Source organism: Cotesia typhae, unplaced genomic scaffold (genome assembly GCF_013202065.1).
Source record: "Cotesia typhae breed Kobodo isofemale line unplaced genomic scaffold, CoteBio_Ctyphae contig_20, whole genome shotgun sequence".
Classification (NCBI taxonomy): Eukaryota; Metazoa; Arthropoda; class Insecta; order Hymenoptera; family Braconidae; genus Cotesia; species Cotesia typhae.
The window spans coordinates 3888860-3960948 of NW_027423725.1; the positions used below are offsets into that span (position 1 = coordinate 3888860).

Sequence of the window (72089 nt, forward strand, 5' to 3'; positions counted from 1 at the left end):
AATACACGGTACTGAGCAGTTACTGCCGTGCGTACAGAGGTCATTCGGCAGCTGCAAACAGACAAACACGCAGACAAAGACACACACACACACACACACACACACACACACACACACACACGTGTGTGTGTGTGTGAGAAGCGTTAATCCGACCGAGCAACCTCAACGTGGTACGCTTTGGGTAACGCTAATGCCGGCGGTAAAACAACAGTCGAAAAAAATTGAGAAAATTTCGAAAAAAATTTTCGAAAAAAATTGAAATTTTTTTTTTTTCAAATTTCTTGAAAAATCAATCTCTTTGATCGAAAAAATAAAGAATTTTGAAAAAAAAAATTTTTTTCAATGGAAAAATGAATAAAAATCACAAAATTGCTCATAATGGTGATTTTTGCGAAAACACAGAATTTGAAGCTTCTGGGCACTATGAACAAAAAATCGCAGCGCTTTGAATTTCTTAGGGATTTTAGGGGACACTTTGAAGTTAAAAAATTACCAACGATATCCTTCGTTCATCCATTTTATCCAAAGTTATACCAAGTTATCCAAATATCCTTAATTATGCGAATTTTTGTCTTTTTTTCAGTCCGAGTTTTCAATTCAAAAAAATTTTTTCTTCAAAAGCGGTTTACGTTTTCTTATAGAGAATATTGTGTAGTTTTCAAAACCCTCCTTCGATTTCCTATACGGTCATTATTTCCAGAGATATTGATTTCCAAAGTCAAAAAAACTTTTTGCTTTGATTGACGATAACTCCGCGGCAAATTATCGTACAGGCTTTTTGATTACGTCAAATTAAAGGGTATTAAATTTACTAAAAGAGCTTTTAAACGAAACAATCGAAAAATTTTTTTGAAGCCCGTAGACCTTTTTAAGACGAAAAAAATTTCGAAAAATTTTTTTCAGTAGTTTTCTTAGGATTTCTCCAGACCTGACGATGACAAAAAATTTTCATGGTCATATCTAAAAACTAGACACTTGGAGCTACAATTTGCTTTTTTTTTTTTCTGTGCGATCATTTTCCTCGGAGTTACAGCTCGCTGAAAATCACCAAAAAATTTGGAATTTTTTTTATATCCCTTAATTTTTGTGACTAGTGTATTTATATTTGATGAGTTTTAAAATTATCCAATTATATTGATGTCTCTTTATTTTAATATTATAATTTTACTATTAATTATTTCATAAAGTGTGTAATTATTTTAATTGCTAATATTTTTAATTTCTATTTTAATCGTGATTGATATTTTCAGTTATTTATTTTCCGTGAATAATTTTTTCAATTTTGTTTAAATTGATGCTTATAAAGATTTTTCTTTTATTGATTTCTTAATTTACAGATGTCAAAATTTTTATTTTTCTACTATACCATAAAATTTTTAACTGGTACGAATCAATGACGCGTACTGTACTGAAATACGTAAAATAAATTTATATTAAAGACGATACTTTTTTTCTGCAAACAATATCACTTGTCGATGTATGATTTTATACCTTAGACCCTACTGATTAGATAAGTATAAGACAGACAGTAGTATATTTCTGTGTCACTCTGAGCGGCGGTCGAGCGCAGTTTGTTAATGTAATGAAGAAGTATGCATAACAGGGATCGTTTACTTGGTGTATTTTGAATCTTATTATAAATTATAAATCATTTCTGTATTAAAAAAAAATATTTTAATCTTCTACATTATTTCAATTGCAATATTTTAAAGTTTAAAAGTAGATAAAATTTAAATTACTGCTGACCAAACTTCAAAGGAATTTTTTATTTTTGATATAAAAATAGTTTACTAGAGCAAAAAAAATTTTTCTTTAAAAATCTTATTAATATATCAAAGAAAATACTGAATAGTCTATGAATTAATTAAATAAAACTTTGAATAAAAAATATCATATCGTGTATTTATTATTTTTATGAAATAAATAAATACATATATAATTGTTGCGAATATAATGGTCAGTGAATAGCGGGTCCGGCTGAAAAGCACGTGGTTTAAGGCTCAAAATCTTTCATGATCGAGTCAACCTTACATGGTACACGTGACGCATGTGTACACAAACAATCTTTCATTACACATAAAAACATCGAAACCTAACAAGAGTAAATTTATTTGTTGGTTTGCTCTTCACGGTACAGGCACCGATAATCTGTAACCAGTGCGGCTAAAACGTGAGGAGAGAGTTCTCCCACTTAAAACAAAATCACATGATGTCTATAACGCTAAGAGAGGGAGAACGTTTTACCCACGATTTGGCCGCACTGCCTGTAACTTTTATTTATGAAGTAAACGTCATACTGAGCACGTCAACATGTGGAAATACGCTGAAGTGGAAGCAGTTTTGTCGAAGAAACAATTTATTGTAGAAACAAAGCACATTCAAAATTTCAAAAATTACAGTCAATCAACAAAAGGTAAATTGTATTATGTACAGCAATCCGGAAAATCTGTAAAATGTTTGATTCTAAAAACAGCAAGTAAGTAATAAAAAAAAAATAATTTTTAACGAAAATTTAAGAAACTAATATTTTTATAAATGTTATGAACAGTTTAATGGTTTAATAGTGATAAAAAAATGTTTTCAAAGAGGTTGGTTATTATGAAAATTTAAAATTTTTTAAAATATCTGTAAATTTCAATGATAATACAGAAGTTATCAGATGTTTGAAAATTAATAATTATCTTCAATAATGAAATCATAACTGGAAGGAAATTTTTAAAAAATTTCATTTGAATTTTCACAATTTCTTTAAACATGACTTTTTTAGTTAACTTTGTTATAGTACATTTGTCAAGGAAAAATATTCTATCAATTTTTAGATCTCGGCTAACTTTATTTTCATATTTTGATGATGTAAATATTTTTATATAAATTATAAATTGATAAATTGAAAATTTATACTATTTTGTACGGTACTGCATTATATATCTTATAAAATCAATTATTTTCAAAGTTCTTGATATAAAAATATATTTATATATGTAACGCACAATAGTGTGACAATTAAGTTAGATTTATTCTTGTTCAAAGTAAACAGTATTCAATAATTTACAGGTGTAATTGAAAATCTTTCATTGCCCTAGTCTTTTAATCTAATAAATTAATTAAAAATAAATGAAAAGTATGCAAAATAATTATAAATTTTATCGTAATGATATAAAATTTGTAACATTATTGATAAAAAAAAAAAGAAAATATCATTTCTACCCAGAAATGGTTGCTGGTTCGCAAAATAGGTAATGTTGTAGAATAGTAGCTTATCAATAGAAAATACAATGCATGAAAGCAGTAGGATAGTAGAAAATTTTGAAATGGTAGTATAAAAATAAAAAATCATGTAAATTAAAAATTTAGCTAAATTCTAAAAGAAATTTATAACTGGAAGTTCAGAAATAGAACGAATTTTGTGATAATGAAAAAGTCGATGACAATTCAATTCATAAAATAGAAAACATAAATTTACCTAGAAAAATGAGATTTTCATTAAATTCTTTCATCAAAAACATTTATATTAAGCATAACGTAAATTTAATAAAATATTTTAATTTTTATTAAATTCAAATTTTTTTTATATCTATCGAAATGAAAATAAAATTTAAGTAATAGATTTTTACGATATATCTATAACAGACTCCTAGACTCGAACACCCATAGGTGGTCATATATTATGACATACTGAATTTAGCAAACATTTGATAGTTTATGAAATTTTTACAAAGAATAAATAATAATAAAAAAATATTATTTTTAATTGACACTTTTTGTAATTGCTAAAAGTGAAATTTTTTGAATAAATTTTTTTGATAATAATTTAATTATTATAAAAAACTAAAATAGTGTTACGTGTCAGTTAACTTTAGGATCATCATATATGCTGAATAAATACGAATTTATTGCTTTTGATAATCTTTGGATTAAAAAAAAAAGATTTTATTGTACAATTGTTGTTAAATTGGTAAAAATTGCATATCCAATTATTAAGAAAACTTTAAGCTGATTCATAAAATATCTTATAATATACAGAAAAAAAATTTATACAACAAATTGAAAATGTAATCGTAATGAGTATGGGAAATTTCAGATACTATGGAGGATATCAACAATCCACGTTTGAGATCACGACGACCGAAGATAAATCTATCCTCACTAGAGGAAAAGTCTGACGACAGTGATGAATCAATGGACTTAACAACAACTAAAAGAAAACGAAAGGTAAATATTAAAGAATAATACATAAAACTAAAATTTTTGTCACTAAAATATTATACTTATTGTATCTTTCATTCCATTTCCATTAGGTAAAAGTACAAAATGAAGCACATGCAAAAAAAATTACGAGTCAAGATATATTACGAATATATGAAGAACAAAGAAGTAAGGAGACGATAGCAGTGGTGAAGTAATTCCAGACTCCGATGGAGAAGATGGAGACAGTACTCATGACGAAGATGATACAGTTGAAGGAACCATTGAACATGAGCATGAAAACAACAATAATGACGTAGATCATACAACCGAACAAGAAGATAATGATCATGAATATGATCCAATTATTCGAAATGAAGAAGGTACTTCGGAAGATAATATATTTTCGAATACACAAGTTTCTACTGATTCAGGACATGAAGGACGAAACGTAGTAGACCAGGTAATAAATTTAAAAGATAGCTCCATTTCACGGATTAATAATATATTTGATAATTAATGGTATTTATGTACTAAATTGGTGATAACTATTTACATTAATTTAATTTTTAAACGATTCTTAAAAATCCTAAAAGACTAAATTTCAACTCAATTATATCAATCATACAAGAATAATGGATAGTAATAGTATTATATAATGATAATTATATTCATGACATTAATAATGAAATTGTCTAAAGTAAGTTCGAAGAATTTAATTTTGGTTAATATAAAAGTCATTGGAATCTAAGACTTATCTTGAAATAGGGATTTTTTAGGAATCTGGACCAATATTTAGATTCAACTCCAGGCTTGGTCCAGTTAATCAGTTCAATTAATGAATTCAGCCCAATAGTATACGTTTATATACGGTTAAGCAGAATAATTTAATTTAGCTCTTAAACTTGTAGTTCAATGAAGTGAATATGAGTTTTTTATTTTAAATGAAAATGAAAATTCAAATGTTGAAAGGAAAATTTTTCTTCAGAAAAAGAAGCCAGATGTTAAACAACATTTATTGTTTCAACCTTATACTTTTCAAGCATAATTACCTTTAATAGTTAAGAAATGATGTCCGTATTTTCATAGAAAAAATTGTGGGATTAAAAATTGAATATATACGGGAACTATTTACCGGAACTAAATTTTGATGTAGATGTAAGGTTTTACTTAATATTTTGTTTTTGGCAAAAAATTTTACGTAAATTATCGATTTTCTCCTATTAAAATAATAAAAAAAAACTGTGACTGCAAAAACGTACAATATATATTTCTAATATTTTTTGTTTTCGTAGCTTTCAAGATTTTCTCCTAAGCAAAATTGAATTATTTTTTTTCGTAACTGTCATAGTTCTCAAGATTATTAAGGAGTAAACTAAAAACATAGAAATCCTTCAATTTTGCATAAATTTTCTGAAATAATGTTATTTCTCTAGTAAAACTTTATCCTAGGACAAGTGAAAGCTTTCTACCGCAATTCATCAAAATTAGAAGTGGTCCAGACCAATTATTTGTCAATTTTATTTAGAATTTTATCGGTAGGTCAGAAAAATTTTAAAGTAACTAAATTTGGATTAAATAATACAAGTAAACTTGGCCTTCAATGATATTCAGAGAGCACACAGAATAAATGGGGAAAATTTACGGTCGATTGTTAATTATCTTTCAATAATTATATTTATACAGTATAAGAGAATATTGAAAAAAATTAGTGAAACGATATTGCTTATTTATGAAATGGTAGCTCTAAATAATTAATTCTTAAACTATGCAGATTCAGCAACCAGGTGATAAAAATACTTTACAATAGAGATATGTAATCGATCATAGTAATCATGTAACTTAACAACAAAATTTTAAGTAATATTAAGTCATGTAGAGTATAGAAATTGAATAATATTTAAAGTGGAAAGACAGTAATTATAAGATCACTACTTTATTTTAGGAATTACAAATCCATGCCATTGGTGGAATGATCGATAAAAGAAACGAGCAGAATAATAAGTTACTATTAGAAGAAGAACGACAACAGCGACTAAAAGAACTAAAACAAAAACAAAGCCGACAAGAGCAACTGGAACAAGATAATCGTGAACAAGAACCTCAGGATCTAGAAGAGCAAAAATATTAGAGGAAGAGCAACACAGATTAAAGGAACTAAAACGACAAAAAGATCAACGAGAACGAGAACAACGAGGACGAGAGCGTCAAGAGCACCGAGAACGAGAGCAACGAGAACGAGAGTGTCGAGAGCACCGAGAACGTCGAGAGCAACAAGAACGAGAACGTCGAGAGCAACGAGAACGAGAACACCGAGAACAACAACAACGAGAACACCGAGAACAACAACAACGAGATCGAATGGAACGGGAACAAGAACGACGAAACAGGTTGGAACGAGATCAACGAAATCGAGAACGACCCGAACGACGAAACCTAACCGATGACGAGGAAGAGGATGTAACAAATCCAGTTTACATCGGAGGGAACATATTTATTCCTAGCCTTGCGTACACTGAGGCCTTTCGAGAATATAGACCCGCCAAATTTATAACGATAATGTCTCATGCTATTTGGGGTTATAAAAATCTGGCGCTTCGAGCTGTTAAAGTAATGGGCAGAAACAGAAACAAATTACCATTGACTCCAGCAAAAAAAGTTGTATTAGAAAAACAGTATGGGAAATTCTTGAAAAAAAGAAATTTGTCCCGCGACATGGAAAGTGTGGAGCGGAATAGAATTAATAAATATTTGGGACGATCTATCACAAGTGCAGAAAAAAAAATGAAGAATCCTGAATAATACGTATCTTCACTGGACTGTTGAAACAAAATTAACTTTTTTAGTTCTTTCAAGACTAAATCGAGTATATTATCGTTGATAACAGCAAAAAGTATTGCATGAACAGAAGCCTGGAATGTTAATTCTACAGAAGAATCATCGCAAGTTTGAATTTTTTTTTCATTTAGCGAGTTTTTGTCTCATATTTCTTAAGCCATTGTGGTGAACGAAATCAAATTAAAAATATTAAAAAGTAATTCTCTCAAACAAACAGCTAATTACAACTCTTTTTAAATAGATAATATTCAGTTAATTTTATACAACTAATTTTTTATTTTCGTAGTAAAATAATAATAGTAATCGGTAAAGAGATTTGAATTTTTTTTTATAGATATAGAAAATTCAAATTATAACGAAAACGAAAAAATGTATAACTAACATTTACTTAAAATTATTTCTTAATGAATGAAAAAATTAAATAACGTAAAGGAAAAATTTTTCGTACAGCATTCAAGTTATTTTAAAAAAATTCATCGTCTTTTTTGAAAACATCTAATTTCATTTCAAATATTCACGTCAATTTCGATTACTCCAATGTACTCAGAAATGAAAAAAAACTTTGCTCAGTGAAACAAAAATTCAAAATTGAGACAAATGTTCCAAATAATATTTCTGATTCGATTTTCAAAGGAAAAAAAAGTTAACTCACTAAATTCAATCTTGTTTTTACACAGAAAACTTTTTTTTGATATAGAAAACTGATATAAAAAATTAAAACTTTTGTTATGTTAAGCTATTTATCTACGTATGACAGTATTTTAATAATAATATATAGAAAAATTATATTCTTAGAACATAAAAAATTTAAATTCTAACAGTAAAAAATATATGTTAATCTAGATTTTGTGAACTGAAACTGCAAATAATTTCTTATTTTTATATTATAGTGATAGTTTTTATTGAAAGTTATTTAATAAAAAAATATCTAGTATTTTAATAGCTCAAAGTTTATATAAAATCAAAGTCTGAATAAAATAAATTAATATATATATTTTGTATATAAATACTTATTTCACCAAGGTCACTCCTTCTTCTCAATTGTTATATTCCCTATGAAAATGATTAAATGTAAGAAAACGTACGGTAACTTATTTTTGTAGAATTTCACATGTTTTAAAAATTACTGATTTACTCTGAAAAATTATAATTTAGACTTCCGCTTCATATATACCAAATTTCTGAAAAGTTCTGAAAAAGTCTTCCGCAAGAGTCTAAAAACTATTAAAAATATAATCTTAAAATTGCTTAATACGACTGAAATATATTTTTTCATACTTTTTCAGAGCGTTTCCGAATTTTTCAAACTTATTAAATCTTGAACAATTATTTTTTTGAACACTTCAGAAATTAAATAGACTTCTAGCAGAAATGTATTTCCACCAGGGTGGTTATTGAGGTAACTTTTTCTTTTTATTAAAAGCGCCAAGTTCCTTGAACACCAATATGGGGTTGAACGTGTTGTCCAGGAAGCTTCAAAGCACCACCGCCAGCACTTATCTGTCCATTTTTGCCTTCATAGATCTTATGCTGATAGTCCAAGTTCCATGTAGGTCTACGTTCTGGCCCACTCAAAGGTTTCTGTCCCTGCAGAACGATTGACCCTTGAGGCTCAGGTGATCGACGGAATCTCCAAGTTCCTTGAACACCAATATGGGGTTGAACGTGTTGTCCAGGAAGCTTCAAAGCACCACCTCCAGCACTTATATGTCCATTTTTGCCTTCATAGATATTATGCTGATAGTCCAAGTTCCATGTAGGTCTACGTTCTGGCCCACTCAAAGGTTTCTGTCCCTGCAGAACGATTGACCCTTGAGGCTCAGGTGATCGACGGAATCTCCAAGTTCCTTGAACACCAATATGGGGTTGAACGTGTTGTCCAGGAAGCTTCAAAGCACCACCTCCAGCACTTATCTGTCCATTTTTGCCTTCATAGATCTTATGCTGATAGTCCAAGTTCCATGTAGGTCTACGTTCTGGCCCACTCAAAGGTTTCTGTCCCTGCAGAACGATTGACCCTTGAGGCTCAGGTGATCGACGGTAACGCAAAGGGTTTGACGGTGGTTTTGGACGATTCTGTCACATAAGTAAGTTTATTCAATCATTTTCGGCAAGTTAATTATTTTTAATTATTTAACAGTGTTACTATGATAGAATCTTAAATAATTTATATTTTTTTCTTATAAATTTTATTTTACTTACTATTAAAGGAGGAGGTTGGTGACCATTCTTAATACCAAGTCCAGGTTCGCCCGAAACAATCGCAAATGTTACAGTAAGTAGAAGACAGATAATTTTCATATTGATAGATAACTATTACTTCGCAATAAGCTCGGAATTTATTTACTAATGTAGTAATTAAATTCAATTCTGCAAGAACTGGAAAACTGTGATCAAAGTATCGACTATGCAAACTTATATACTTCATTTCATTCAGCTTATTTGCATACGGGGAATCACTCATAGTATAAATCGTCTGTCAGAAGAAGTACCAAGAGCAGTAGTGGGGATTGGGAACTCCGGCTCGAGACAGCAGCGAGGATTCCCAGTTTTTTTTATTGCTTTTATATACAGTTCATTTCCACTTGATCACCCACAGTTCACAGTGGATGAATATACTTAGACGTCATAAAGTTTCTTATCTTTTTGTTTATTGCAGCAACAATATTCATTATCTCTCATTTAATAATTTCTGACTTACTTTATTTGCTATTCACATATTCTTTTATTTTTATGATTAAGAAAATTATTTTTTTGTACATTTTTAATTTATAAGGTTATGAAGTCTGTATGACATAACAATCGGTATTGCATTAATTATAATTCGAAGCATATAAACGTGTTTTTTTTTCAATTGTTCATCCCAAAAATCTCAATTCAGTCGCCACAATTTTTATTAATTCATTAAGGTAGGTGACCACCTTGGAAGGCTAAAGAATAAAACATTGTTAATAAATTCTTCTTTTAAACCCTCTTTAAAACATTATAATATTTTTCATTTAAAATTTCATTTGAAGTTTCTAAGTATAACCTTGTTCAGTAATAGTTGACAGCGTCACGGAGACCACGTTCTATTATGAATATGTTATTTGGTTGGAATAGCGATTTAAGATCCTGATTTTGTAACACTTATTATTTCATAATAAGGGCATCATTTTGCGTTGTATAAAAAGGACCAGCAAAGTCTACATTTAACCCATTCGTAGTACAAATTGTAAATGATTTGCGTAAATGTGTTTTTAACTTCCCGCTAAGAAAATTGAAAATTTTCTACTAAAAGGAAGTTATTGATTCCGGTCCGATTTTCAAAAGTTGAGTTTTTATCGAAACTCCACACGCAAAAAAGTAAATTGTAAAATTTACTCGGATTCCGGTTACTTTTTACAGTTTCAAACTGTACATTGGACATCGGGGTGGCAAAAATGTAAATATTACAAATCTAAATGTAGAAAGTATAAAAGCCACAATTTATAATTTAATATCCAAAATAAGTGATTAGTAGCGGTCACTATAGTAAATAACGACTCTTTCATCTTTAAAAATTGCCATTTCAATGTGTAGTCTATACTATCGTACCGAGTAAATTGTGACTATGACTATAGTAAATAACAACAGTGGTTTTATAAATTTTACAGTTTCAAACAGTAAAAATCGCCATTTTAATATGTATTTTATAATATCACGCCAAGTAATTTTTAAAAATAATAATAGTAAATAACAACCCTGACTATTTAAATTTTATAGTTTTAAATATTATTTTCGGATATAATTTATTAAATTTGCTATCGGGATTAACAAAAAAATTAACAATAAAAAAAAACTATAAATAAAAAAATTTTTTTTTATTTTGTCTTTTTTTTGTTTTTTTTTTTTTGTTTAATTAATATTTTTTTTTTTTTTACATTTTTTATTTTCGGAATTTTTTAGAGGAGCTGGAGGAGGGGATAAGATTTCAATCACATTTGCATTCATTCATTGTGAAGAAGTCTTACGCTTACCTTAAAAATAAATTCAGAAAAATATTGCCCTAACCGAGTTTCGAATAGTAACCTTAACGCACGCGATACTATTACCTAACCGCAACGCTATAAGAACGTTGGAGGGTCATTGTTGTCAGGAGTTTTATTAACCACGTATTTCTGGCTATCTTGGCAGTGTTGAAATCGGTGCTGTCCAACACGTGTTAAAAAAGTCATGCGCATTGGCAAAAAAAAAAATGTGTGCGTGTACTATCGTACACTCGTAAGAAGTGAAACTTCTTTATGACGTTATTTTTCAAAAAATAATTTACTATATGCAACTTTAGAGAAATTAGTTAAATAAAGTTAAATTAGATAAAGTTTAATACAAGGCTTTTATTATCATAAATACAAATTTTACAATTATTTCATTTTAGCTTATTACTACAAAAATTATTATTGAATTTCATTAATTGTAATAGAATTTTTACTATTATTGATGTCGTTATTATATATTTGTGTTATTAATGGCTTATGGTAACTGAAATACGAAATATATTGTTTACACTCCACAAAATATAATAACCGAGTGAAAACTCCATCAATTGTAGTGCCGGATCTCGTTGTCGACGTTTGAGGATTGTTCTTCATGGATAAATTCAGTTTATCTTTCAGAAATTCAATTATAAATACATATATATGACAGAGGTTAAGCTTAAATAACTTGAAAACTTGAAAAATAAAATAAAAAACATGATCACGCCCACGTGTTAGTATTTTGAAAAATGCAATCAAAAACTGAGGTTGACTTTGATTATTTTAGAAAAATAAATACCACAATCAACATTCAAGTATTAGAAAAAATTGATACCATAATTACACCCACGTGTTAGTGTATTGAAAAATACAATCAAAAACTGAGGTTAATTTTAAATAACGTAGAAAAATAAATACCATACTTACACCTAAGTATTAGAAAAAGAGATGTAATTACTTACTTTTTTCATAAATTCACTTGAATTAGAATTAAAATAAACCCTTTGATTTTGCTGATCACTTCAATATAACATATATATATATATATTTATCACGTCACTATAGAGCGTTGGGAATAAAATAAGCGTGCAATAGAAAAACGGTAAAGTATAGTGGTAGGAGTAAGTCCGTTAAAACGATATGCTATTGGTAAATGGCAATTGCACGACACCAGCTAGTGGTCAAAGTTATCACTACTCAAAGCGGGTCATGGGCTCTTATGGAAGTCGATGCAATCGCCACCTGGATTTAAAAAATGTAACTACTCAAAACTGGCCGCAAAATACATCGGAGACATTTCCCAACCCCTACTCCGCTGGAGAAAGTATACTTCGAATCACGCGTGGTAGGGATAAAAAAAAAGATGGCGCGTAACGGAAAAATGTGACGCGTAACGAAAAAACTATACTAAATTTTTTTCGAACCTCGATAAAGAAGTTTCACTTCAAAAATACAGTCGAGTCGCATTATGAGCCCTCCTTGTGTCTCTCTCTTATTAACGCGAGTCTAGTTCAAAAACAAAGAAAACAAGCCGGACTCATAACGCGATTCAACTGTAGTACATGCTAATGCTCTGCAAGAGCACTAACGTTACAAATAAGGAGAAGGGGAAGGTCCTACACTCTGGGAGAATTTAACGTTTGAAACAGTAAAAATTCTACTTTTAAAATGTATATTTTACCCGTCGAAGCACATCAATAATTACAGTTCCATCTTTAGCGTTGCGTTTAAAATTTACAATTTTACTTTGTAAATATTGACGTTGCTTATATAAAAATTTACTAACTGTAGTTTATATTTTTTAAATATCATACGATCATTTTTTACATACGAAATTATAAATATCAAAGTCAAAGTTCTTAATTATTATACTTTAACATTTTCGACTTTCACATAGCGATTATTACTGTTTGAAATAGTATTTTTTAGCGTGTAAACAATAAATTGTAGCATTTAAATAATAAATATTACATAGTGACTAGTAAAATCACGATTTTACTGTTTGAAATGGTAATTTTTATCAGTTGATCATTATTTATTACAACTCGACTATCATTTATTACAGTTTACTTTTTTCCGTGCACGTTTTGAGATCTCAGCCCGAGTCGAATTTCAGCACTTTAATAGCCAGGGTAAAAAAAGTTGTAAATAATTAGATATAATACCATATATTATTATATATGGAAAATGGCCCTATGTAATTGTATATAACCATATATAATTTGTAACAGGGTAAAATTACCCTAAATCGATAAGTCACCGGATATCGATAATTATTCGACATAGCACTGGCGCGTCTCGATCTTCGGGCCTAAGGGGAGAATAGGAGGGGGTAGTTTTGGGTTAATTACTTTTTTGATTGTCAGAAAAACCATCAAACATAGTCTTGAAATAATGAGCTTCAATTAATACCTACAATATCTTATTAATTATCTCAAAAGTTGAACTTCAACAATAAATTAATTGTCATTAATTATTATCTATTGATGTATATAAGCCAGAATACATTTTTAAATTATAACAATGTCATCAAACTACATACCCTAATCACATAACTAATGACATTAAGGTCGTAATTCGCTTTGTAACCTTGTTATCAGTTGTTTTTTTCGACTGATATTAATTAATATTGATCATTACTGTATAGTAAGAAATTCCCAGATATTAACAAAAAACATATTATTGTTATTATTATTATTATTATTATCATTATTATTATTATAGCCAATAATACATCATTTTCTTTGTTACAATTATTCACAGTGGGAATTATATCTCTATAATTTTTTATATAAAATGTCCACCTCAATCAGTTTGATCACTAATTCAAAATTTTCGATTGAATCATTATAACTTTTTTTCAAATAGTTAAAATGGAATTCAAATTTTCGTTTTTTACCAAATTGTGTTTATTGTTTTTAATAATAGAAAACCTCGATGTTGCCACTGGATTCGCACCGATAATCCCAGTGATAATTTCTGCAGTAAGTTTGGGAGTAAGCATAATTACCATGAGTTTATCGGCAGATACAACAGCTGATAGAAAAAAAAATTCACCGATAGATAAAGAAAATCATGCAGCTTTGATGAACAAGTTGGACGAAATACGTTCTTTGATTGGAAGAATAGATGCGAATAGTCAAGCAATACAGGGAATAGGCAGCGCTATACAATCTGAAGGTCAACACATCTTAGAACAATTGTCATTGAAAGCTGATAAAGATAAAATACAAGAATTTTTCAATGTCATTACTCACGTTCATCGGAAATTTGACAGAGAATTTTTGAAGTACGCTGGAAACCTCGATAAGTACCATAACTCTACCATTAACCATTATCTTCAGGAAATGATTGATGACGATGATTTCAAATATAAATTAGAATTTGTTGTCAATTCAATTGTTAAAAGTGACGAAGAAAGACTTCTGGACATCGATAAGGTATTCGATGTTATAAAAGGATACTTGATCAAAAATGTAAGTATTAGTTTTGAAATTTTTTTTTTTTAATTCAGATTTTTTTTTTTTTTTGTGAAATTTGATAAGGATTCATAGAATTTTAACAATTCGATTTGGTCGTTTATAAAAACAATTCTAACACTTTTAAAAGTAAAAAAAACAAAATTTGGAAAACGATTGACTCTAAAGCACTATAGAAAAAAATCGCAGCACTTCGAATTTTTCAGGGATTTTAGGGGACACTTGAAGGTTAATAAATTACCGACGATATCCTTTGTTCATCCATTTGATCCAAAGTTATACCAAGTTATCCAAATATCTTTAATTATGCGAATTTTTGTCGTTTTTTCAGTTAAAGCTTTCAATTAAAAAAAATTTTTTTGACAAGCTATTCACGGTATCTTATAGAAAATATCGTGTAATTTTTAAAACTGTCCTTCGATTATTGCTATACGATCATTATTTCCAGAGTTACTGACTGTCAAAGTGAAAAAGTACTTTTTTGCTTTGACTGACGATAATTCTGCGGCAAATCATCGTACAGGGTTTTTGATTACGTCAAATTGAAGGGTATTAAATTTTCTAAAAAAGCTTTTCAGCGAAACAGTGGAAAAATATTTTTTGAAGCTCGTAGACCTTTTTTAAGACGAGAAAAAATTTACTTTTTAGTACGTTTCATTATGATCTAAAACTAAGTTCTTTCGAAGATCACGGTCTAGTTCAATGTAGTTTATTTATAATTAGCAATAAATTAAAAATCCACTACTCATTTGTATTTCTATATCTATGTAAATAAGGTTCGTTTACGATACATGAGCAGTACCTTTTCTTTTATGGGTGGACAACGGCGCGAAAGATTTAAAAGTATTTTTTGTATTTTATTTTAACCAATTTTAGTGTGGAAAATGAGATATGAAGCTCGCACTTTCGGATTTTCCAAAATTTTTAAAAATACATTTGTATTTTCAGGCTGATAAATATCTTTGTGGACCAAAATCATTATATGATCAAATGTTTGGAATTTATAATTTGGCGGTAGCAACCTTAGTCAAAGGTTACACTATGATTGGATACGCTTATAATATTCGTCGGGAACTATTATCAGATCCAAGTATGTACTCCGTGAATAAGAACGATTTTTTATAATTTTAGAAATCACTTACAAAATTTATTCCATCAGATGCCTTCAAACAAGAAATGCTGGATGTTGTGAAAACTTTCAAGGAAGCTGCAATAAAAATAACGCAAAATGCGCGCCATTATATATATGCAATGGACAAAATAGAGTACGAACAACATGAACTTTGTAATCCGGAAGAATGGAAAGAAGGTCAAAAAATTCTTAATACTCCTATCAGTTTTTTCTATTAAATTTTAAATAAATAATAATGAATAAATGATTTACAGGTGAAAATTACTTTATTTTAAAAAATTGTCTGACAACACACATATATCCATTTGCGTACTCTGAACTTTTCAGACCAAGAGTTTTTGAAATGATAGAATATCCTCAAATCATGTGCCCTAATGGTCGTTTAGAAAATACTTGCACGCGACATGAATTTACCCATCTTTGTCTTGCAGTAAGTTAATTTTCAATTTAATATTTTTAGTATGATTTCAAATAAATGGAAAAATAAAATTTTACAATTATAAAACTGTAATTTACAGTTACCTGAAAGTGGGAGACGCTTCTGGTCTGTAGGTGAAAAAATAACTTCACAACTATCAAACCATAAATTCAATGAAAAATTTACTACTTTTGGGATCAAAACACATAAAGAATGCGTAGACCTAAATGTTTTTAATAATTTGACAGGCGTTTTCGAAGCATGTACTTGTGTTGATCCACGTAAAAATCTACCAGGAACCCTTCGAGCATTTAGCTTAAGAGTACATTCTACTAACGTCAGTAGACAGAGGTAGGTTCAGAGAAATTTTTGTTATATAACCCGAGTCGAAATTTAAATCGTAGATTCAACGGATAGAACGTTCAAATCGTAGGTTGAGTGTATTAGACGTTGAAAATGTAAGATCAACGTATTGAACGTTTAAATCGTAATTTGAACGTAATGGACATTAAAAATGTATGTTGAACGTACTCAACGTATTATAAATGCGAAGAGAACCAATAATAAGTGAAAATAAATAATATTAAAACTACTCACATATCATCAGTGTATTTTTAATTTTCTTAGTGGGAACTTTAGAATTTTAATTATTTATTTTTTTTTTGTAAAAATCCAGTGGTACAAAATTTTATAAAATTGTATAAAAAGTTATAATTTTATATACAGATTCATGAGGCCATTTTGGTAGAAAATTGTATGAATGATATTTCATAAAATTTTATATAATTTTGGAAACCATTGGGTAAAAAATTTCGATGCATTTTCGTCAAAGAAAAAAAAAATGGTAAGTTTAAGCTAAGAAATGTAAAATCTCCCTAACAGAACTGAAAAATAATTTTTTTTTTGTCTATTTACGTTTCAAGCATGTGTAGTTATTTGAGTAGTTTTAATATTTATTTTCACCCATTATTAGTTCTCTTCCCATTTATAATATGTTGGATACGTTTAACATGCGTTTTTAACGTTCATAACGTTCAAATGACGATTTTAACGTTCAATACGTTGATCCTACGTTTTCAACGTCTAATATGCTCAACCTACGATTTGAACGTTTAATACGTTAAATCTACGATTTAAATTTCGACTCGGGAAAATATGTATTTAAATTGTGTATACTGGAACTTGCAAAAAATTTTTTTTCATTAGTGTTGTCACTGGCATACGATTCTACGTTGAACTTAACTCAGTTACCATTAATCTTCAATCAGGAACTTTGGTTAATGGTGTAGTTGATCCTAAATCTGTAAAATGGGACGAATTTTATGGGGATATGCCTGCTGATAAAATTGATTCTATTAATCTGTCGAAAAATTTGAGATCATTGAATTTAGATGAAATTATTTTACCTAAAGGAGAATTTGTTACAGGTATTGAAACTTAAAATTATTTCTACTTTTCATGAAAGATAGCGCACTAAAAGAAAAAATTTACTTTGGAAAACATGGGCATTCTTGTGACAAGAAATTAATTTGTTGGAAATTCAAAAGAAATTTTTTCTCTCAGTATAATGTAATGACTGATTACATGTAAATCTATGATGTTTTTAGGAGCAAAATTCGTGGTGGAAAATAATAGACTTGCATTGAGAGTAGCCGGAACGAAAATGTATGATGACGCTGGATTTTTGATTTCGAATCCAGAAACCAAGTGGCGCTCATCATCAGATTCTGATCATAGGTAATATTATCAGTGTGGTTTATTTTTATTGATAAAAAACTGACGACGAAATAACATCTTAACTGCATTGAGAGAATATAATTTTTCATTTTTAGCAGGTTGAATCCACTAGAGTCACATAGTTCAACTGTGTATCATGATAAAACCACTGATTATGTCGAGTTTAATGTTACAAGTTGGGAGAAGGATTTAGGCCAGACGACGCTTCCATTCCTTGATTCACGAGAAGTAACTAGTAATCCTCCATCACCACTTGGTGGCATTGGAATTTATTACAAAAATTATGAACCAGGAATGAAAGAATTTTTGTCGCTAAAAACTATATCAGCTGTACACAATAGATTGCTTACTGACCAGCAATTGAACATCTTCAGAAACACAGAATATTCAAATAATTTTATTTCCAGTAATTATTAATAAAATATTGGATTGAATAAAAATTCAATCTATGCACAACATTTTTATAGTTACATTCTTTACCTTCAGAAGACTTCCTAACTTTACAAAAGTTAATATAATAAGAAAAATTACTCATCCTACATGGAAAAAAATTAGGTTCTGCAACAGGATGCAATCCTGTAGAAGCTACAAGATAAAATTAAAAGTTTTAAATAATCCAAATTTAGTTCCCATTAAAATTATAGGAACAATTTCCATATTTTTTTTTCGTGCACCAATATAATATAGGAATCAGAACTATTTTTCCTCTCCGTATTTATGGTGACAGTGATAATAATGTAAATAATAGTGTAAATTATAAAAAAACAGTTGATACTTCTCTGAACAGTGAAAATGATTATTGTATAGTTCATAATAATGATGTTACTGATGGAAATAGTTCATCAAGTGATATTTTTGTTGAGAACGATGTTGAATATGAAAATGAATTGAAAAGTGAGGTTATGGTGACAGATGAAGTGGAAAAAAATGATGATGACTCTAGTGAAAATGAAAATGTGACTCTGGAGAACGGTGAAAATTCAGACAGACTGCAAGAAAGACTTCGTCAATGGGCTTTGAATAATAGAGCTAACCTTCAATCAAATACCATTTCAGAATTGCTTGTTTTATTGAGGGAAGAAGGTCATCCAACCCTCCCTAAAACGGCACAAACATTATTAAAAACTAAACCTCAACAAGTCGTAGAGTCTATACCATCCTTAAAAGAAACAGACAGTGATTATAAATATCTCGGCGTAGCTGAAGGACTGCAAAAGATGATTTTACCAAAAATATTTCTTGAGGATACTATTGAAGTTCTGATACATATTGACGGAATACAAGTTTATAAAAATTCACAAATGCAATTGTGGCCCATCTCTGTTAAAGTTTGCAATCCCAATTACACAACGCATCCATTTGTTGCTGCAATTTATGGTGGTGATTCTAAACCCGCCAATGTTAAACAATATCTGTCAGATTTTGTGAAAGAGTGTAAGAAATTAATTAAGCATGGAATCACAATTGATAAAAAAAAATATGCTTTCAGAATTGTCGCTATAGTTGCTGATTCGCAAGCTAGATCATTCATTAAATGTTGTAAAGCTGCAGGTACTTTTTATGCATGTGAAAGGTGTACAATTAAGGGAAAATCTGTAGGAAAGAAAAGACATAAAAAAGAATTTATTCAGAAATGGATTGTGAACTTCGTACCCGCGAAAGTTTTAACAATCATACTCAAAAAAAGAGCATCACAAGGAGGGATTAAAATCCCCTTTACGGAAGCTGCCTGATTTTGATCCTGTGGGTTCAGTTGTTTTAGATTCGATGCATTTATTGTACCAAGGAGTTATGAAGACTATAATGGAATCTTTGATCTTGAGGACGAGTGTTGCGAGATTAAAAATAAAGAAAGTTATCAAACTCCGAAAAATATTATTAAAACTAACTGGTTCTGTACCTTGTGAATTCCAAAGAAAGAAATTTGATACAAATGACTTAGCAAGATGGAAGGCAACTCAGTTTCGTTTTGTGTTATTGTATTGCGGACCAATAGTGCTGAAAAAAATCTTAAATAAAGAAATGTACCAACACTTTTTACTCCTATTTGTCGGTGTTCGTATTTTACACTCAAAAGAACTCATGATAAATTTTAATAGTTACGCTAGAAATTTGTTACGGAAATTTTTTTATTTATTACCGTCATTCTACGGTGAACAGTCTCAAACATTGAACATGCATAACTTAATACATGTACCCGATGATGTATTAAATTTAAATTTATCTCTAAGTGAATCAGCGGCGTTTTGGGGTGAAAATTATATTGGCAAAATGAAAAGACTAATAAAATCGCCTAACAGACCTCTGACTCAAGTACTTAATAGATTATCTGAGCTGGAAAATGAGACGGTAATTAGAATAGAGAAAAAAAATAATGTTGAAAAGTGTTTGATAGATAGTTCATCTTCTTTTAACTTTGAAGGAATAACGTATTTCAGTGTTTCAAGTGTAATTATTAATCAAAATTATTTATGTGACAAATATCCAAACAATATTATTTTATTAAAAAGTAATCATGTGATTTTAATTGATAAAATATTGACAACAAAAACAAAATTACCTAAAAAAAGTGAGATTTACATTCTTGGTCATAAAATGTTGAACACGACTGAATTTTTTAATTACCCCACTGCTTCATCAGACGTTGGAATTTTCATGGGAGAAAAATTTTCAGAATCTTGTGAGATATACTCGACAGACTTAATAAAAAATAAATGCATACTGTTTGATTGTGATGACATGAAATGTGCTGTGTCTTTATTACACGAATGATCAAGTAAAATTACCAAATGGATAGATATAAATGTATAAATAATGTTGTGTAAAATAAACGTAGTTTGTGTGTATAAAAATAAAAATATTTTACAGAAAACAATAAAGTTTAAAATTCAAGTGTCAAGTGTCGACATCTGTATACATGCGGTGTGTATGTCACGATAAATATATTTATGTATTTAAATTAATATTAAAACTATTGTTGTGTATAACCTGTAAACATTTACGTGAACAGTATAAAAAAAGTTTATATACTCATAATTATGTGTGTAATTAAAAGATACTGAGTCTTTCAACTAAAATAAAGTAGCAGTGTACGTATTACAAGTGTGTAGGTAAATAACAACCACACGAACATAAATATACACGTATCGATAAGCTATAGATGAAACAAAACACTGTGTATAAAGAGATGTCAGTATGTAGGTGTGTGTGGTGGTAAAACTCTCAGTAAATGTATAGTAGTGTGTGTGTAAATATGTGAAACTAAGCAGCTATTGAGACGTGATACACTGATAGAAAAACAATCTTGATTCAAGAAACTTTTTTTCTTCAAAATTTGAACTCTTGAAACTAGATATAGATATATTTCTTTCAAGAATTTTTGTCTCTTGGTTCAAGATAGGCGATAACATTGATTCAAGATGTTACCGACTTGTGTTAACAATGGCTTTTTTTTTTGAGTCATTAATTTACTTATTTCCAAGAAATAATTTTTTTTCGGTACAACAATTAAAGACTATTTAGCTTTTGAAATCTACTTTGATGAATTATTTTGAGTTTTTTAAACGATAATGTTATTTTGGTTGAAAAACTAAATGTATCGATTGAAGATAATATAGCTCTTAAGCCAAGAAAATCTAAATCAAGACAAGAAATTCTTAAAGCAAAATAATCATTTCTCTTCCAAAATAAATTCTTAGATCAAGAAAATATCTCTTGAGTCAACATAAATTTTCTATCAGTGTATCTCTCGCATTTGTTAAAGCTTTTAAACGCTCAACGTACATTTTCGCGGGTGAACCGACTTACTTCATAATTTTTAACCTAAAATTACACTATTTTTTCAAATAAAAACATACATTTTATTGTTAAAAATTAATTTTTTACCAATATTGTTAACTCAAATTACAGTCTGTGATCTAATTTATATTTTTGATCTTTAGTTCAGTTCAAACAACAAAACAGGTATAATTTACAAAGTAAGTATTTTTATGATTTATTATTGATTTCGAATTAATTAATTTAAATATAATTTCCTTTTTTACTGATATTGAAAATTTTATGTGTGCATATTACAGAAATTACCATATTGAAGTCAAGTAGCATTAAATACTTTTTTGGTTAATAAATATTTAGTAAATTTGTAACATAAAAATATTGACATTTCTAATTATTTTAAAATTTTAGAATTTAAATTTGTTTCTAATAATTTATATTTTAATTTATTACTTCAAAAATCCTACAAAATTATCTGGTGTATTACTGATTCTTTGTGACATTATACATTTATATATAAATATAAATTGTAAATCTATTCAATATCATCAAAATTATTTTATTTTGTAGAATATTTCAATAATATTTAAATTAAAAAAAAATTTTTTTTTTATTTAATATTGAAATTTTTTTATTATTTTGAGAAAAATATTTTTTTATGATAATTAATGATAAAATATCACTCATTATTATCAATTTCTCGTTATTTAATTTACGCTTACTTATTTTATTTCTTTAATTATTTTTTTAGATGGCTGAAGTTACTGTTGATAAGGAACTTGATGATCTAGAGCAAGCTAGTCAATACGCAATTATTTGTTTTTTACCAAAAAAAGACGATGGTTCTTGGGAGATTGATTTGGTTCCGTATTCTTGGCTTGATCATGATGGTGATAAACTCTTATGCGCGTATCCTAATACAAAAAAAGATCTTAAGAAACGGGATGAATACTTAAAAAATTTATCACCACCAAAAGACAGATGGCCACGATGTGAAATTGAAATTATTTCCTGCGCTGGTAAGTAGCAAATTAAGTTTTGTTCTCTTTTTTTAGCCATTGAAGATTGACGATGCATTGACGCGTTAATCAGTATACATTTACAATATTTTATTTCAACTTAAATTTTTGAATTAAACGATTGTTTACTACGTATTATTCTATTATAAATATTTTGAGAAAATCATCATATTTAGAAAATAAATGATATGATTTTAGATACTTTAGAGAAAGGGCAACGTCGTTTAAAACGAGCAGACATTACCCGTAAGGTTGAGACAGAAACCAGTGATTCCAGTTCTAAAAATCGACAAGATTCCTCTCTCAGCAACGTTATTGTGCTTGAAAATAACGAAATTATTAATGAATTGAGACATGTGGAATCTATGGGTTCCATTGCTTCTCAGAGCACAGATTCACGCTTGAAAAAAAATAAACGTGACAAATCACTTAACGTCAAAGGTATGTTTACTACACTACTGGAAAAAATTAAGGGATCAAAAAAAAATTCCAAATTTTTCGGTAGTTTTCAACAGGCCGTAACTTTGAGAGAAATGGTCGTACAGGAAATAAAAAAAAAGGAAATTGTAGCTCCAAGTGTCTAGTTTTTGGATTAAAACTTCAAAATTTTGGAGCCTCCGCGGTTTCTGAGTAATCGTAGAAAAACCAGCAACAAAAAAATTCTCAAAATTTTTTTAGTTTTTTTTTTTGGTCTACGGGCGTGGAAAAAATTTTTTTAGCTTAACCACCATAAGGATCGGATACTTTGTTCATTTAGCTTTAATTTCTTTTTTTAAACACCCTGATACGTCCACTCCTCGCTGAGATATCGGTCTTCAAATGGAAAAGGATCTTTTTGTCTTTGATTATCGATATCTCAGCAACCAATGATCGCACAGAAAGTTAAAGGTGGGTTTCAAGAACTTGAATGAATTCCCCTTAACGACTGTCCATTGTTTTTTCGAAAAAAATTTTTTCTTTCCGTCACATGAATTTGAAAATGCAACAAAAAAGGGCTTTTAGTGGTTTTTTGGAAAATCAAGCGCTGGATCGAAAATATTGAGGAAACCACTAATGTTAAGTGTGCCTTTTACAGTTCAATATGTCCACAAAAACCCTACAAAGAATCAAATTAATCCAGCCAGCCGTTTTTTTGTTTCACTTGATCGAATTTTTGAAAAAATTAAAGGATCACGTTTTTGCTCTGAAAAGCTCATAATTTTTAAAAATGAGAAAAAAATTGTTTTTTCGAGCTTTTTCCACATTTTTCTTCCAGAAAGTGCTTAAATTTTCAAAAAAAAACAAAATTCAAAAAAAAATTTTCAAAAAAAAAAAAATTTTTTCGAAAAAAATTAAAAAAATTTTTTTGGAAAAATTTTTTTAACAAGTTAAGGAAACTCAAAAAACCATCGCCCAATGATTTTTATCACCTTTCCACCGCTGCATTCCTTGATTCTACTGATCTCCTTTTAATTAAATTAATAAAAAAGTTAATACCCCCAATCGAATTTCGATTTTTTCATACGCTTTTCGGAGTTTTTTTTTCTTTTCTTTTTGTGAATCCTTAGCAAATCGCTTCATTCAACAGTTTTTTCAAAACTAATCCCTCTGCGCTAAAAAAATTTTTTTAATTTTTTGGTCAAAATTGAAAATTTCTGACTTTTGATTCTTAATCATGGTTAGACGACATTTATCGGAGGTGGAAGTCGCTCGGTTAGTGACTCTTATCGACGAAGGTTACACTCAACATGCAGTTGCTATCCGGATGGGTGTAAGTCAATCTGTCGTATCTCGAGCTTATACCAGATACCAAGAGACGAATCAATATCATCGTCGCCCCGGACAAGGTCGCCATCGAGTCACTAATGCCCGCGATGATCGAACAATTGTTAGAGAAGTTCGACGACAACCTTTCGTCAATGCGAATATTGTCGCTCGAAACTTCTCCAATCGCAGACAACAGCAACAACAACAGCAACAGCGACGACGGCATCAAGTGCGAAACATTTGCTCTCGAACAATCATCAACCGTCTTCGTGAAACTGGGTTACACGCACGACATCCTAATCGTGTACCCCTGTTGACAGCAAGACATCGTCGAGCTCGTTTAGCGTATGCTTACGATCATCGAAATTGGAACTTGAGGGAATGGACAAATGTTTTATTCACTGATGAGTCTCGTTTTAATCTGTATGGCAACGATCGACGTCCTCTCGTTTGGCGCCGTCGTGGAGAACGTTTTCGCCAGAACTTTGTCCGTCCAGTCGTTGCCTACGGCGGTGGATCAGTTATGGTGTGGGGCGGCGTTTCACGAAATTGGAGAACACCTTTGGTAATTGTACGCGAAAATTTGACAGCTAGACGTTACATCGACCAAATTTTAAGGCCCATTGTTCTGCGCAGACGACAACATCTGAGGTCGTTCATATTGATGCAAGATAATGCACGTCCACACACAGCCAACATTACCCGGCGCTTCTTTGAGCGGCATGACATCACATTGTTGCGACACCCAGCAATGAGTCCAGATCTCAACCCCATAGAGCACGTTTGGGACATAATGGGCCGTCGGTTGCGCAGAGAGTATCCAAATTTGCAGAACTTAGCTGCTTTGGAGCGCGCGCTTCAGCACATTTGGAATACCATTCCGCAGCCTCAAATTACCGTCTGCATAAACATGGCTGAACGTTTGAGAGCCGTTATTGAAAACAGGGGTGGTAATACCCGGTATTGAACCAACAAAAACCTTCAGAGAATGAGTTTGGAGTCATTAAATACGGTGGAACTGACGAGCCACCGGGTCTCAATTCTCCTGAAATACCTCACACACACACACACACACACACACACACACACACACACACACACACACACACACACACACACACACACACACACACACACACACACACACACACACACACACACACACACACACACACACACACACACACACACACACACACACACACACACACAAGCGTAAATCCGACCGCGCGACCTCCACGTGGTACGCTTTGGATAACGCTAATGCCGGCGGTAATTGTTTTCTTAAACTTTTCAAGAGAAAAAATTTCAAAAAAATTTTTTTTTTTTTCAATTTAAGCACTTTCTGGAAGAAAAATGTGGAAAAAGCTCGAAAAAACAATTTTTTTTCTCATTTTTAAAAATTATGAGCTTTTCAGAGCAAAAAACGTGATCCTTTAATTTTTTCAAAAATTCGATCAAGTGAAACAAAAAAACGGCTGGCTGGATTAATTTGATTCTTTGTAGGGTTTTTGTGGACATATTGAACTGTAAAAGGCACACTTAACATTAGTGGTTTCCTCAATATTTTCGATCCAGCGCTTGATTTTCCAAAAACCACTAAAAGCCCTTTTTTTGTTGCATTTTCAAATTCATGTGACGGAAAGAAAAAATTTTTTTTCGAAAAAACAATGGACAGTCGTTAAGGGGAATTCATTCAAGTTCTTGAAACCCACCTTTAACTTTCTGTGCGATCATTGGTTACTGAGATATCGATAATCAAAGACAAAAAGATCCTTTTCCATTTGAAGACCGATATCTCAGCGAGGAGTGGACGTATCAGGGTGTTTAAAAAAAGAAATTAAAGCTAAATGAACAAAGTATCCGATCCTTATGGTGGTTAAGCTAAAAAAATTTTTTCCACGCCCGTAGACCAAAAAAAAAAAAAAAAAAATTTTGAGAATTTTTTTGTTGCTGGTTTTTCTACGATTACTCAGAAACCGCGGAGGCTACAAAATTTTGAAGTTCTAATCCAAAAACTAGACACTTGGAGCTACAATTTCCTTTTTTTTTATTTCCTGTACGACCATTTCTCTCAAAGTTACGGCCTATTGAAAACTACCGAAAAATTTGGAATTTTTTTTTAATCCCTTAATTTTTTCCAGTAGTGTATTATTATTGTTAAACTATTGTATTATTTATCAAAGCTGAATAATTATATCATTTTTTTAATTGATTTTTTTCGTTATAGAAGTTGATTCTACCATTCAGGGCGAGCACGAAAATCAGCAAGGCATGGTAACTAATATCAATTATGATGATATACTGTTTGGTACGTGTTTATGATTTTTAGTTAAAGAACAATAAATTTAATACTTATTAATTATATTCTTTAAAATATTAATTTCTCGTATCTCTCGGAAAAAAAAAATTTATTTCCATTAATTATTTTTTACTATTCCATCTCTTTACATGAATTAATTTTTATGGACTTAATTAAACTAGATATTTTCTAATTACGATGTGAAAACTACTAATAAATTTTTTATCTGTATTTACATGCATCAAATTTGCTTACTTTATTTCCAAGTATTTTGTTGTAAAAAATATTGATTATTTTACATTGACAAGTCTTGATTTTTCTAGATAATTTTTTTCTTAATAAATTTTATAATTTATATTATTAATTACACATAGTTTTTTTTATATATTTTACTATTTACTGTTGTTTTAGATCGTATAAAGGCTTATGTTGATGAAAAATTTCAAGAATTGTATGAAAAATTGGATGCCTTTAAAATGAGCACTGAGTATGTCGTCAAAAATGAAGCCAAGAAAGTCAAAACTCAAGTTTTAATGAAAAATGGTGAAAACGTTCCTAAAATGACCAAAGTAACTGCTATGGAGCCTTTTAAAGATATGTTTCCCATCAACGACAAGGCGCAATTTTTGATTTTCGATAGCGAGCTGGAAAATGATAGCGAAAAAAATAAACTGAAGAACTTATTCAGAGTAATAATGTACGGTGAATCAGATATTGCGATCATCATAAGAAAAACTTTATCTGAGGTAATTACACTTTTAGTGCAATTAGATTATTCTGGCACTGGGAGAAGAGTCCATGGCATTGGCAAAAAAAATTTTAGTGCTACTTACACTTACAATTGTTTAAAAGGTATGATGTATATGTTTAAAATCTTCATTTGAATAAATTTGTTTCAACCAAAAATATTTGTAATTTTAGAGGTTGTTGAAGAAAAGTTTGGGGACTCGGATCAGTCTAAGTCACTAAGAGTGAAGCTCGGCAATTTTCTTGCCAATGCAGGAGACAGAAATGGAGGTCGCCGTCAACGAGCTATCAACACTGATAACAATATTAATAATAACAATAACAAGGACAACAATAACAGTCAATAATTAATTATTATATTAAAATTACTTACTTTTGTATTTTTTTTTAAACTAAATTACTTCTGCATTTTTTATATTTATTGTTGCGGTGCAATATTCTTTGAAATACTTAAAATAAAAATAATTTAATATTATAAATTAATATATTTATCAAATAAATATAAATGCTTATAAATAAAAATTTTTTTTATTACTAAATTAAAAATAATTAATCATAATAATAATAATAATACGCTCGGCAGAGGTTTGTATGCAATGCTTGGCCGACATTCTAATATTACACTCGGCCGCTGCTTGGATCCTATGCTCGGCCACTGCTTGGATCCTATACTCGGCCGATCACAGGATTCAATATCGGGATGGCGTTACAAGCCGATACTCGCCCAGTCTTGGGCCGATGACATATTCGGATACTTGGCCGATACTTTTAAATCGGCTGCCTGGCTTGGCCCATTAATGGGCCGATCATCATTTTTTGTACGGGAATTTCCTCCATAATACTTTGCAGAAGAATAGAATCATATAAAAGACTGGTTTTTAAAAAAAATATTCAGTATTGTTTCTGTGACTGACTAAAATTTATCTATCTTTTTGTGATATATGGCTGGAGAAATTATTGTTGATGTTCAAGGCTTTAAAATGCCTAACAATTGTTTTGTGGTGAAAGAGCTTGCAGCAATTAGTGTAAATAAAACATTAGATCATTCAAATATACTGTCTGTTAAAATTTTCAAGCCACCTTGTAATTGGAGCGAGCTACCTAATAACTATAAACATATGAACTCATGGCTGATACGTAAGCATCATGGTATACCATGAGATAAAGGAGTCATACCTTTTGATTGTCTCGAAGAAGTTCTGAATTTCATTGTGAGATTACGAATACATTTACGTCAAAGGTCACGAAAAAAAAAAAATGGATTCAAAGTATTTGTAGTTCGACTAAACAAGTCATTAATCTTGAATCATTAGGATGTCCATCACTCAGAAGCTTACCAAAAATTACTCATTTTATCCAACATCCAGAACTTGAACATAGTGATATCATATACGATGATTATCACTGTGCATTGGAAAATGTTCAGCATTTGAAAATTTGGTTTATGGAGAATTATTTATATTTCATTTAACTTTTGTCACAACAATTTATTAGAGTTTTAAATAATTGATGTATTATGATTAAAAAAAAAATAAAATAAAATTCTGAATCATTTTGTTTTCATTTATACAGTTTTCTAGAGAATAGTTTTATCATACATATTTACCACGCAAAAATGCATGATCTCATACAATTAAACAGCAAATATTATTGTTGATATCAAATATTTACAAGAGTAATGTTATTATTTAAAAAAAGGAGTTAGACTTATACTTCCGGTCTATAATTTGACTCCGTTGAGAAAGTTGTAACCTTCGAAAAAATGTTACGCATTTTATTTAATCGAAAAACATGACAAAAAAATTGACTTACGATTCATTGCGGTAACTTTTTGAAAACAAGTTTTTATTGATGTAACTGTATATCTATGTAAATAAAAATTGTTGAAAAATATAAATTAAACAATATTGCACAATACTAAAAAATTTTGTAAAAAACATTCTTTTTTTTTTTTACAAAAAATGTTGCATTTAGTAAAAAATATGAAGTTCTCAAAATTGATCATAAATCGAGATCTTGATAGAAATTTCTCAAACATAAAAAAACATCTGAGAGTGCGTCACAATAATTTTAGACAAACGCAATTTTCTTATCTTCGCAACTCGATACTCCTGGAAGTGTGTATCCGAATTGTCAATAAGTTCTATTTACTGCACACAGATACTCATTAATTGTCACATCTAAAAGTTTTGAGTGTATTTTTGCTTTATATAAATAAGTATAAGTGAACTAAACATCAAACTGAATCAGTTCATCAACGTGACCACGTGCATGCAAGTGAAAAAATTTCTGTCAAATTTCTGAGTGAATCCTAGTTCTTATTTTTTGTGAAAAGTTGTTTTTTTTCACCTGACGAATCTAGGTGAGAAGAATTTTTTATTTTAAATTGGTCACTTGAAAAAAACTTATGTTTTTAAATTTTTTGAATAGTTGTTAAAAAAAATTTTTTTTCATCGAGTACTGTATAATTTTTTTACTGATTAATTTTTCGATTTTTGAAGGAAAACTAACCATGGCCCTTCCAAATTTGAATGTGGACTTAATCATATCACCAGTTGAGTGGGAAATCGAATTGTCAAATTTTGTTTTAATGGACGTTATTAAATTAGCTTTACAGCGTCAATTTATTTTGACTGGTAACTTGAATGGAGCTAAAATAACCATGGCCAACGTCAGTGCAGAATCTGTGATGATTTTGGAAAATACAGTTTGGTTCAAAGTTGATCGTGACTCAACTTTTCCATACATCATCAGTCGTGAAGAACTGTTTTCATCAGGATTCCAGGAACAGTTGGTGCAGCAACACCAACAATGTCAGCAACAACAGCAACAGCAGAAGAAGCCACCACCAATCGAGGTTATTTACCTCAGTGATGATGATTAGTTAATTATCATCATTGATTTTTTATATCATTTTTTTTTAAAAAACTTTTCAATCAAAAATATTATTCTATTACACTAGTCACAAAAATTAAGGGATATAAAAAAAATTCCAAATTTTTTGGTGATTTTCAGCGAGCTGTAACTCCGAGGAAAATGATCGCACAGAAAAAAAAAAAAAAGCAAATTGTAGCTCCAAGTGTCTAGTTTTTAGATATGACCATGAAAATTTTTTGTCATCGTCAGGTCTGGAGAAATCCTAAGAAAACTACTGAAAAAAATTTTTCGAAATTTTTTTCGTCTTAAAAAGGTCTACGGGCTTCAAAAAAATTTTTTCGATTGTTTCGTTTAAAAGCTCTTTTAGTAAATTTAATACCCTTTAATTTGACGTAATCAAAAAGCCTGTACGATAATTTGCCGCGGAGTTATCGTCAATCAAAGCAAAAAGTTTTTTTGACTTTGGAAATCAATAACTCTGGAAATAATGACCGTATAGGAAATCGAAGGAGGGTTTTGAAAACTACACAATATTCTCTATAAGAGAACGTAAACCGCTTTTGAAGAAAAAATTTTTTTGAATTGAAAACTCGGACTGAAAAAAGACAAAAATTCGCATAATTAAGGATATTTGGATAACTTGGTATAACTTTGGATAAAATGGATGAACGAAGGATATCGTTGGTAATTTTTAACTTCAAAGTGTCCCCTAAAATCCCTAAGAAATTCAAAGCGCTGCGATTTTTTGTTCATAGTGCCCAGAAGCTTCAAATTCTGTGTTTTCGCAAAAATCACCATTATGAGCAATTTTGTGATTTTTATTCATTTTTCCATTGAAAAAAATTTTTTTTTTCAAAATTCTTTATTTTTTCGATCAAAGAGATTGATTTTTCAAGAAATTTGAAAAAAAAAAAAAAAAAAATTTTCAATTTTTTTCGAAAATTTTTTTCGAAATTTTTTTTATCAAAATTTTTTTTTTTTTATCGTCTTCAGAATGCTTCACTATTGTCAAAAAAAATTAACTCAATTTTTTCTGTCCCCTACAACTGCCTTAGTTTTAAATCTCATTTTAAAAATTCAATAAAAACAAATTGATATACCCCCCGCGGAGTTCGGCTTTTCCTCACACAAAACTTGAATTTTACGTTTTCTTTTTAGCCTAAATTCCTTACGTGAATTTTATGTAAGCTTTTCTTTGATAAGCACCTTTTGATATGCCTCGTCGACATTTAGCTGCCACAGATGTGGCTCGCATTGTTACCCTCCTTCAAGAGGGCTACAGTCAGGTGGAAGTAGCAGCTTCTATGGGAGTGAGCCAGTCCGTTATCAGTCGGGCCTATGCCCGATTTAACGCGACTCAAAGTTACGATCGTCGTCCGGGTCAAGGTAGACTACGAATCACTACCGAGCGTGATGATCGAGCTATCATTCGAGAAGCTCGTCGAAACCCTACTGCGCATGCCCACACGATCGCTCATCAATTTCGCAATCGTCGACAACGTCCTCCCCAACAACACATATCGGCATCGACGGTTCGAAATCGCCTATGCTCACTCCACGACATCGCCGAGCCCGATTGGCCTATGCTCATGATCATCACCATTGGGGTCGTAGACAGTGGACCAGTGTATTATGGACTGACGAATCTCGATTTTGTCTTCATGGCAGCGATAGACGATCTCTCGTTTGGCGCCGTCGTGGAGAACGAGTTCGGGATGGTTTTACGAGACCAGTTACAGCTTTCAATGGTGGATCAGTCATGGTGTGGGCAGGCGTGTCCTTCAATACCAGAACCCCGTTGGTCATCGTTCGTGGGACGTTGACTGCCGATAGGTACGTCGACGAAATTCTGGAGCCACACGTCCTGCCTATGCGCACACGCATGGGGGCAAGACGGTTCATTTTGATGCAGGATAATGCTCGTCCTCACACTGCAGTTCGTACGCGAACTTTTCTCCGCGCCAACAACGTAACAACGCTTAATCATCCAGCGATGAGTCCTGATTTGAACCCAATTGAGCATGTTTGGGACATTCTTGGGCGTCGATTGCGGCGAGACTATCCGCAACTGCACAATCTTCATCAGTTGACTCAAGCGTTGTTACGTTGTTGGCAAGGAATTTCGCAACGTGATATTCGACGATGCATCAACATGCAAGAGCGTTTACGAGCTGTGATTCGGAACAGAGGTGGCAATACACGGTACTGAGCAGTTACTGCCGTGCGTACAGAGGTCATTCGGCAGCTGCAAACAGACAAACACGCAGACAAAGACACACACACACACACACACACACACACACACACACACACACACACGTGTGTGTGTGTGTGAGAAGCGTAAATCCGACCGAGCAACCTCCACGTGGTACGCTTTGGGTAACGCTAATGCCGGCGGTAAAACAACAGTCGAAAAAAATTGAGAAAATTTCGAAAAAATTTTCGAAAAAAATTGAAATTTTTTTTTTTTCAAATTTCTTGAAAAATCAATCTCTTTGATCGAAAAATAAAGAATTTTGAAAAAAAAATTTTTTTCAATGGAAAAATGAATAAAAATCACAAAATTGCTCATAATGGTGATTTTTGCGAAAACACAGAATTTGAAGCTTCTGGGCACTATGAACAAAAAATCGCAGCGCTTTGAATTTCTTAGGGATTTTAGGGGACACTTTGAAGTTAAAAATTACCAACGATATCCTTCGTTCATCCATTTTATCCAAAGTTATACCAAGTTATCCAAATATCCTTAATTATGCGAATTTTTGTCTTTTTTCAGTCCGAGTTTTCAATTCAAAAAAATTTTTTCTTCAAAAGCGGTTTACGTTTTCTTATAGAGAATATTGTGTAGTTTTCAAAACCCTCCTTCGATTTCCTATACGGTCATTATTTCCAGAGTTATTGATTTCCAAAGTCAAAAAAACTTTTTTGCTTTGATTGACGATAACTCCGCGGCAAATTATCGTACAGGCTTTTTGATTACGTCAAATTAAAGGGTATTAAATTTACTAAAAGAGCTTTTAAACGAAACAATCGAAAAAATTTTTTGAAGCCCGTAGACCTTTTTAAGACGAAAAAAATTTCGAAAAATTTTTTTCAGTAGTTTTCTTAGGATTTCTCCAGACCTGACGATGACAAAAAATTTTCATGGTCATATCTAAAAACTAGACACTTGGAGCTACAATTTGCTTTTTTTTTTTTCTGTGCGATCATTTTCCTCGGAGTTACAGCTCGCTGAAAATCACCAAAAAATTTGGAATTTTTTTTATATCCCTTAATTTTTGTGACTAGTGTATATGAAAGAGTTCATACATTTTATTAATATTATTGTATGTATATTTGAAAAAACTTTATTCATGTGTGTTAATCATTTATTGGTACATGAAAAAAATTATATTTAAAAAATATTAATAAAAAGACAAAAAAATTTTAAATCTTATAAATTATTTTTATTTATAAAAATGGTTCCTACTAATAATTGTATGCTTATCAATTATATTTATAAAAAGGTAAGTGAAAAATAAATTTTCTTTATTAAACTAGACGAATTAAAAAAAATAGTTGTAAAAATTAACTAAAAATCTAATTATTGTAAGAATATGGTCTCTGATTTTTGATTGGTTGAAAAATTGGGCATGTGAAGCGTAAAGTTCAAAATTGTAGTATTTCTTAAACGTGTATAATTGTCTCATCAAGATAGAACTAGAATTTTAAACTTTGTGCTTCGCGCATCTAATTTTTCAACCAATCAAAAATCAAAAATCATATTCTTACAATAATTAAATTCTTAAATAACATCACAAATATGTTCAATTCATCTATATTAATATACAGGATTAATATGTAGAAAACTAAACAGAAACAATTATTATTTTATGTTTTTGATATTCTTTGTAAGCAAATGAAAATATTAAGTGCACTTGAAATAATGAAAATAAACTTTCAAATTCCATTTTAAATTTTCACTAATTTTGAGTGTTTTTTATCAATTAATCTTTTTGAATATGATGTAATATTATATGATGTAATATTTTTACATTCTCCAAAGCATTCGGTTAGTTATTAAAAATACTCTAAATGTTATTTTCTCTCATCATCTTTACATACTAAGTCTTACTATATCTATATATATTTTATTCTCTCTACTTTATTCGGATATTCTACGTGTATCCCCACTCAGTGATATGCTACCTCACCTCATACGTTTCACCACCACTTCATCTAAGTTTCGTTCTGATGCATGTTAAAATGTATACCTTTATATACAGAAGTGTAACATTCGATTATCGATATATTTCAACCTTTGAATATAGTGCTAGCTTCTAACATAGCGTAAGAGTATCAGTATCAATAGCATATTCTAAACTTATTTATACTGTAAATTAATTATAATTTATATGAAAAAATAATACTAATAATATTAATGATTAATTAAATAAAATAATGAACAAAAGGTATTTATTCATATAGAAAAAGTTTATTATTGTTATAATTATATAGATACAAATGTTTTGTTTTTATATTTTTCATGAGTAAACGGAAGTTTTACATTAATAAAATTTGAAACAATGAAAGTGAACATCAAAATTTTATTTAAATTCCCACAAATTCAAATTGATTATATTTTCCACCAAGATAGTTCAGTCCCAGGTGATTTTCGCTTGCATTTTTGATCATGTCTTCGAGTAGTTTTGGATCATCAAGCAAAATTTTTGCAACTCTGCTAGGTAAAAATACAGAGAACTCATTGTCGATTGATACAATGATAGTGTTTCCATATTTTGCTTTAACAGACTTGACATCACTGATTGTGTAAATATTATTAACTTCTAACTCACTCAATTTTTTAGATGGCAAAAAATCTTCACAACGACCAATAACGTTGACTTTTGAGTAATCCATAGCGTACTAGAATCAACAAATTTTTAATATTTTTTCCAACTAGAGAAATTTGTTCAACTAAATAATATACGTACTAATATAATTATTCTACCACACAATGCAACTCTGAATGTTCAACTTATACAGTTCTGCTCAAATCGTCTGTTTTTAAAGGATGATCCCCTCTCAATAAATGAAAAAATTCATCAACATTTCTCAGAATTATTTCTATACGCAGTAAGAAATTTGAGATTGCTGGGAGAAAAAGTTTATTAATAATCTTTACAATTATTATTTTGCGTAGTATAAAATTCAAAAGAATTTCAGTATCATTTTAAGCAATAAGGAGTTTGAGATCAACAAGAAAGAATTCATCAACAGTCTAATTTATTATTTTACGCAGTATAAAATTCAAGATTTCAAAGAAAAAATAATAAATTAGTAATATTTATTAATTTTGAAGGATTCAATTTTATGACTTCCTGTTGCTTATGAACTATACTAAATTTATTACAATAAATTAGTAATATTTATTAATTTTAAAGGATTCAATTTCATGACTTCCTGTTGCTTATGAACTATACTAAATTTATTACAATAAATTAGTAATATTTATTAATTTTGAAGGATTCAATTTCATGACTTCCTGTTGTTTATGAGCTATACTAAATTAATATTTTTTGTGTTATTGCACATTTTCACATACATGATATCATTGAAATCGTTGAAATACTACCCCTAATTATTTTTTAAATAGTACGTCAGCTTAGAAAAATTTTAATAACTACGCACTGGTTTTAGGTTTCTATAAATATTTATATAATTGAAATTATGGTTACAAATTTTTTTTGCATAAGCTTTTGATGAATCATTTTAACCACTATATAAAGCCGAACTGTGAAGGTTTTTTCAATCAGTGACTTAACTCGTGTCCTACAATCACTTCAGTGAAAAAAATCATTGTTTTTCTGCTAAGGTGGAAAAGTGCATTACATTAATAAAAATATTTTATTTTAACTGTAAAAATTATTATTGCAAAATAATTCATATTTACTGATCCATTTTAAGTGTCAAATAGTTCAATAAAATGAATCATTCTTGTGATCTCATCAAATCTCTCCAAAACTTAGTCAACTCAATTGCTCAATCATTTAATGATTTGAGAGAAAAGACAATGAGTGAAGAGTATTGTCAAAGATGTTACAATGTTTGCTCTGAAACAATTGAATATTTTAATACTATTTTGATGGATCAGCAAACAAGTGTTCAAGTCAAAAGAAGTATTCAAGCAAACATTGTACTTTTGTGTTGGTATGCTCATCAATTTACCAGATTAAGTGGTCAAGTTGTTGGTGGTGATCTAAGTGCAAGAAATAGTCTGATCAAGTGGCAAGACCTTGAGAATGCTTTTTCAAATAATATTAAAACTGGTTGTGTTGTAAATCGTGCCCATACTGATTTAAGAGAATTTTTAAATGACTCAAAAGATTTAGTTATTGAAAAAATTGGAAGTATGATGAGAAATGCTGGAAACCTCAAAGTTAATGTAGAATTGTTCTGTACATTCAGAAATTCAAAAAATGGTGATGCAGTTGAAGAAAAAAAGTCTTTTAACACGAAAAGCCGTGAGATAATACAAGCTACACGATTAGATGAATGGTACATGGACAATGTGTACTATTAATTATTGAAGAAAGTTGAAGAATTCAATCAAAAAGATTCAGGATGGAGTTTGGTGGAAATTAACAACTTGGTTGTAACTATGTCAACATTTTTACCTCTACAGGCTGGTGAATCAACATATGTGCAACCCCATGTAGGAGCCGCCAGAGTTGAATGACGGGGCCTAGCCTGGTCCAGTACTGGGGAGCCCAGCTTTGGCGCCCCGATATTGGTCCATGCTTGAGCCAAGACGGACTAATTAGCCTTGGCCGACCCAACGATTGCCCTAGCCTGGGACAAGGCTGGGTTGCCCAGCCTGGGCCAACATTGGTTTGCCATAGAATGGCCAACGCAAGGGAGCCCAGTCTTGGGCCAAGACTAGACAACCTAGCCTTGGCCGATCCAATGATTATCCAAGCCTGGGCCAACATTGGTTTGCCATAGAATGGCCAACGCAAGGTAGCCCAGTCTTAGACCAAGACTAGACAACCTAGCCTTGGCCGATCCAATGATTATCCAAGCCTGGGCCAACATTGGTTTGCCATAGAATGGCCAAAGCAAGAGAGCCCAGTCTCGGACCAAGACTGGGCAACCTAGCCTTGGCTGACAATATTTAATTATTGAAGGGAAATCGCAGAATAATCGTCATAATTAAATTTTTTTCCATTTTATTTTTTTTTATCGTCGGAACGAAATTCTCTTGAATTTTTATGAAAATTGAATTGTTTTAAAAATTCTTAATTTTATTCGAAATTTGGTTATTATTATTATTTTTATTATTATTATTACTATTATTATTAAATTAATTAAATTGATGATATAAACTCCTGAAATGGACACGTTTGACATTTGTAAAAATTTTAAATACCTAACAAATAAATTTATCACAGTATTTTGTGTAACTTTCATACTCAAGTTTTTCAAACACATTTTTCACTAACGTCCGAAAGTATCCGAACTTCCCCGATGTTAGCATGTACACGATGTTGAGACGTAACGTATACAATACGACTTGTTTACGTCGACATAATTGTTACAGTATCAAGTACAGTACTAGTTCTTAATGTGACTTTATTAAATAAAGTAATATTTTGATTTAAAATAAAAACCATGTCTGATTCATATCGGAGAGTTAAAAGATGGCGAGCGTTACGTAAGAAAAATAATGTTAGTGAAACAAATAATTTAGATGAAAATAAAACCAGTGTAAGTAATTTAACTCATAGTGACAACCATGTTGGTGACAATTCTATATATCCCTGGGAAAAAATGTTTTTATCAAATTTTATGAAATTGTTATGTCCACCCCAAAATTTTTTTTCTTTAAATTTAAATCACCCGCGCAGATGGAAGACTTCTCCATGCGCGAAAGCCACAATAAAATATAAGCTACGCGACTGCTGGTTGACTAGCGGGGACTTCTGCAATCTCAGCACCGCGAGTATTTAAAAAGGCGAACAACAGCCAACACCTCGTCTTTGAGCGATTAATTCGACTTCCGCGTTTGATTGACGGACCCGTGCCTTGTAAAAGTCCCTCATCTTAATTTGCGCTGCACTTAAGACGAGTTCAGACTTGGTTCAACCGGCAGGCCACGTATTTGTCTTTGAGCGATTAATTCGACTTCCGCGTTTAATTGACGGGCCCGTGCCTTGTAAAAGTCCCTCATCTTAATTTGCGCTGCACTTAAGACGAGTTCAGACTCGGTTCAACCAGCAGGCCACGTATTGGTCTTTGAGCAATTAATTCGACTTCCGCGTTTAATTGACGGACCCGTGCCTTGTTAAAGTCCCTCATCCTAATTTGCACTGCACTTAAGACGAGTTCAGATTCGGTTCAACCAGCAGGCCACGTATTAGTTATTAATTAAAAATCTAGAGAACCGGAATCTCAAAGTTCTAATTTGCCCTGCACTTAGGCGAGAATCCGGGCATTAAGTTTAAATAAAATATCTCTAAAAAGCTAAATTTGCGCACTTTAACCTACGGGGGACTGGAGGACGTTAGCTCAAATAAATAAAATTCATTAATATAATTTCGATTAAATAAAATTTGTGAAAGTGTAAAAGTTTAGGTGTTTATTAAAATAAATCTTAAAAAGAAGTGAAATTCCATTCGAGTTCGTTAATTTCGTAAGATAAGAAGCCCTTAGAATAAGCAGCCCAAATCCACCCTACTCCATCCGCTGCGAGAACCAACCAAAGGGCCCAATCAAGGAACAGGCGCTAACGGCTGCCCTAAAACCACGGATCTGACCATCAATAAAGTTCCTGTAACAGTAAGTACATCTACTCTCGATAAATCCGTGAACAGTCTCAAACGAAGGCGTGGTAAATTCGTACTTCGAAAACGTCCCACATAAATAATTAAAACAACGGAATTAAAACCTCCGTTGCGTATTCTTTAAACTGTTAGTCCAAACCTCCACCGATTACGCTACCGCTCTAAAAATGCCCTTGGACATAACAAAATGAATAATCTTATGCACTTTCATACACTTTTATTGAAATCTATAAAATTTTAAAAACATGCATAAAATTTTATAGAGATATTTTCAATATAAACTTTTAATTATAAAAATCTTGTAACAGTTTTACCTGCTCAGGTTGGCCCCTAATCAATTTTATAATTAACTAAACAAAACTAACAACAATAAAAATTATCAGGGCGCCACCAGGATTATTAATCACGGTTCCTGGAACCGGTCCAGAGCTGAGAAAACTTATCTTAGGGTAGAGAGAGTGGAGGAAGGTGCTGTTGAATAATAAAATCTTAACTAACAATATATCGATATTTATTAACAATAAAAATTTAACAAACTTAACAAATTTAAGCGCTCACTCACACACTTATAATCTAACGAAGCGGAGAACAACTGCGAAATAAACGATATTTACAACGAACCTTCCAACGACGATACGATGACTAGACGGGCTTTTTTGAACGAACGGTCTCCCACACCTGCTTAAAACTAGATGGGCTTTTCTTAACGAACGGTCTCCCACACCTGACCTAAAACTAATGGGCTTTTTTGAACGAACGGTCTCCCACACCTGCTTAAAACTACTGGGCTTTTTCTAACGAACGGTCTCCCACACCTGACCTAAAACTAAGCTTAAAATTTAACGTCCACCGGACGACCAAAACTAACTCCACACTTTACAACTTTTAACTTAAATCTAAGTCCACAGGACTACCGCACTTAACACTATTAACACTCTCTATCACGCATAACCCGTACAATTCTTCACACACATAACCCACACTTCGCTTAATTACTTTTTTTAATTTATAAATTTAATTTTATTTTACTCAATCATTGGCTATCGGTGAAACGAAAATTCCTATATAATGACCAATTTCTTACTAAACTTTTTTTCGTGTTGACCTTGACTCAATATCACTGATTACTTGGACTTAATATCCACGCTGACAATTATCAAGTGTCATTTATTTTAATTTAATTACTTTACGGACTTAATCCCCAAAATTTACTTAATTCACACGTGTCAAAAAATAATTTTATAATATAATAATTTCGATAAAAATTCCTAATATAACCTTCTTAATAAATTTTCCTTGATCGGTATTGTTTTTCAATAATAAATTCTTACTATAATATTCTTCACAATTAATACTTAAAAATTTTCCGATCTATCTTATTTTCAATAATAAATTCTAAATATAACAATCTTAACAATTTTCCACTCTATAATATTCTCAATTAATAATTTTCTTAATATAAAACATTCTTAGTAATTAATTCTTAATATAAAATATTATCACCAATTTTCTGATCAATTATCAATTATAAAAATTCGACACGAGTCGAAATAGTCAATTTCAATTGCTAGAACATTCGCTAGTCAAGTCTTTGCTTGACCTTGGGTATTGGAATTTATGCGACACACAACTGACGCTTGACGAAAATTCCACGAATAAAAATTTGTCTATTTTTCTCAATGACAAAGATCAATCAATTTTACTCAGTTAATTATTGAAAAATTAATTTAATGAATTTTCTTAGATGTTAGTTAATTGATTGAAAACTTTTAGATATTAAAACTTTCCCCCGCAAGGTCGATCGAGTGATCTCCGGGTATAAACCCCCATGAAAATCACTAATCCAAAAACTAGCAAATGTTCTACGATTTAATTATTGAATAAAATTTTCGTCGATTAACGATCCAACTGATAAATAATTAGGAGGAGTAACTGGGTATTGGATAAACCGCGGTCCACTTCCTTCCCACAGAGCAATAATTGACACCTTGACGAACAAAACGATGATCTAACTCACTCGTTGAGGATGAAGCCCTAGTTGTAGTTGGCTTCCTTCGTCTCGTCACTACTCTAGGGAACGGTCCTTTTTGATTTCCGTGGCACTCAGTCTGACGGTCACACTACTTCTCCCTGTTCCACTGCACGGCTCACCTATTTTAACCCAAACTCACCCCCTTCTATTCTCCCTTTAGGCCCGAAGATCGAGACGCGCCAGTGCTATGTCGAATAATTATCGATATTCGGTGACTTATCGATTAAGGGTAATTTTACCCTGTTACAATCTATAAATTTTAAATTTCGATAGATTAATAACATAAATCAGTTATCCCGTGGGCAATAAGAAAAATAATCGATTTCGTTTAAATACGAATTATTTTTGAAGTAATCATCCAGCCAACTATTTATTGCTGTCGTTATTGCTTAACTTCGATGATTAAATCCCATCCGTAACATCCTATCGTTTGCTTTACTGTTCATACTAAATGTGTGTTTTATGGTGTATATAAATTTAACAAGTGATTGGATTATTTGAAATACTTATTTTCTTTTGAAAAATGATTTAAAAGACTTAAAATAAGAATACTACTTAATTTGGAGAAGGTTTTATCAAGTAATTTATGATAAGAAAACTGAATAATTACAATAATATAAATAATAATAACAAAATTTCAAGGGTCCATTACATTCAGCATGCACAATCAAAAAACAATAACTTAATAAAATGTTATAAAATTGATGTTCCACACTTTAATGAAATTTTAACAAACTTAAGAAAATAATATAAAATTTCATAAAAACATTTAGTGGGTCGATAAAATTTTACAAATTATTATAAAGTTACATAAAACTTTATGAATTAATATAAAATGATGAAAAATTTTATACAATATACCGAATATTAAAAAATTTACGTAGCATAATATCATAAAGTTATATAAAATTTTGAAAGGTTCTACAAAGTTTTATAAATACTTTATTCTCGGGATCGATAGCATTTTATAAGTTTTTATAAGATTATATAAAATTTTATAAAAATTATTTACTAAATTCTTATAAAATTTTACAAAAAAACTAATTGCCATATCTCATAAAAGCATTATTTATAAAAGATTAATTTTTTTTTCTATTTTCAGAATAACAAACAAAATAAAATAACATCATATAAACAGAAAACAGAAGCAATTATAAAGGTGGATGAAGCAAATAAAAAGAGTAACAATGAAAAAATATGTATTCAATGATTACAAAGATTAAGCTAATGTTACAATTTGCATATATGTGCACTCATGTTTCTTTCTCGTTAATTATTTTTTCGCTTATTATTTATTATTTAACTTGTTAAAGGCTTCTAATGGTACCTCAGGACAAGATGATGAGACTCAAGAATTACAAATGAATTATGAAGAAATTGAAGTATTACCAGATTTGCCTGATAATACAACACAAGGAATATTACCAGAGTCATCCCTGGTTAAAAATATTGATTGAAAAGGATTGAAAATGATGAAATTAGAATACTTTTGAATAATTTCAATTCTTTTTCATGTATATATAGATATACAGTTCACATAGGGTGACTGATTCCCAATACTTTTCAATCAATATTTTTAATCAGGGATTAGATAATCAAAACGAAATTGAAGATTTATCAAATTTGCCAATTCATGAGGGAACAAGTGAAGATGAATTTGACTTGACTAAAAAACCGAAACGAAAAAAGGCAAACATAATTATTGAAGAAACTGAAAGTGAAAAAGATATTTTATCTGAATCGGAACTTAATTATGTTGAACCACGAGTTATCATAAATAATAAAAAAGACGATGGAGAAAGTGTAGATAGTCAAAAATCTCAACAAAAGGTATGCAGTTTTCAATATTTGATGTGATATTTATTTCCCTCATTAAAAAAAAGAATTAGAAAGAATTCAAAATGATTTGATTTTTAATCATTTTGAATACTTTCTAATCCTTCAAATCCGTTTTAATACTATCTCTTATGGGCATTTAACATGTGAGATCATTTTTAATTCTTTTTTTTAATAAGGGTTCAAGCAAAAATATTTTCTAACAAAATAAAATGTTTCCTTTGTGAAATACGTTGCATATAAATTTTTACATAAGTTCGTTAAATTAATTTTTATTTTTAATTTATTTCAATAGTCGATTGTTAAATAAAAATATAAAAATTTTAGGAAATCTTTGTTTACAAAACAACAATAGAAACATTAATAACGAAAAATGTTCTGATAGTTTTGCTATGTTTGATTATTTTTACATTATGTTCTAAATACCAGTCTGATTGAAAATTTATTATCAAAATTGTTTATGACCAAACATTAAAAAATTAAGACGTTTAACTAATAAGATATATACTATAATATAATAAAACGAAAAAAAATTAAATGAACAACGAATTTTTATATTTTTTATACAGTAATTTAATTTGAAAAAGTTAAGAAAAAATCTTACATATTTCTGAAAAGTGTCTTAACATGTGTGTTATCACTGACAGCATCTCCATAAAATCACTTTTTGTTTTGAAAATTTGAAACCATTCTGATAAATACTTAAATATTTTATTTTCATTAATATTTGTACGTTTAAGGGCCGTTTGCTCCAGCATTTATGTAGCTACATAAAAAAAAATGAAATTTAAATGCTTACATAGATTTTAGTTTAGTAAACATAAATTTCAGTTCTGACATAAATAAATGTATGAGACATAATCTTTATGTATTCACACTTAAATTTATGTGTTTACCTAAATTTTCATTCTTTTATTTTTAATAATAGTACAGATATTTTTATTTTAAGCTCTTTTTAATTACAAATATGAAAATATACTATCTAATATATCTATTATTATTTATTTCATAGCAAATAATTAATTTTTAATTATATTTAATGTATATTTATTATTATAAATTATGTCTCATTTCTTATGTTATTTATTTTATAATTAATTAACGATTACAAAAAAATCAGTCGATGAAAAAAATTATTAATTAAAAATAAAAGAATTAGTAGCATTATTAAAAATAAAAAAATTAAAATTGAGGTGAAAACATAAACTGAATTAAATTAATCTGTCCAGATAAACGTTGGCGCAACCGGCCGTTAGTGTAGTAACTTTAAAATTATTATAAAGCTATTTGGCTGTTATCTTATTTCAATCACATCAATTATAATAGAGAACTTAGAGAAAAAGAGACGTTCATATTTTAATTTTTCTTTCAGCCAACATTATCAAACCGCATACTTCCTAAATTAAAAGATACGAAGGTAAGCTTGATATATATAAATATTATTCTTTGTTTATATTCCCTGATTAAAAAGTATTGAAAATAACAACATTTGAAATTTTTTCAATACTTCTGAATATTTTTAATTCTTTTGAATTCGTTGTCTTAAGGAGAATTAACGTTCTCAGTCATTTTCAATACTTGTTTCTAACCAGGGTTTAATACTTTCGATCATTCAGCTGAAAATTTTGCAATTAACTTCATTAATGTACTTTGTAGACAGACTTTGGAGCAAAATCCGTTGATGGAGCGACTGATGAAAGATAATCGAAAAAAAGATGAAGAAAATATAAAATTGAAACGTCAGCTTCAGCAATATAAATTAATATTATCTTCAAATCAATCAAAACAACAAGAGCAACAACAAAAACTAGAACAACCACAAAAGCAACGTTATGATCCTTATTTCTATATAGATCATGATACGTTTCACGTTGGTGATGATATATACATACCAAGCAGTACATCTCGTGAAGCCTTCGATGCCCCCAACCCATCTAAATTTATTAAAACTATGTCTCTTGCTATTTGGAACAATGAAACACTTTCTCAGCGCGTAGTTCGTGAACAAAAGAACACAAATGGTCGTACACAATTAACTCCAAGAAAAAAAGAATTGCTTAAAATTCATTACAGACACTATTTAGAAAGTCGAAAATATTCTGATGAAAAATTCAATATTGAAAATTCAAATTCACAAATTAATACGTATTTAGATAGAGCTATTCAGGAGGCTAAAAGACAAACTAAAAAATAAAATTAATTTTATCTTGCCAATTCTTTTTTTGATTGTTACATTGTACTTTGAGGTGTTGTAAAAAAGTATTTTATTTTACATATAAGTTCGGTAAATGTTTCTGAAATCAAAAAAAGAAATATTAAAATTTCAGTGCAAAGTTTTTTAGATATAAACTTGAACTTCAAACGTTCCATTTCCGACTCGATAAACGCGTAAAAGTTGTTGTCTTAGTTTTTTGTCCGAAAATTCAGAGTAAAAAATTGTAATTTCACTCCGGATAGCATTACTTTAATTTTACAGTACAGTTCATTTTCATAAAAGTAGGCATTGCTAATAAAAATTTAAAAAACTATTTTTATCATTAATTTTCCGTTAAAAATCTGAATAAAATTATCTCAGTTATCTTAATTGCAAAATAAATGTTTAAAACGCCATTTCAGTTAACGGAAAATAGTAAAAAAATTTCAGGCCACTTTTTTTTTCTGCCTTGAGAATATTTTTGAAAGTAAAAGATCTACAACAAAATTGCATTTTTTCCTACATTTTATTGTACTTATTGCATTTTATTTACTTACCTAATTTAATTTTATTAAATACATAAATGTATTATTTTAATAAAATCAGTATATATAATGACTAACAATTTATTTGGTCGATCTAAATTTCATAGAAGTTAATGAACTCAAAAAAGTATATTCAATTTATATGTTATAAAAAAGTATTGTACTTCCGGCCTTAACAATATTTTTTCAAAACATATTAATTTCAATTGAGCTGATTGGTCTCCGTAAAATTAGGATCATTCATATAAATTAGGATTTGTTATTGAACTAGTGCTACGCGATTATTATTTATTATATTAGAAGTAAGATTTAGAATTACATTTAAAAATTTATATTTGTTTACTGGTCATACTTTTTAATGTAGATATTTAGGACAAAAATGCAAAAAAACCAAATACATTATATTTATATTGTATTAAGTTAAGTTTTCTGTATTGTTTACGAAAATTTAATAGTTGTTTATTATATTTAAAGTAAGATTATATAGTACATTTGAAAATTATAATATAATTAATATTTGTTTGGAAGCTTACATTTTCTAACGTCGATATTTAATACAAAAATGTTAAACAAAAAAACAATATATCCTATATTTATATTGTACTGAGTTAAATTTTTAACATTGTCTCCGAAAATTTTATCACAGTAAAAAACTAAATAATTAATTAATCAATGTAACCCCAAAAAACTACAATAAAAATTTTTCCATTTAAAAAGGATTAAAGTTTTCATTTTGTTTTTTTTTAACCAACAAAATTGTTATTACTTTTTAAGGCTTCTCAACTCTTAAAAACTCTTATAAACTCTTTTTTCTTGCTCGTACTTTTTTTAATAAAACTCTGATTAAGTCTTCTCAACTCTTAAAAACTCTTATAAACTCTTTTTTCTTGCTTGTACTTTTTTTAATAAAACTCTGATTAAGTCTTATTAACTCTGAAAAACTCTTTAAAAAAGTCCCAATTTTCTGAGAATGTAAGACTTATTAAGAGTTTTAAAGAGTTATTCACACTTGTCAACACTTATTTTTACTTACCGAGAAAAAATAAGACTTTTAAAAAGTCTTATTAAGAGTTTTTGAGACTTTTTAAGAGTTATTTTTGAAAAATATTTCCATAAGGGTAGCCTAACGGCTAGGATAAAAATAATTAAATTTTAGTTGCGTTTTCGACGTAACACATAATTATTAAAAAATGTTGCATTTAGTTACATAGATGAGTATTTATACTCATATATAATTACATGTAAGGATATACAATAATAGATAAATATTTTGCCCAAGTATTGAGCCTGATTTATTGCCCCTTTTTGCATCCTAATGTTAAAAATAGCTTCAGTTTTAATCTGCTACGTCCTCACTTGCATTTTACAGATGTCTCTGATAGAAAATTCTTGAACTAATTTAAACTTTAATAGTATATAGACACTAAATTCCTAATTTTCCATGATAGTAAATAATACATGCCCAGTACATAATAATAAATAAAAAATCAATGTTTAACAACAAATAATAAATATTGTATAAAAAATGTGAAATATTGAATAGTAACTGTTAAATTGGTGAGTATATAAAATAAAATTAGATATGAAATAAACTAAAACACTTAACGAATACCTGAGTAAGCAAAATATTTTTTAGTTTCCATTAATATTTTGTCACGCAGAATTTTAATGGAAAAACTAGAGAATAAAATGATTTGTTCTGAAAAGTAACCGGGATGTAACAATCTATCCACTATTATTTAAACTCTGCATTTCTTAAAACTGAAATTAATGGTTTATCTTAGTTCATATTGTAATTTAACATTTTCCCTCAAAACTAACCCAATCTTTATTTTATAACCCAATACTGTAATTTTTAGCAGTTTTAAAATCTTAAATTTATGGTTATTCCGAGATTATTTTTTATTATCGGCTATTATGTAGCTCTTTAAGCGTTACTTCTTTTTCAAGACTGTCTTATTGGTTAAATACCTGAACTATCATAAAATGTACCTAAGTAAGCAAAGAATCTAAATCTTCTAATCTTTTTCGTTGGCTGGAACGTAGGTTAGTTCATTAAGATTTAATTTTTTCTTTACGAGTATATGAAAACTAGAATGAACAAAAGATAACTTGAAGAAGCGTATTCATTATTTTTAAAGTGAATATTTTTTGAAAGAACAAAATTATTCTACCGTAAATTTTTATAACCAATATCTTTTTTTTTCGATTTTAATGTTCAATTCATTTTTTTGCGTAATCATAGAAAATGTATGGTTTGAATTTATTTGAAAATTTAGAATTAATACTTTCAAAAGTGTCAGTTGAAAAAAATCATAAAATAAAATGAATTTGAATTTTTATTGAATTTAATAAGAATTTTTAACAAATAAAATAATAATTTAATGCACTTTTAAAATTGTCATAAAAATTTAGATGAAAGAAAATTCACCACGAGTTCAAATTAAAAAAATAATTTAGAATAAATTATAGAATTATCATAATTTCGGTATAATTAACGACTAAAATGACCAGAGTAAAAATATTGGCATTTCACTTTGAAGTCGTGATCAGTTATGATTGTATTGCATAACGACTTAATTTTTATGATCACGATTTAATGAATCAAGTTATAATAACGTGATCTTTTCCATATACTTGCAGTTCTCAGACTTTACAGACTTTTTGCTTGATTAATCATTCTGCGCCAGGTAGAGTTGTTGAATAAATAGATATTTTTTAACGCTGTACCTTCTTATTAAAGATCCTAGATCGCGACAGCACATCTAGGAGGTCGACTTATAAAATGATTAGAATATAAATTTTCCAAAAAATCCATGTCTTTCGAAAACTCTGAGAACTTATAAGATTGTAAGTTTGTACTTTTGAATACAAAGTGGAATGTATTAATAGTTATTATACAATAATTATGTAAATTAACAAACCCTATAATTTTAAACATATGCATACTAAGTGATATTGACCGTGGGAAATTATTTTTCTACTTTCATAATTTAATTTTTAACATTGCAAATTCAAATTCATTTTTTTTTAATTTTACAGTAATCATTCATATTATTAATCATATAAGTAAACAAAATTCATATCATGATCAAATTTATCTTCAAGTTTTTCTCAATGTTTATTACTAGCTTTCAATTAAAAAAAAATATTTGTTTCTAGACAAGTTATAAAAATGTATTATATAAAATGAATTTGTTTATTGTTCTACAAAAATTTCTTCACTGCATTATTTGAATTTTTTTTTAAATATTGCCAAAATGTCCATTTAAAAACCGATAAAAAAGTCTATAAAATCATTCATAATTTTTATTAAGATTATTAATTACTTTTGAACTTAAAAAAATATACATATTGAGTCATTTTGCTAGTTTTTTCGAAAATATTAGTAGTTAAAAGCAATCATTTGCTTTGAAAACAAAATTTTTTTTTACTGCAACTCCATTTCCAAAAAAAAAAAAAAGTAGTTACTTACTTGATTATTAAAGTCGCTCATCATTGTTTTGTATTTTGGATTTTATTAAAAAGACTGCTATTTATTTTTATGAACCACAAAATTGAAAAGTTTTATAATTTATACGTATTTTAACACAAATTGTTATTGTCATGGTTACTACATGACAAGGTTTAGATTTGGGGCTATTGCTTCGGATTTTACAAACGAACTGAACCGTTTCAACTGTAATGTTGCATTTAAACTTAGGCTTATGGAGACTATACACTGTATAGTCTCCATACTTACGCTCGTTAACAGGATGTAGTACCGAGCATGCGCACTTAGTATTTCAGATATTTTGTCAGCCACATAAGATATCGCCCCACTACCATAAAAATACTATCTACTTCTTTCTAAACATTTGAAAAGATTTATGTTAACTCTCTTACATTCTCATAATTTTTATAATTTTACACTGATCATGAAATTTTGTAAGATAAAACCCAAAATAAATATTAAAATTTATAACATCAACGTAGTTGACAATTAGGTATCTTTTAAAATTAAAAAAAAAAAAAATAAAATTTTTTTTTTCTTTTATTTTTTCGCGAATAAAACCACATGAAAAATTCCATCTGATGGTATAAAAGTATAGAAAATACCTGAAGTTGTTTCATCGATGCAGGTCGTTACCTTGATTAATTTTTAAGTCACTATTTATTCGTAAATTATCATTTTATGTTTTCTGCAGATAAAAAATTCAATTTGTCGAATGAATTTACTTTAATTTGAATTAAAGTAAATTCATTAATCCATTTACGTTTAATTAAAACTTATTACTTGTTACACTGATCATTCATTGGAGTCAAAAAGTTATTCACTTTTTCAAATTTTATATTTTTCCGAAAGATAAATTTCCTTTTTGTACATTATTATATGAGTCGCTCATCTTGAAGTCTAGAACACGATTTGAGAAAGAAAGCGATTTGAGGTGAAAATCTTCCGGGTATCGAATTTTGGAAGTTTCACATTTGCATTAATTGGGGAAAAACAGAGTCCAATTAGTTGCCTATTTTCTCTGGCCCTGACTCTCTCTCCAAGACTTGGAAATGTCGCTTGAGTCCCCTCTGCTCGGGTCAGAGTGCATTATTGTTTTCTCACTTACTCTTATTATATATGTTGTTACATATCTATGTGCTTGCGTAGACATAAGCGTTTTTAGCAACAGACAAAGACATACATTTTATTATTTACCATTAAATTATTTATTTAAAACACATGAATGGATAGTTAATTATTCGAATTTAGCATTTTCCTATATATTTTTTAGTTTAATTATTTATTTGTCAAAATATTTCATTTATTATCGTTTTATAATTTTTATTTTGTTGTAAAATTACATAATATTATTGTTTCATATTTTTTCAATTTAAATTGTCTAAATATCAAGATCTATTCATTAAATTTTATAATAATCGCAAAGTTCGTTTGTTATTTAATATTCATTTTTTTGATCGTTGAAAATTATTTTAGTGAGAACTACTATGTTGGAATATACGTCATCCTTTAGACCCTAGAGTTCAAAATTAATCCGTAGTATCGAATATTGTTTCGAGGAATGGATGTTTATATGATAAAAGATGTTTACGTGATATAAGATATTTTCTGTATGTTTATAGACTTGTATATAATAATGTTAGTTATAAGTCTTATCATTATTACTGTTATTATTATTAAGCGTGCGACTGAAAGATCGTTAATTTTTTTCGGTTGAGTTTGAGTCAGTTGGTTACAAGAGCGCTCCTTGTAAAGATATTCTTTTCGGGTCATGACTTAATAAAGGGATTATATTTGATTTAATAAATTTCTTTATTTGTTTAATTAATATACCTATAATTTAATATACAAAAATGTTACTAGACACTTTGTCTTAGTCTTTGAATTCTATAATTATTCCAAAATCTTTCTTTTCGCAATAGATCCTCTTTGCTAATGTTCTTTATCATTACTTAAGTATTCTTTATTTTAAGTATGTAAGTTGCTGACATATACCATAACTTCCATTTACCTGTATATTCGGATCTTAATCTCTTTAATAATTTAGGCCTCAAAGAGCCGAATGAGACTCTCAATGAGCACATCCGAGTATTCGTTTACTTGCATTAAAAATAAAATAAAACTATTATCATTTTACTGAGAAAAAGAATTTCTTTAGAAAAAATGGGCATTGGTGTAATGAAAAATTAAATTGCTGAAAATTTTCAAGTTTTATTTCTTAGCTGGCAAAATGAAAATTTTTCGTACAGTAACTTTTTTGTCATAAAAAAAACCTTTTTTGATTGAAAAGAAAAGAAAAAAAAACAATTTAGATGGCAGCTTTTGTATTTTCAAATAGAATTTTTTTTTCCCAAAAGTAAAAAGAATTTTTTCAACAAGAAAGTTACCGTGAAAATAATTTTAATTTCTTCAACTAAGAAGTAAAATTGCCTAAAATTTTCAACAAATTGATTTTTTATTACAACATTGCTCATTTTTGTGAAAAGAAATTTTTTCTTTCAGTGTACCCGGGTCGAAAAATTTAAACTGATTTTGAGTAAAATGATCTGCATTTGAACTTATTGATCTGTATTTGAACTTTTAAAAATATTTTCATCTGTATTTGATCTACTATTCAAATTATTTTCTATCTGTTTTAAGTCTAAACAACTTTGTAGTAAAATAATCGAGCAGCTATAAATATTTTATGCTGTTTCTTATCTAATGAAACTAAAAAATTTGATCGGTTTTTAGTCTCGATAATTTATACTTGGACTTTATGTATTGTTTTCAAATTCAATATGAAATCTTATACTGTTTTTGACCTACTTTTAATACAATTTCAATTCTAAATGTTAAAAGGCCAAAAGTCGACTAAGATGGCGACTTATAATTTTGTTGAGTCTTAAGTATCTTATTAAAAATTATTATAAGTCGCATTTATTTGAAAAAATAAATTAAATTATAATATATTCATGCGCTCTCTTGTTTTATGAATTTATCGTTGATCATAACCTTACATCTGTCATATTTATTTGTCATAGCTTGACATTTCATGGGCTATCAAAGTTTTGTATTTGCGAATATTAGTTGCAGTGATAACTAATAAATTTGTATTTACATACGTAAAATAGTTCTCATCGTTTCATTGGATCTAAATCTAGAGTTTTCTAATCATCGATATTAAACACAATGTGAATACATCAACGAGATTGAAATGTTGACAAGATAACAAGATTAATATTAAATTTGTAATTTCACGCATCATTTAATAAGCGGTATTCACTATTTGGTAGTGCGAAGTATACCGTTTAGTATACATTGCACCACAAAATAGTAAATAGTCACTATTTAAGTTTCAGAGAATGAAAAGTCGTCCCCTGTAGAGGATTTTCGAGGACACTAATAAATCGATAATAAATAAATAAATAAATATATTACTATTATTATGATTATTTTCATTATTTTTATTGTTATCGAATTCGTAAAAGGTCTGTTTTTGATCTACAGACGATCAAAAACCGACTAAAAATTATGAAACGTTTTGGTCTGTTTTTGACCTTGATGCGATCAAAATCAGCTTAATGATTGTGACAAAAAAATCTGATTTTGATCTTGAAACAATAGAAAACAATTTTATTATGACATTAAAAATTGTCTGAAATTAGTCTGAATTGGGAATATTATGGGCTAAAACAGATCAAATTCTTATATAAAATAGATACACATAATAAAATTAAATTGAATGAAAAATATTGAAATTTTCATTTATCATAAAACAAATTAAATTTTTTGACCCGGGTAATATGTAAAGAAAAATGTAGAGGTGGGATATAATTTGCTGATAGAATATGAGTAAAAAAATGTGGAAAAATTTGGAAGTAGATAAGATAGATGAAAATATAATGAAAAACCGTTTGAAAAATGAAATCACATTTAGTCTTGGTGAAAAACAAAAAAATCTAGATCATTTTGAATTGACTGGTAAATAATTAATTGTGAATGTACTTGATCAGGTTCTTTTAATCAGTATTATATTTAATTTCTTAATAACATTTATATGAGTATTAAAACCATTAATTCTAGTAAGATACCTGAGTCGAGAATTTCAAAACTGGAAACGTAACTGTCAATTATTAATTTTTAGTGTCAAAATTGAAACCCTATTTTTCTTTATATTTTCTGATTCAGACTATCAGGATGAATTTAGGTTTAACTTAGTAATGAAATAAATCCGAATCAGCATTATTTTTTTGAATAATTTTTTGGTCAGAGAGTGAAGTTATAGTTATATCTAACACATTTTGTTCCGATTATTCTAAATATCTTAACAATCTGTGTAGAAACCTGAGGCGTTACTTATTTAAACGCATTTGCTTAATTGGTTGGAAAAATTATTTTTGTCTTCAGTTAATCGTTGTCACATTTTACATTTTACGAAATTGAAAAAAAAAAAAGTAATTTGTTAGGATTAGAGACAGTTGAACGTGAATTATTTAAGCATAAAAACTTAGGGAAATGGGGGGGGGGGCAAGGTGGGCCCCTTAAGGAAAAAATGGTCATATCCGTACGTTTTTTTACTCTTTGCATTGCTTTTCAGCCCCTTGTTTGTAATTCAGCATTGATAAGCTGTGTCCATTAAAATGACGAAATCTAGAATGTAGGGCAAAGTGGGCCCCCTCCAAAAATCTTGTCATAAACATTTTTTTCACACATTTTGAAATCTTTGAGTTGTGATTTTTCTCAGGCGAGTAAAAATTTCGCGCATGAGCAGTAAGATGCCTTTTTTGACTAATTTTTTCTTGATCCCGAAAATTTGTTCAAAACATCCTAAAAAAAATTTTCTGATCATTTGAGCTTTCCAATATTACTATGAAGAGCTCGATCAAGATATCAAAAGATTTCCCATCAAATACACGAGTAAAACTCGAGTTGTTTTAAAACAAAAAAAAAAAACCGAGCACTAAATTGCTAGCATCAATATTTTAGGAAAAATTAACGTCTTAAATTTTTGTAGTTTTTAATTTTTATCTACGATTACTTTCAAACAAAACTGTTGTTCTTTCATTATATATCATTACATTTTTAACAAATTACTTTTTTTAAAAAGCACAATATACGGGGTATTTTATTCGTCAAATTGATCACTTTTGAACTCCATCCTTTCTGATTTGGCTGAAAAATTTTTGTCCTTTCCTACACTACCAAAGATTGTTTCTAGGATTTTTTTTTAATTTTCTTACTTAACCCAAGAAAGAATGAATTTGAAAATAATCAGCTTTTTTATTCTCAGCCATCACTTTTTTAAAAATTGATGATCCGGAAACGTATCATACAGAAAATTTTCGTTTTCAAATGAATTTCAAAAAAAAAAAAATACTATAAAATTTTCAAAGATCAGCTTTCAGTGAAACTGTAGACTTAAAAAAAATTTAATAAAATCGTTCCATCAATAATCTGCTATTTTTAAAGGAAGTTCGAGCGTAGCTAATGAGTCAAAATAATGTTAAAATTTTTATTTAATTTTAATCTTCCCAATATTCGTCAAAATTTTCTATTTTAATTTAAAAAAAATTTAAACAATTTAATAATTGATGATCTTTACTTATTTAATAAAGTAAAGTAATAAAAAGACTTTCGTATTTGTTACCTGCCGGATTAAATAAACAGATTTGGCAATAGCGTGTTTGATTATACCTATTACAAAGATGTGCATGAGTGTGTGAGTTAAACATTTCTCTCTCTGTAACTATATTTCTATTCTTTTCTTTTTTTTCAGCTGTTGACGCGACGTTGTCAAATCTTTATTCGAATAAATCGTTGACGATAAACAAATTACAAACATTAAATTTAATGTTAAATATTTCAAGAATTATATCGGTAATGTATTATGATTAAATTGTCTTTATATTTTACAATATTCCAAGTTTCTTGTGTATAGTTTTTTATCCGTTAAAATTGGGAGGTTAATATTGAAAAAGATAATTAAAGTCTCGACAAAAGTATGTCCGCCATAAGAGCCCGTGTATAAGGAGATAAAATATGTGATTTTTAAAATTTAATATAAAAGTAACTAAACGGTGAATCTTTTTAAAATTTTGTGATTAGATAAATGAAATATTTATTTATACGTATACTTAATTTCAAAGCTCAAAGTTGGAATTTATTTTTTACATTAGATTCGCTCGAACCTCCTTAATAGGAAAAAGCGTGTAGCTTCATTGTTAATGAACTGTTCTTTTTATTTCTTTTTCTTACTTTTTAGAATCAATGATAAAATTTTTGACAAAAATCACTTTTAATCATTATCAAAAGTATAAATGATTTATTATTCACCTTTTTTATAAAAAATTTTAAGGAGCCTACTTTGCCCCCCCCCCCCCACTCCTATATACCGTATTATAACAACGATGGGTTGAAGTATCCGGTATTAACATTTGGTTGCTTTACACCACTAGAGCCTGTACACTCAACAGAAGTTTACCTACTTTTACGATTCTCTGTTTTAAATGCATCTATTCATACTTTTAAACATCATAAAACCAATTTTTCTCAAGGACTAAAATCTGGCAACCAGATGTTACTCAAGCAATACTTTTCCCTGAAACATTGAATAAAATATAAAATTAAAAAAATATAACAGAGAGAAATTTTTGTAAAGAATTGTACTACTTAAACATAATTTTCAATTAATTCAACTGTTAATTGAAAAAATAAATGTTAATTCAACAGTAAGTTTTTCACATGATAATTATAAGAGAATTTCATACAATTTTTAATTAAAACGAAAATACTATTCTATTGGAATCTCGACTCAAAAACATAAAATACTCAATAACTTTAAGGTATCCGTTAATAACAACATTATATTTATATCACTGTCATAATAAAATAACATTGAAATTAATAGATTCATAATTTTACCCAACCCAAAAAAATTAATGAATTAAAAGAAAAATGGCGTTTTTTATAGGAGCTGTAACTTTCTCAATAGTTGATATCTCTACACATTTCTTTTTTTTTTAATTTTTTGCTTTTGAATGTATTTTTTTTAGGAAAAAACAAATAAAAAATTTCATTTATTAAAATCTATGACATTTTCTGCTGTTTCAAAAATATTATATTTTTCAATAAATTAAAAAAAAAAAGTTTATTACACAAGACACTACATGCTGAAAATAGATCAGAATTTTTTTTCGAAGCTCAAAGTTCGAAAATGTAAGAAGGAAAAAAAATTGAAATGGTCATGAAATGACTTGCTATTAAATTTTATTTTTGACTAAGTCTATACACAGTAAAAAATTTTTAGTATTTATGTTAAAAACGGTCTGTGTTAGACATGATTATGTTGATTTTTTTATGTTAACTTGACACTTTTATTTGTGTTACATATTTTTTAACATAAAAAATGTGTTAATACATATTTTATAACACTTTTTGTGTGTTACTTAAAAATCAACACAAATTTTGTGTTGTCCAGCAAACGGTAACACAAAGCTTGTGTTATTAGGACGCGTCTTTTCTCGCAGCGGATGGAGTAGGGTGGATTTGGGCTGCTTATTCTAAGGGCTTCTTATCTTACGAAATTAACGAACTCGAATGGAATTTCACTTCTTTTTAAGATTTATTTTAATAAACACCTAAACTTTTACACTTTCACAAATTTTATTTAATCGAAATTATATTAATGAATTTTATTTATTTGAGCTAACGTCCTCCAGTCCCCCGTAGGGTAAAGTGCGCAAATTTAGCTTTTTAGAGATATTTTATTTAAACTTAATGCCCGGATTCTCGCCTAAGTGCAGGGCAAATTAGAACTTTGAGATTCCGGTTCTCTAGATTTTTAATTAATAACTAATACGTGGCCTGCTGGTTGAACCGAATCTGAACTCGTCTTAAGTGCAGTGCAAATTAGGATGAGGGACTTTTACAAGGCACGGGCCCGTCAAGTAAACGCGGAAGTCGAATTAATTGCTCAAAGACAAGGCGTTGAGATTGCAAATTCTGTTTGGTGTTAACCAACTCGGGTATAGACGCGTCAGCGAATTCTTTTTGCGATATTTTATTGTCTAAAGAACAGTATATTAGTTCAAAAAACGATTGCAAAACGATATTACTTGAGTTCTATAACCTTTTGAAAAAGAATTTCGGACAAAGGAAATTTTTGCAAAATATAAATTTTATGAAATTTAAAATATGTCGAAATATAAGAGAAAATTTTGTAAGACTCGAATTTCGTTCTATGATAAAATTGCAGTTTTACACAGAGAATTTTAATTTATTTGATTTAGATAAAATGAATAACGAACGAAAGTTGTTGGAGTTTAAAAAAAAATTTCCCCCCTTTTTTTTTTGTAAATTTTTTTTTTTTTACAACTATTTTTATTTGCAAAATCAGCGAAAAGAAAATATTTCTAAATTTAAATAATTTCTGCTGACCAAGAATGTTGGTGCAAGTCCGTACAAGACAAGCCGCACCTCGAATAAAGAATCGTAAGCGAATTCTTTATTGTAATTTTAGACTACTTGCTGAAAATAATATCTATGATATAGTTAAATATTCAATAACTCCTTTGAATAAAAATAGAAATATGAAGAAAAAGCAAATTTTATAAAATTTCGGGAGTTATTGGTTTATATAAAGTTTAAAGAAAAATTTTAAAATTTTGAGAATAAGACGAAAATGATGAAAAAGGAAAAAAAAATTTTTTTGAAAAGTTTTAAAATTTCAAAATTGAACACAATTAGACTTGAATTTATATAGACAGTGGAATTTAAATAGAAAATAAAAATAGAAAAGAAAATATTCAGAGATTATAAGATTTTCTCAAACAAAAGTTAAATAATTTCGTGTTCGAATCCCACCGCTGACACCAGTGTTCTTTATGTTATGTCCAAGGGCGTTTTTAGAGCGGTAGCGTAAACGGTGGAGGTTTGGACTAACAGTTTAAAGAATACGCAACGGAGGTTTTAATTCCGTTGTTTTAATTATTTATGTGGGACGTTTTCGAGATACGAACTTACCACGCCTTCGTTTGAGACTGTTCACGGATTTATCGAGAGTAGATGTACTTACTGTTACAGGAACTTTATTGATGGTCAGATCCGTGGTTTTAGGGCAGCCGTTAGCGCCTGTTCCTTGATTGGGCCCTTTGGTTGGTTCTCGCAGCGGATGGAGTAGGGTGGATTTGGGCTGCTTATTCTAAGGGCTTCTTATCTTACGAAATTAACGAACTCGAATGGAATTTCACTTCTTTTTAAGATTTATTTTAATAAACACCTAAACTTTTACACTTTCACAAATTTTATTTAATCGAAATTATATTAATGAATTTTATTTATTTGAGCTAACGTCCTCCAGTCCCCCGTAGGTTAAAGTGCGCAAATTTAGCTTTTTAGAGATATTTTATTTAAACTTAATGCCCGGATTCTCGCCTAAGTGCAGGGCAAATTAGAACTTTGAGATTCCGGTTCTCTAGATTTTTAATTAATAACTAATACGTGGCCTGCTGGTTGAATCGAATCTGAACTCGTCTTAAGTGCAGTGCAAATTAGGATGAGGGACTTTAACAAGGCACGGGTCCGTCAATTAAACGCGGAAGTCGAATTAATTGCTCAAAGACGAGGCGTTGGCTGTTGATCGCCTTTTTAAATACTCGCGGTGCTGAGATTGCAGAAGTCCCCGCTAGTCAACCAGCAGTCGCGTAGCTTATATTTTATTGTGGCTTTCGCGCATGGAGAAGTCTTCCATCTGCGCGGGTGATTTAAATTTAAAGAAAAAAATTTTGGGGTGGACATAACAATGTCAACCTTTGAATAATTTATATTTTTTTTTCTTAAAAAAAAAAAAAATTGAAATATAAAATTAAAAAGAAAAATTCAACTTCGAATTTTTATTTAGTAAAATTTCCTCTGAATTTTTTTGTTGATATTAGTTATATTTTTAATAAAAATTTTTTGTAGATGAATGATTATTCACTTGGAAACTTTGATTCTCAATCAAATGATTCTGAGAAAAAAAAGAATATTTTGTTCATTATGGAATTGGAGAGTGATAAAGTATGAACCAAATTACAATTACCCGTAATTCCAGCTGATTTTGATCAAAAAGGTTAATTTTCATCTTCAGAAAGGGTCAAAAATCTTGTTTTTTTTTTTTTTGTTCGTTAATAAAGTTATTTATTATTACAGCTAGAGAAATATTTCCTCAATTACTCAACACGAAGTTCTATTTCACTGACTTGGATGGTGCGAGACTTGATGAGATTCTAATTGACTATGTTCTTTCCAAACTTACAGGGGTCACTTTAAAAATTAAAACTGTTGATAGTCAACCAAAAACCCGTAAGCTTTTTGAAATCGTTTTTTTTTTTTTTTTTTTTTTTTTTTTTAATAATAAATTATAATCTAATGAATAGTAAAAATTTACAAATATAAATCCAGTAGATTCAGTTGAATTTTCTTTTCCACTGATTGAGATTATTGCCTCATCTTCTCAAGAAATTGTTCATCTACCTGACGAAGAAACAGTCGAGCTTCCTTCTAAAAAAACAAATCTACATCCGTGCAAAAGATTCGATATTTTTACGAAAGAGGTAACTAACACAAAGAATTTTTTTTATCTTTTCAATATTTTACGTTTGAAATTGGATAATTTTTGTAGCATTAAAATTTAATATTTTTATGTATATAGAGTAAAGCTATTATATAATAATTTAATACCAAATTTTGTTTTAGAAACTAAAAAAAGTTATCTCTGACAGTCCACATGGTGAGGATTTAATAAATGAGTATGAACAATTCGGTATTTTGACAGATGCGAGTCGTAAAATTATTGTTACGTTGGTTGTGAATCATCTGTTAGAATACAAAGACCAAGTAAAAAGATCCCTTTATGCGGCAGAGAAATGTCAATATGCATCAGCAATTGTTGAATTGTTTCCAAAACTGCGAAATTCGAAAACAGATCTGGGATACGTAAGTATGAATCATTGAATATTTGCTGGTATATTGTTTGAGTCATTCTTAACAGATTTGAATGTATGCAATATTTCGGCTAATTTTTAAACAAAGTTTGATGCTATTGTGGAATATTTTTAGGAGCATTATTTCGATCCCGCTACAAATAAAGGTTTTATTGCAACTGCTCTAGCTAACAAAACACGTAAAAAAAGATCAAACTCAGTATCTGAAATAAAGCAATATCCCAAAAAGTTATGCAAAGAGAAGGTGTCAAACAACAGTGTAGATGTACCGCTAAAAATTGATCCTAATAAGAAAGCTGTTGATATTAAAGCTGCTATTAATTTTATGAAAACAGCTACTCTGAAAGAAAAAGATTTAATTATAGAAAACACTATCAATACATTTGAAGAACGCAGATTTCATCATATAAATGAAAATTTTTTTATAGAATTCCCTCGATTTCTGGATATTCTAGAGTTGGTGAGTCGATATGAAATTTTTTTACAGCAAGTAATATAATAATATTTTATTTAACTTGTAATTTATTTGTCTGTTACAGATTGATATTGAGTTTCAATTAATTTTTCCTGAAATTAATCTAAATAATTTTAAAACCTCTTATACTGAACGAGTAAATTCAATATTAAAAATTTACGAAACAGAAAAGCTCAATCAAGAATTACTCGGTGTGTATTAAGTCAAATAATAGTGAAATTTGTTTCATTTAATTGACAAATTATTATTATATAATATTTTTAAAATCGTTCGAATTTTTAATATACATTCAATAATTTTTAGAATGGGATGAGGATACAAATTCTATAATAGCATTAACACAACTTCTACCACCAACAGCTAGAGGTAAAAAAGGACCGAATAGAGGAAAAGCTAAGAGTGCCATCGAAAAATTGATTGTTTTTAATAACGTACGTATAATAACCATCTGTAAAACTTATCATACTATCAACTGTGAGTTAAAAGTATATAATTATTATCCATATTATTACTTTTAGATTGGAACTCCAATACAATCAGTAAGTAGAGAATTATCACGTCAGCCGAAACTAATTGCAGTTGGATCGAGCAAAAAACACATTAGTCAGTATCATTTAAAAATTGACCAGCACTATATATCAATACCAACATTGAGTTTTATTGAGGCACTTGATTTTCTTTTTAAAGCACACTATGTGTTCAATGTTGAGTTTGAAATAGACTTAAAAAGTTTTTGGGTTTTTTTACAAAACTATTTTTGTGACATTTCAAGTACGTGCACTAATAAGATTCAGGATTTATTTACAAAGCTTGAAGCTGTAGAAAAATTGTAGGTCAAACTTGAAGGACAAACTAAATGATGTTATCACTTGCAATATAAGATTAGATTTTATATATTTTTATATATTGGACTGATGAAAATTTTAGTCACTAGATTTTAAACTTGTGATACGTACATAATTTAGTATTATTTAACTAGCGTAACTTGTTAAGTATTTAAAAAGTATATGACTTGTACCTTTCATTTCAATATTTGTTTCCAATATGTCTTTAAAGTGCTACATTTGCGTGAAATTTTGTCCAACAATAACTTATTTATGTGACCATCTACGTAATTTTCATTTATTACGCGAAGGACAAAAATTAATATTAAATTGTTCCAATTGTTCTGCTAGTTTTACTACTTATAATGGATTTAGAAAACATTTAAAGTGCTGTGTAACACAAAATAATAATTCTCAAGTGCTTGTTATCGATAATCATATTACAAAGACAGCAAATAATAAAGTTGCAAACGATGATAATTTTAAATCAGAAAATAATAACAAGCTTGATGTTGATACCATAAAATCTACTACAAATAATAGTGAAGTCATTCTGGCCAAGAAAGTCAAAATGCAACATAATATTGACGAATATGTTAGAAAATTATATACTCTCGGTTTACCTGATACAACTATAGATACAATTATCAAAACAAATATTGAACTAATTTATCCTTTACTTGATGATATTTTAGCTTGTTCGAATTTTGATGACCAGATTTGTTTAATTAATCAGTTTAAGTTTCCTTTACTGAATCAATCATCAAAATATCTACGCAATAAAAATGTCAAAAATATAATTGTACAACCTTTGAGAAAATGTCACGGTATACGCATAGATAATAAATATGATAAAGAAAAACAACATTACAAACAAGTATCACTTCAAAGTACCTTTACGTACATTCCCCTACTAGAGACATTAAAGTTTTTGTTCCAATTTTCCGCTGTAAGAAACTATTTTACTCATCCTATTAATCCAAATAATACCGATTATATTAATTTTATTGATGGCGAAGTTTTTAAAAATAGCCAGTTTTTCAAAGATAACGAAAATGCAATTCAACTGCAAATTTATTTTGATGAATTCGAGGTTTGCAACCCTCTAGGTAGTAGATCTGGAGTTCATAAAATTGGAGCTTTTTATTTCACTATTTTAAATTTACCATCATATGTTAACTCTAATTTAAACCACATTCATTTATTAGCATTGTGTTCCCTTGTGGAAAAATTTCTCAGAATAAACTCAAAAAAATTTTTATTTAGTATGAATAATAATTCTGAAATTTTTAAATTCTCTTAGAAACTCTGAAAAAGTATTATTGAGTCAAAAAAACTTTTTATTTGACTCAATAAGTCAGAGTATTTGCAAGATTTGGGACTCTGCCAGAAGAGTTAGTAAGAGTTAATTAAGCTTATCGTAGAAAAGTTGTGCGGCTTCGGAAAAAGTTATTCAGAGATTTTATGAGTAATTAAAGCTTTCCATGAAAAATTTGTGCGGCTGCTGGAAGAGTTATTCAGAGATTTTCTTAGTTAATAAGTTTTTCTGGAGAAAATGCGTGCGGCTGCTGGAAGAGTTATTCAGAATTATTCTGAGTTATTAAGATATTAAGTAGATAATCAGTATCATTTTAAAAAGAAATATTCAGAGTTCTTATTTGTTAGTGAATCTTTTAACAGATAAATAATATGGAAATAAAAATTGTTTAGAGTTTTTAGACTTTATCAATACTTCCATCAGAAAATTTTTGTAGTTTCTACAGAAATTATCCTCAATTTTTACCAAAAAATTAAATTCTAAGAAAAAAATTTTTTTGCTGCAATATATATATATATATATATATATATATATATATATATATATATATATATATATATAATCCAAGTTTAAATATAATTGACGGTAAATTATTTAAGTGTTTATGAAATTAATATTTGAATATTTATTACTCCCATCATATTGTAATTTTTCTTAAACAATTACATGTATCACTCAATTACAAACTCAAAGTTGGCATATAATATTTTTTTTTAACTTTAAAAGAACATAAATTGTTTTTAAATAAATATTTTAATAATAATATATCAAATAATTATGTGTCCTATGGACTATTTAAAAAAAATCGATAAATTTTTTTTTTTTTAATTGTATAGAAAATATTGTTGAAAATGGTGAAAAAAAATACTGTGAAAGTTTGAGCTCAATATTAATATTAAGAAGTGTCGCATCGTGAATTTCAATTTCCCATTCAAATAACATGGGAACAGTGTTTTCTTGGATTTTCGAATTCTATAACTCACGTTAGAGATAATATTTTTAAACGATCAAAGCTTATTTTGATAGAAAATTTTACGCTCTACAAAAAAGGTATTACACAGTTTTTCGATTTATTGATTTTTTCAACAGTTATTTAACATAGAAGTTGGATCGGTCTAAAATTTTTACATATTTTATTTCCCGAAGCAACCATCAACCTTATGAAAAAGTTTTATGTGACATTTTTCGTAGAGAATTCAATTTCCTATAAGTTATTTCTTAAGAAGTTTTTGATATTTTTTACATATCGACACTTTTTTAAAAAAATTTTTAGTTTTTTGCAGGTAACTTACGAAATGTAAAAAATGTCACAAACTTCTTAAAAAATATGTTATAGGAAATTGAATTCTCTACAAAAAATGTTACATAAAATTTTTTAATAAAGTTGATGGTTGCTTCGGGAAATAAGAAAATGTAAAAATTTTAGATCGATCCAACTTCGATATTAAATAACTTTTGAATAAATAAATATATCGAAAAACTGTAGAAAACCGTTTTTGTCGAGCGTAAAATTCTCTATAAGAATAAGTTTTGATCATTCAAAAATATTATCTCTAACGTGAGTTACAAAATTCGAAAATCTAAGAGAACGTTGTTCCCATGTTATTCAGATGGGAATTTGAAATTCACGATGCGACACCTTTTAATACTAATATTCAGAGCTGAAACTTTCACAGTATTTTTGTTCACAATTTTTAACAACATTTTCTATATAATTGAAAAATAAAAAATTTGTCGATTTTTTTTAAACAGTCTACTGTCGTATTCTCTAATATTTGGTTCTTTACTTTATAGTGGCAATTTTTTTTTGGCAGAAGTTATTGCTCGGCCTAAATATGTATTAATTTTTTTAAGTTCTATTCGCGTTCTTTCTTCTGAATAATTGCGATCTGTTAAGAAACTTTCAAAATGATATGACAATAACTCGATCTTCCTAGGCGTAAAAACTTGTCTGTTACCGGTATTTTTCTGTTTTCTAACCACTTTTCCAATCAGAACGTTCCGCGGCCACATGGCATCCGCCATACCGGTGATAAATTTCGCTGGAGTATCAGCGTTGCAGGCATCACGATATGCAGCACTTGAAATGTATAAATTATCACCAACAAGAAATTGATCGTTTTGTAAGTAATTAGCATTTCTGTTTTGCAGTCGCTGTTGCCGAATCTGAGCCTCCAGTAATCGATGCTGCTGATTTATTCGCAATTCATTACGGTGACGGGGACCCTCCGGTCTTCTAATTACTTGATGATTTTGTACTATTGGTCTTTGAGCTAACCCTTGCTCTGGTACGACGTCCAGCTGCCGTTCTAACTCTTGTTGCCGTTCTAACTCTTGTTGCCGTCCTAACTCTTGTTGCCGTTCTAACTCTTGTTGCCGTTCTAACTCTTGCTGCTGTTCCAATTCTTCTTGCTGCTGTTCTAACTCTTGCTGTCTGATTATCTACTTAATATCTTAATAACTCAGAATAATTCTGAATAACTCTTCCAGCAGCCGCACGCATTTTCTCCAGAAAAACTTATTAACTAAGAAAATCTCTGAATAACTCTTCCAGCAGCCGCACAAATTTTTCATGGAAAGCTTTAATTACTCATAAAATCTCTGAATAACTTTTTCCGAAGCCGCACAACTTTTCTACGATAAGCTTAATTAACTCTTACTAACTCTTCTGGCAGAGTCCCAAATCTTGCAAATACTCTGACTTATTGAGTCAAATAAAAAGTTTTTTTGACTCAATAATACTTTTTCAGAGTTTCTAAGAGAATTTAAAAATTTCAGAATTATTATTCATACTAAATAAAAATTTTTTTGAGTTTATTCTGAGAAATTTTTCCACAAGGGTTATAACCGCGATGTGGAAAAATTTGGCATTGATCCGGTTTTGAATGTCATTTTGCATGACATCAAAATTTTAGAGACTGAGGGGATATTTATACAATCTTTAAACTCTAGCATAAAAGGAACACTTGTATCTTTATCATTCGATAATTTAGGCGGTGCTTTATTATTGGGAATGAACGAATCTTTTGCCTCTAATTATTATTGTCGAATTTGCACGCTTCACAAAAGTGATGCTCAAAAAACGTATGAAATTAATAAATGTAAACTGAGAACTTCCGAAAGTTTCAAATACTTATCGAGAAGACTTTGTTGTGCCAACCGCGATACACTCAATTTTTTCGGCATTAAACGTGTTAGTCCTTTTTGTGATCTTTCAAATTTTAAAATTTGCGAAAATTATAGCATAGACGTGATGCATGATTTTCTTGAAGGCCTTTGTCAAAGGGATATTAAACTATTTTTGAACTATTGTGTAGAATCTAAATTAACTGACGTAAACGATATTAACAACCGAGTGCAGGCGTTTAATTATGGCTTAGAGAACCGTACAAACAAACCAAGTGCCATATTTTTGAATAAAGCTTCGAATAGTATTGGTCAACACGCTGCTCAAACGTTTTGCTTAATCACTTTTTTACCCTTAATTTTGGCTGATTTAGTTTTGAAAATTGAAAAAAAAAATTATAACAAGTGGAAGCTTATTTTACTACTGTTAAAAATATTAAAGATTGTTCTTGCGCCTAAAATTAATCAAACAATGTTGAATACATTACCTTATCTTATCGAAGAGCATCATAAACTTTTACTAATAGAGTACTCAGTTAATCTTACGCCAAAAGATCATATTGCACTACACTATTTCCTGGTAATATTGAAAATGGGCCCCCCGAAAATACAATGGACAATGAGGTATGAAAGTAAAAACGGTTTTTTCACAAGTTTAGCCGACAAACTGAAAAACTTTAAAGACATTGCTTACTTTGGCAGAAAGGCATCAAAAACATACATTGTCATACTGGAATGATCAGTTGACATCCTTTGAAAAAAAACCTACTCTTTTAAATGCTAAGAAACAAGAGATTGAAAATTTCCAGTTTAAAACTATTATTAAAAATCTTTTTTATGGTATTGATATTACAAATAAGTTTTTTACTGTTGGAAATAGTATCGAGTTCAGAGGAACTAAATTAATAATTAATAAATTTATTTGCACGTCTTTCGCAGATGATTTACCAGTTTTTAGTAAAACTTTAGCGTTCTTTAATAACGACTCCGAATATTTTATAATATGTGAATCTTGGAAAACTAAAAATATTCTACCGTCTTGTTTTGGTTACTCTATTGAACCATCATGTGAAACGTTTATTGTCAATGTGATGGATTTATCGTATACTAAAAGCTGGGAACTATATCAATATGCAAATACTTTAGTTATAATTACAAACTATTTTTATAATTAAACAATATGTGATAATAATAATTAAGTTCTTATACTAACTCTACCAATAAATCTAATTTTGCAGTAAATATTGTGAATTTCTGTATTTTAAATTATTCACCTAATCTTCGTTTTCAATTAAAACCGACATTAATTTCAATTGTTATCAAAAAAACTTTCATTTTTTATGATATTGGACTGTTTATAGAAATTAGCGTTGATTAATTAACATTCATAAGTTAACATTTATTTTGTGTTACTGTTAACACTTAAATTGTGTTAGATTATTTGTTTTTCTCTAGAGTAAAATTCTGACACAAAATTTCTGTTAAAGATTTAACATATTTTTTTTGTGTTGAAATTCAACACAAATATTGTGTGGACCGTTTTTAACATAAAAATTGTGTTAATTTTACACAAAATTTTTTACTGTGTGGTCATAGCGGTCCACTTATGCTGGTTATTTTTTTTTTGTGGTTGCTAACCATTAAATTTGTTTATTTTCCGTCCATTTTGAATAAATCAGTCAAAATTTTGCAGAAAATCGAAAAAAAAAATGTATTTCAGTTTCCCGCTAAGAAAATTAGAAATTTTCAAAAGTCGAGAAGTTATTGGTTTTACCCCGTTTTTCGGAAAATCGAGTTTTCATCAGATCGACGTTTGAAGGTCACAGGAAGCTTCCCTGACTATCTCCGCGAGGTTTTCACTATTTGTGTGTGTGTGTGTGTGTGTGTGTGTGTGTGTGTGTGTGTGTGTGTGTGTGTGTGTGTGTGTGTGTGTGTGTGTGTGTGTGTGTGTGTGTGTGTGTGTGTGTGTGTGTGTGTGTGTGTGTGTGTGTGTGTGTGTGTGTGTGTGTGTGTGTGTGTGTGTGTGTGTGTGTGTGTGTGTGTGTGTGTGTGTGTGTGTGTGTGTGTGTGTGTGTGTGTGTGTGTGTGTGTGTGTGTATGTGTGTGTGTGTGTGTGTGTGTGTGTGTGTGTGTGTGTGAAAGTATGTGAACCACTTATAAATTTTGAATGGTTTGACCGATTTTATTGCGATTGGTGCCATTCAAAAGGGCTTGCGCGAACTTCAATTTTGAAAACTACTTGGACTGATTCGGATCGATAGATGTTGAGAAATCTTAAAAAAACTAAAAAAAAAATGTTCTTTAAAGTGATTTTTTAGGAATAACTTTTAAACGGCTTTATGGATCAACTTTAAAAACTAATCAGCTTTTAACCTTGAAAACCCACGTCAATCGCTGCCAATCAGGTCAAAATCGGTTGATTTGTTCGAGAGCTATGGTGAACAAAAGAAAACGAAAACAATGTTTTTTTGGAATTACTCCGAAATTTCTAGTTCGATGAATTGAAACTCAGAGATTCTTTATGAAGCTTAAAAATTGCATCGAATGCTGCCAACCACGTGAAAATCGGATCATTCATTCAAAAGTTATTGCGGTTTGAAAGTTCAAAAAATAGTGTTTTATCAAAATTCTATCAGACTTTTGAGCTTGAAGAGCTCAAAAGCATACAAAAGCTATTTCTTTGAGTTTGCAGAGCTCAAAACAACACACAAATTGTATTTTTGAGCTCGAAGAACTCAAAAACGTTATAAGTGCAATTTCAAGCGTCGGTATGGAATTGGCGGGAAGTTGCAGGGATGGCATTCAGGGTCAACCATTTTCCTAATTTTTTGTGGGGCATGACGACCCACTCCCAAAAAAAAAAAAGCATCTATAAATTTTTTTGCTGAAGCCATTACTATTAAAATCTGAAAATTTTCTTTCCAGAAGAATTCGTGAAAGGAAAACCACGATTTTTATCTGTCTTAAGTATCACCAAAAACTCAAAGAAAAAAAAAGATTAAAATGAAGAAAAAAAAAAAAAAAGGACCTCAGTTAAATAAAAAAATAAAATAAAATCAAAAAATTTGAAAAAAAAAAAAAATGCTTAAAATACAAAAATGATGATTGCTATTGTCTTGATTGCAATAGATTTTACTCAGAATTCACAGAGCCATGGACTCAGTGTAAAAATTGCAATAAAAATGGTCTCATGATTTTCGCGTAGGTATTGACGAAGACTATTTCGACGAATATGTCTATGATCATTGCGAATAATCGTACATAGACGTTCTAAGTTCTAAGTAGCAAATTGTCTAACTTTATTTTAGAGAATCTTCCACTTGTACGAAAATACAATTAGTTCGAAATTGATTATCACTTTAATGAACCATTTAATATTTAATAGTGATATAATATTTTGGTTAGAATCATTTAAATGATTTATAAGTGGACTGTAACTATTTAACTAAATCGAAATTTAAAAAAAATCACCCTCTAAAAAATAAGGCGTTGTTACGGCTAGTGAAACTACCTTTTATTATTAATAAATAATAAATTCGAGCTATTTAAAAATACACTAAAACAAAGAATTACATTCATGATAAATAATATTTTAAACGCTATGGTAAACCAACCGTCAAGTTACATACTTCCGTCCTCTTGCTTCTACTTAATGTTAAAAAAACGAGGTCAAGTTGCCTAATTCTAATGGGCGGGATTAAAGAAGTCTACTACCAATCTCATTAATAGTCCATTGAAAAGTTACATTTGGGGTTGCATTTTTTAGAGGACGTAATTTTATTTTTTTAATGTATAGGGGGGGGTCAGTGTAAAGTTAAAACCAAGTTTGTGAGGTTGCCACCCTTGTCTCACGGCCGCCATCTTGAAAATAGGGGTTGTAATGGTTTTTACGATATATTTCTTAAACGATTTATTTGATAAAAAAAATTTGTTTACATTTTTTGTTGCAAATTAAATTTTCTACAACTTTGGTCTAGTAACTTTTTGTCGTAGAACTATAAATAAAAAAGTAATAAGCGAAAATATTCAGAAATTCGAGAAAAAAATTTCTATTTTTTGAAATAACTTTTTTTTATCATTTTTCGAAAAAATTATCTTTAATCATTTTTGTAGATCGTTTCTTAAGGAACAACTTTTATAAGCAACATTTTTTCATTTAGGCAATAGCTGAGGTTTTACAGCGCTCCGAAGTGAGTAAAATTTTCAGTACTTTTAACTATACCTATATTATACAATGTTTTTCAATGATTCGTACCGGTCAAGAATTTTCCGGAAAATGGAAACATTAAAATTTGGGCAACTCTAAGTAAAGAAATCACTAAATAAAAAATTTGGATAAATAATATATTGGAAATAATAAAAAAAATTATTCGTAAAAAAAAAAAAAGATGATTTAAAATTTCGATAATAAAAGAGGTAGCAATATAAAAATTCAGTTACCAAAAAAAATGAAATTATTTCAAAAAAGATAAGCATAAAATTAGGAAATTTAAAAACAAGATATCCGTGAAATTAGACAAACCATAAAACAAACACGTAAATTAAATGACAGAGATTTAAAAAAATAGAAAATAATAAATTTAAACAAGTCAATAAAAAGACAATTGAAAAATTTATAAATTTAGAAAAATGCAGTTCTAATTATTTGTAAACTTAATAAAATGGACATCTCTAAACATAGACAAGTAAATTTAGATATCTTTACTTTTGGACATCTCTAAATATTTACAAATATAAATTCTTACAATTTATAACAATGATGATTAAAAACGTAGTAATCATACGAAATAAGCGCTAAGAAATTTAAAATACAACAGATAACTAAAAATTAATTAATTTTCTTGTGACTGTTGCTCGCCGAAGCTTACCGTTATTTTTGATTGATTGGCTTTTAATTATAAAAACACACTAAGTCGCAGGAGCTGTTGGTAGTTCCGGGTCTTCGAAAATATTTTTTACCAAGATTAAATCAAAATTTCTGTGGGTTTTTAAAATTAAAGGACAATCGATTAAAAATAACTGCATAACTTTATGGAGCAGCGGTTACAGGATCTGTTGGCAGTTCTGGGTACTTGAAAATATTTTTTATCGAAATTAAAAGCAAAACCTTGGTGTGTTTTTAAAATTAAAAGACAATCGATCAAAAATAACCGTACAACTTCCTGGAGCAGCGGTCATAGGAAAATTAATTAAATTTTAGTTATCTTTTGTATTTTAAATTTCTTAGCGCTTATTTTGTATGATTACTACATTTTTAATCGTCTTTGTTCTAAGTTGTAAGAATTTATATTTGTAAATATTAAGAGATGTCCAAAATCAATGATATCTAATTTTACTGGTCTATGTTTAGAGATGTCTTTAGTGAATTCTTAACTTAAAGTTTCCCAAATTTTAATGTTTCTATTTTCCGTGAGTTTCTTGATCTGTACAAATCATTGAAAAGCATTGTACATGTGTACCAATAATGTGTCATCAGTTATTGTTTTTTAGTAGATTTCATAGAAATCTAACTATTGCATTGGTAAGACGGAACTTTTGAAAAATTTTGCTATATTCCAACTTAACTCGATGAGCTGAGTCAGAAAATACATATGGTTCAAAAGTTTATATATGTATGTGTATATATATATATATATATATATATATATATATATATATATATATATATATATATATATATATATTGTGACGTGGGGCCTTGTCAGGCCCGCCGTCATGGGCACAGTCTGCTCGATTATTGATATTTTTTTTTGGGTTGCTCCTCGCTACTTTCAGATATAGCTTATTCGCCGCGATCCAGTCGCCCTCTAGAGGCTACCAGGCGAGTACGGCGAATCCCGCAGCTCGAAGCGCGACGCCATAATAACACCGGCACACAAAAAAAAAAAAGTTGTCTGTACTTGGGACGCGCCACATATATTCCCATGTAATTTGACCCGCTGAACCCGAATTTGAGGTCCGTTTGGCCCCTACACCCTAGGATTTTGAGAAAACTGTAAAAACCGAAAAAAACGGGAAAATTGGGGGTTTTGGTGATTGAAAATTTTTTTAGATTCTAACTATGCATGATTTTCATGTATTTCGATCTGCTTTATACTTATCTGAAGTGTACTCAGACCAGCAGCCATTAAAAGTCTAAGTAAATCCCGAAAAACCCATGAAAATTGCGAAAAAAACAAAAAATTCCCAATATTGTGATAAAAAAATGTAT

At 29.3% G+C, this 72089-nt stretch overlaps 4 protein-coding genes across 4 annotated transcripts; 3 read left to right on the plus strand and 1 right to left on the minus strand.

The window, feature by feature from the left end:
- Window positions 1-2242: 2242 nt before the first annotated feature.
- Window positions 2243-7258, plus strand: LOC141538302 (uncharacterized). Its single transcript, XM_074259684.1, has 6 exons — window positions 2243-2476; window positions 4082-4212; window positions 4299-4374; window positions 4410-4648; window positions 6131-6275; window positions 6317-7258. The coding sequence occupies exons 1-6, from the start codon at window positions 2311-2313 to the stop codon at window positions 6985-6987; spliced, it is 1428 nt and encodes a 475-aa protein (XP_074115785.1). The 5' UTR covers window positions 2243-2310; the 3' UTR covers window positions 6988-7258.
- Window positions 7259-7457: 199 nt separating this feature from the next.
- On the minus strand, window positions 7458-9416 carry LOC141538422 (uncharacterized). Its single transcript, XM_074259861.1, has 2 exons — window positions 9226-9416; window positions 7458-9099 (listed from the first exon to the last, which is right to left on the minus strand). Exons 1-2 carry the CDS (start codon window positions 9322-9324, stop codon window positions 8440-8442), a joined length of 759 nt encoding a protein of 252 aa, XP_074115962.1. The 5' UTR covers window positions 9325-9416; the 3' UTR covers window positions 7458-8439.
- Window positions 9417-20055: 10639 nt separating this feature from the next.
- LOC141538304 (uncharacterized) lies at window positions 20056-27787 on the plus strand. The gene is made up of 6 exons (XM_074259685.1): window positions 20056-20133; window positions 22310-22577; window positions 22776-23018; window positions 26554-26634; window positions 27037-27477; window positions 27547-27787. The coding sequence occupies exons 1-6, from the start codon at window positions 20056-20058 to the stop codon at window positions 27717-27719; spliced, it is 1284 nt and encodes a 427-aa protein (XP_074115786.1). The 3' UTR covers window positions 27720-27787.
- A 9176-nt stretch (window positions 27788-36963) lies between these two features.
- LOC141538305 (uncharacterized) lies at window positions 36964-50208 on the plus strand. Its single transcript, XM_074259686.1, has 5 exons — window positions 36964-37119; window positions 42417-42542; window positions 42628-42933; window positions 44312-44356; window positions 44600-50208. The coding sequence occupies exons 1-5, from the start codon at window positions 36964-36966 to the stop codon at window positions 45131-45133; spliced, it is 1167 nt and encodes a 388-aa protein (XP_074115787.1). The 3' UTR covers window positions 45134-50208.
- Window positions 50209-72089: the final 21881 nt, after the last annotated feature.

What these genes read in the sequence shown, in the direction of transcription:
- LOC141538302 (XM_074259684.1), top strand. Translation starts at nt 2,311, where the DNA reads ATGTGGAAATACGCTGAAGTGGAAGCAGTTTTGTCGAAGAAACAATTT. An exon ending in CAACTAAAAGAAAACGAAAG is followed by an intron (nt 4,213 to 4,298) that starts GTAAATATTAAA and finishes CATTTCCATTAG; the next exon opens with GTAAAAGTACAAAATGAAGC. An exon ending in GACGAAACGTAGTAGACCAG is followed by an intron (nt 4,649 to 6,130) that starts GTAATAAATTTA and finishes ACTTTATTTTAG; the next exon opens with GAATTACAAATCCATGCCAT.
- LOC141538422 (XM_074259861.1), bottom strand. Translation starts at nt 9,324, where the DNA reads ATGAAAATTATCTGTCTTCTACTTACTGTAACATTTGCGATTGTTTCG. An exon ending in ACCAACCTCCTCCTTTAATA is followed by an intron (nt 9,100 to 9,225) that starts GTAAGTAAAATA and finishes CTTATGTGACAG; the next exon opens with AATCGTCCAAAACCACCGTC.
- LOC141538304 (XM_074259685.1), top strand. Translation starts at nt 20,056, where the DNA reads ATGAAAAGACTAATAAAATCGCCTAACAGACCTCTGACTCAAGTACTT. An exon ending in CTGAGCTGGAAAATGAGACG is followed by an intron (nt 20,134 to 22,309) that starts GTAATTAGAATA and finishes TTATTTTTTTAG; the next exon opens with ATGGCTGAAGTTACTGTTGA. An exon ending in CAAATCACTTAACGTCAAAG is followed by an intron (nt 23,019 to 26,553) that starts GTATGTTTACTA and finishes TTTTCGTTATAG; the next exon opens with AAGTTGATTCTACCATTCAG.
- LOC141538305 (XM_074259686.1), top strand. Translation starts at nt 36,964, where the DNA reads ATGACGGGGCCTAGCCTGGTCCAGTACTGGGGAGCCCAGCTTTGGCGC. An exon ending in CCCAGCCTGGGCCAACATTG is followed by an intron (nt 37,120 to 42,416) that starts GTTTGCCATAGA and finishes AACTTGTTAAAG; the next exon opens with GCTTCTAATGGTACCTCAGG. An exon ending in TATTACCAGAGTCATCCCTG is followed by an intron (nt 42,543 to 42,627) that starts GTTAAAAATATT and finishes ATGTATATATAG; the next exon opens with ATATACAGTTCACATAGGGT.